Source organism: Mytilus trossulus, chromosome 3 (assembly GCF_036588685.1).
Source record: "Mytilus trossulus isolate FHL-02 chromosome 3, PNRI_Mtr1.1.1.hap1, whole genome shotgun sequence".
NCBI classification, from domain to species: domain Eukaryota; kingdom Metazoa; phylum Mollusca; class Bivalvia; order Mytilida; family Mytilidae; genus Mytilus; species Mytilus trossulus.
The window spans coordinates 85,718,500-85,790,588 of NC_086375.1; the positions used below are offsets into that span (position 1 = coordinate 85,718,500).

The following is a 72,089-nucleotide window of genomic DNA, read 5'->3' on the forward strand; positions in this document are numbered from 1 at the left end:
CCTATAAATAGCGGCAGAAAGTGAGCATACTGCCAGGGCAACTAACTTATAACACCAAAGTTGTGCTCAGTCGATAAACTCGCCGGTATTTTTGAAAAAAACGGAGAAAATGATAAGACCCAATAACGTTAGCGGAGGTGTCATTTTGTTAGCGTAATTGTAAATATGCACACCTTAGGTTGACAGACGTTGCGGCCGTAATATTTGGGTTATCTATAAAAAAAATTGATATCGACTTGTAGCACAGGAACAGGGCAACAAATTCATACCCGTAGATGTATGCTACGTTGTATCAACTTTCGGCATTTAGCACACTCCCGGAAATCTAATACACTTTGGAAAGTCACTTCCGTTTAATGCTTTACGGACATATTATACATGCGACCCCCTATAAATAGCTGCAGAAAGTTAGCATACTGCCAGGGCAACTAACTTATAACACCAAAGTTGTGCTCAGTCGATAAACTCGCCGGTATTTTTGAAAAAAACGGAGAAAATGATAAGACCCAATAACGTTAGCGGAGGTGTCATTTTGTTAGCGTAATCGTAAATATGCACACCTTAGGTTGACAGACGTTGCGGCCGTAATATTTGGGTCACCTATAGAAAATAGATATCGACTTGTAGCTCAGGAACAGGGCAAACAATTCATACCCGTAGATGTATGCTAAGTTGTATCAACTTTCGGCATTTAGCACACTCCCGGAAATCTATGACACTTTGGAAAGTCACTTCCGTTTAATGCTTTACGGACATATTATACATGCGACCCCCTATAAATAGCGGCAGAAAGTTAGCATACTGCCAGGGCAACTAACTTATAACACCAAAGTTGTGCTCAGTCGATAAACTCGCCGGTATTTTTGAAAAAAACGGAGAAAATGATAAGACCCAATAACGTTAGCGGAGGTGTCATTTTGTTAGCGTAATCGTAAATATGCACACCTTAGGTTGACAGACGTTGCGGCCGTAATATTTGGGTCACCTATAAAAAATTGATATCGACTTGTAGCACAGGAACAGGGCAACAAATTCATGCCCGTAGATGTATGCTAAGTTGTATCAACTTTCGGCATTTAGCACACTCCCGGAAATCTATGACACTTTGGAAAGTCACTTCCGTTTAATGCTTTACGGACATATTATACATGCGACCCCCTATAAATAGCGGCAGAAAGTTAGCATACTGCCAGGGCAACTAACTTATAACACCAAAGTTGTGCTCAGTCGATAAACTCGCCGGTATTTTTGAAAAAAACGGAGAAAATGATAAGACCCAATAACGTTAGCGGAGGTGTCATTTTGTTAGCGTAATCGTAAATATGCACACCTTAGGTTGACAGACGTTGCGGCCGTAATATTTGGGTCACCTATAAAAAAATTGATATCGACTTGTAGCACAGGAACAGGGCAACAAATTCATACCCGTAGATGTATGCTAAGTTGTATCAACTTTCGGCATTTAGCATACTCCCGGAAATCTATGACACTTTGGAAAGTGACTTCCGTTTAATGCTTTACGGACATATTATACATGCGATCCCCTATAAATAGCGGCAGAAAGTTAGCATACTGCCAGGGCAACATACTTATAACACCAAAGTTGTGCTCAGTCGATAAACTGGCCGGTATTTTTGAAAAAACGGAGAAAATGATAAGACCCAATAACGTTAGCGGAGGTGTCATTTTGTTAGCGTAATCGTAAATATGCACACCTTAGGTTGACAGACGTTACGGCTGTAATATTTGGGTCACCTATAAAAAAATGATATCGACTTGTAGCACAGGAACAGGGCAAACAATTCATACCCGTAGATGTATGCTAAGTTGTATCAACTTTCGGCATTTAGCACACTCCCGGAAATCTATGACACTTTGGAAAGTCACTTCCGTTTAATGCTTTACGGACATATTATACATGCGACCCCCTATAAATAGCGGCAGAAAGTTAGCATACTGCCAGGGCAACTAACTTATAACACCAAAGTTGTGCTCAGTCGATAAACTCGCCGGTATTTTTGAAAAAAACGGAGAAAATGATAAGACCCAATAACGTTAGCGGAGGTGTCATTTTGTTAGCGTAATCGTAAATATGCACACCTTAGGTTGACAGACGTTGCGGCCGTAATATTTGGGTCACCTATAGAAAATAGATATCGACTTGTAGCACAGGAACAGGGCAAACAATTCATACCCGTAGATGTATGCTAAGTTGTATCAACTTTCGGCATTTAGCACACTCCCGGAAATCTATGACACTTTGGAAAGTCACTTCCGTTTAATGCTTTACGAACATATTATACATGCGACCCCCTATAAATAGCGGCAGAAAGTTAGCATACTGCCAGGGCAACTAACTTATAACACCAAAGTTGTGCTCAGTCGATAAACTCGCCGGTATTTTGGAAAAAAACGGAGAAAATGATAAGACCCAATAACGTTAGCGGAGGTGTCATTTTGTTAGCGTAATCGTAAATATGCACACCTTAGGTTGACAGACGTTGCGGCCGTAATATTTGGGTCACCTATAAAAAATTGATATCGACTTGTAGCACAGGAACAGGGCAACAAATTCATACCCGTAGATGTATGCTAAGTTGTATCAACTTTCGGCATTTAGCACACTCCCGGAAATCTATGACACTTTGGAAAGTCACTTCCGTTTAATGCTTTACGGACATATCATACATGTGACCCCCTATAAATAGCGGCAGAAAGTTAGCATACTGCCAGGGCAACTAACTTATAACACCAAAGTTGTGCTCAGTCGATAAACTCGCCGGTATTTTTGAAAAAACGGAGAAAATGATAAGACCCAATAACGTTAGCGGAGGTGTCATTTTGTTAGCGTAATCGTAAATATGCACACCTTAGGTTGACAGACGTTGCGGCCGTAATATTTGGGTCATCTATAAAAAAAATTGATATCGACTTGTAGCACAGGAACAGGGCAACAAATTCATACCCGTAGATGTATGCTAACTTGTATCAACTTTCGGCATTTAGCACACTCCCGGAAATCTATGACACTTTGGAAAGTCACTTCCGTTTAATGCTTTACGGACATATTATACATGCGACCCCCTATAAATAGCGGCAGAAAGTTAGCATACTGCCAGGGCAACTAACTTATAACACCAAAGTTGTGCTCAGTCGATAAACTCGCCGGTATTTTTGAAAAAAACGGAGAAAATGATAAGAACCAATAACGTTAGCGGAGGTGTCATTTTGTTAGCGTAATCGTAAATATGCACACCTTAGGTTGACAGACGTTGCGGCCGTAATATTTGGGTCACCTATAAAAAATTGATATCGACTTGTAGCACAGGAACAGGGCAACAAATTCATACCCGTAGATAGATATAGGAAGATGTGGTGTGAGTGCCAATGAGACAACTCTTCATCCAAATAACAATTTAAAAATTAAACCATTATAGGTTAAAGTACGGCCTTCAACACGGAGCCTTGGCTCACACCGAACAACAAGCGGTCACCTATAAAAAAATGATATCGACTTGTAGCACAGGAACAGGGCAACAAATTCATACCCGTAGATGTATGCTAAGTTGTATCAACTTTCGGCATTTAGCACACTCCCGGAAATCTATGACACTTTGGAAAGTCACTTCCTTTTAATGCTTTACGGACATATTATACATGCGACCCCCTATAAATAGCGGCAGAAAGTTGGCATACTGCCAGGGCAACTAACTTATAACATCAAAGTTGTGCTCAGTCGATAAACTCGCCGGTATTTTTGAAAAAAACGGAGAAAATGATAAGACCCAATAACGTTAGAGGAGGTGTCATTTTGTTAGCGTAATCGTAAATATGCACACCTTAGGTTGACAGACGTTGCGGCCGTAATATTTGGGTCACCTATAAAAAAAATTGATATCGACTTGTAGCACAGGAACAGGGCAACAAATTCATACCCGTAGATGTATGCTACGTTGTATCAACTTTCGGCATTTAGCACACTCCCGGAAATCTATGACACTTTGGAAAGTCACTTCCGTTTAATGCTTTACGGACATATTATACATGCGACCCCCTATAAATAGCGGCAGAAAGTTAGCATACTGCCAGGGCAACTAACTTATAACACCAAAGTTGTGCTCAGTCGATAAACTCGCCGGTATTTTTGAAAAAAACGGAGAAAATGATAAGACCCAATAACGTTAGCGGAGGTGTCATTTTGTTAGCGTAATCGTAAATATGCACACCTTAGGTTGACAGACGTTGCGGCCGTAATATTTGGGTCACCTATAAAAAAATTGATATCGACTTGTAGCACAGGAACAGGGCAACAAATTCATACCCGTAGATGTATGCTAAGTTGTATCAACTTTCGGCATTTAGCATACTCCCGGAAATCTATGACTCTTTGGAAAGTGACTTCCGTTTAATGCTTTACGGACATATTATACATGCGATCCCCTATAAATAGCGGCAGAAAGTTAGCATACTGCCAGGGCAACTAACTTATAACACCAAAGTTGTGCTCAGTCGATAAACTCGCCGGTATTTTTGAAAAAAACGGAGAAAATGATAAGACCCAATAACGTTAGCGGAGGTGTCATTTTGTTAGCGTAATCGTAAATATGCACACCTTAGGTTGACAGACGTTGCGGCCGTAATATTTGGGTCACCTATAAAAAATTGATATCGACTTGTAGCACAGGAACAGGGCAACAAATTCATACCCGTAGATGTATGCTAAGTTGTATCAACTTTCGGCATTTAGCACACTCCCGGAAATCTATGACACTTTGGAAAGTCACTTCCGTTTAATGCTTTACGGACATATTATACATGCGACCCCCTATAAATAGCGGCAGAAAGTTAGCATACTGCCAGGGCAACTAACTTATAACACCAAAGTTGTGCTCAGTCGATAAACTCGCCGGTATTTTTGAAAAAAACCCGGAGAAAATGATAAGAACCAATAACGTTAGCGGAGGTGTCATTTTGTTAGCGTAATCGTAAATATGCACACCTTAGGTTGACAGACGTTGCGGCCGTAATATTTGGGTCACCTATAAAAAATTGATATCGACTTGTAGCACAGGAACAGGGCAACAAATTCATACCCGTAGATGTATGCTAAGTTGTATCAACTTTCGGCATTAAGCACACTCCCGGAAATCTATGACACTTTGGAAAGTCACTTCCGTTTAATGCTTTACGGACATATTATACATGCGACCCCCTATAAATAGCGGCAGAAAGTTAGCATACTGCCAGGGCAACTAACTTATAACACCAAAGTTGTGCTCAGTCGATAAACTCGCCGGTATTTTTGAAAAAACGAAGAAAATGATAAGAACCAATAACGTTAGCGGAGGTGTCATTTTGTTAGCGTAATCGTAAATATGCACACCTTAGGTTGACAGACGTTGCGGCCGTAATATTTGGGTCACCTATAAAAAATTGATATCGACTTGTAGCACAGGAACAGGGCAACAAATTCATACCCGTAGATGTATGCTAAGTTGTATCAACTTTCGGCATTTAGCACACTCCCGGAAATCTATGACACTTTGGAAAGTCACTTCCGTTTAATGCTTTACGGACATATTATACATGCGACCCCCTATAAATAGCGGCAGAAAGTTAGCATACTGCCAGGGCAACTAACTTATAACACCAAAGTTGTGCTCAGTCGATAAACTCGCCGGTATTTTTGAAAAAACGGAGAAAATGATGAGACCGAATAACGTTAGCGGAGGTGTCATTTTGTTAACGTAATCGTAAATATGCACACCTTAGGTTGACAGACGTTGCGGCCGTAATAATTGGGTCACCTATAAAAAATTGATATCGACTTGTAGCACAGGAACAGGGCAACAAATTCATACCCGTAGATGTATGCTAAGTTGTATCAACTTTCGGCATTTAGCACACTCCCGGAAATCTATGACACTTTGGAAAGTCACTTCCGTTTAATGCTTTACGGACATATCATACATGTGACCCCCTATAAATAGCGGCAGAAAGTTAGCATACTGCCAGGGCAACTAACTTATAACACCAAAGTTGTGCTCAGTCGATAAACTCGCCGGTATTTTTGAAAAAAACGGAGAAAATGATAAGACCCAATAACGTTAGCGGAGGTGTCATTTTGTTAGCGTAATCGTAAATATGCACACCTTAGGTTGACAGACGTTGCGGCCGTAATATTTGGGTCATCTATAAAAAAAATTGATATCGACTTGTAGCACAGGAACAGGGCAACAAATTCATACCCGTAGATGTATGCTAAGTTGTATCAACTTTCGGCATTTAGCACACTCCCGGAAATCTATGACACTTTGGAAAGTCACTTCCGTTTAATGCTTTACGGACATATTATACATGCGACCCCCTATAAATAGCGGCAGAAAGTTAGCATACTGCCAGGGCAACTAACTTATAACACCAAAGTTGTGCTCAGTCGATAAACTCGCCGGTATTTTTGAAAAAAACGGAGAAAATGATAAGAACCAATAACGTTAGCGGAGGTGTCATTTTGTTAGCGTAATCGTAAATATGCACACCTTAGGTTGACAGACGTTGCGGCCGTAATATTTGGGTCACCTATAAAAAATTGATATCGACTTGTAGCACAGGAACAGGGCAACAAATTCATACCCGTAGATAGATATAGGAAGATGTGGTGTGAGTGCCAATGAGACAACTCTTCATCCAAATAACAATTTAAAAATTAAACCATTATAGGTTAAAGTACGGCCTTCAACACGGAGCCTTGGCTCACACCGAACAACAAGCGGTCACCTATAAAAAAATGATATCGACTTGTAGCACAGGAACAGGGCAACAAATTCATACCCGTAGATGTATGCTAAGTTGTATCAACTTTCGGCATTTAGCACACTCCCGGAAATCTATGACACTTTGGAAAGTCACTTCCTTTTAATGCTTTACGGACATATTATACATGCGACCCCCTATAAATAGCGGCAGAAAGTTGGCATACTGCCAGGGCAACTAACTTATAACATCAAAGTTGTGCTCAGTCGATAAACTCGCCGGTATTTTTGAAAAAAACGGAGAAAATGATAAGACCCAATAACGTTAGAGGAGGTGTCATTTTGTTAGCGTAATCGTAAATATGCACACCTTAGGTTGACAGACGTTGCGGCCGTAATATTTGGGTCACCTATAAAAAAAATTGATATCGACTTGTAGCACAGGAACAGGGCAACAAATTCATACCCGTAGATGTATGCTACGTTGTATCAACTTTCGGCATTTAGCACACTCCCGGAAATCTATGACACTTTGGAAAGTCACTTCCGTTTAATGCTTTACGGACATATTATACATGCGACCCCCTATAAATAGCGGCAGAAAGTTAGCATACTGCCAGGGCAACTAACTTATAACACCAAAGTTGTGCTCAGTCGATAAACTCGCCGGTATTTTTGAAAAAAACGGAGAAAATGATAAGACCCAATAACGTTAGCGGAGGTGTCATTTTGTTAGCGTAATCGTAAATATGCACACCTTAGGTTGACAGACGTTGCGGCCGTAATATTTGGGTCACCTATAAAAAAATTGATATCGACTTGTAGCACAGGAACAGGGCAACAAATTCATACCCGTAGATGTATGCTAAGTTGTATCAACTTTCGGCATTTAGCATACTCCCGGAAATCTATGACTCTTTGGAAAGTCACTTCCGTTTAATGCTTTACGGACATATTATACATGCGATCCCCTATAAATAGCGGCAGAAAGTTAGCATACTGCCAGGGCAACTAACTTATAACACCAAAGTTGTGCTCAGTCGATAAACTCGCCGGTGTTTTTGAAAAAAACGGAGAAAATGATAAGACCCAATAACGTTAGCGGAGGTGTCATTTTGTTAGCGTAATCGTAAATATGCACACCTTAGGTTGACAGACGTTGCGGCCGTAATATTTGGGTCACCTATAAAAAATTGATATCGACTTGTAGCACAGGAACAGGGCAACAAATTCATACCCGTAGATGTATGCTAAGTTGTATCAACTTTCGGCATTTAGCACACTCCCGGAAATCTATGACACTTTGGAAAGTCACTTCCGTTTAATGCTTTACGGACATATTATACATGCGACCCCCTATAAATAGCGGCAGAAAGTTAGCATACTGCCAGGGCAACTAACTTATAACACCAAAGTTGTGCTCAGTCGATAAACTCGCCGGTATTTTTGAAAAAAAACCGGAGAAAATGATAAGAACCAATAACGTTAGCGGAGGTGTCATTTTGTTAGCGTAATCGTAAATATGCACACCTTAGGTTGACAGACGTTGCGGCCGTAATATTTGGGTCACCTATAAAAAATTGATATCGACTTGTAGCACAGGAACAGGGCAACAAATTCATACCCGTAGATGTATGCTAAGTTGTATCAACTTTCGGCATTAAGCACACTCCCGGAAATCTATGACACTTTGGAAAGTCACTTCCGTTTAATGCTTTACGGACATATTATACATGCGACCCCCTATAAATAGCGGCAGAAAGTTAGCATACTGCCAGGGCAACTAACTTATAACACCAAAGTTGTGCTCAGTCGATAAACTCGCCGGTATTTTTGAAAAAACGAAGAAAATGATAAGAACCAATAACGTTAGCGGAGGTGTCATTTTGTTAGCGTAATCGTAAATATGCACACCTTAGGTTGACAGACGTTGCGGCCGTAATATTTGGGTCACCTATAAAAAATTGATATCGACTTGTAGCACAGGAACAGGGCAACAAATTCATACCCGTAGATGTATGCTAAGTTGTATCAACTTTCGGCATTTAGCACACTCCCGGAAATCTATGACACTTTGGAAAGTCACTTCCGTTTAATGCTTTACGGACATATTATACATGCGACCCCCTATAAATAGCGGCAGAAAGTTAGCATACTGCCAGGGCAACTAACTTATAACACCAAAGTTGTGCTCAGTCGATAAACTCGCCGGTATTTTTGAAAAAACGGAGAAAATGATAAGACCCAATAACGTTAGCGGAGGTGTCATTTTGTTAGCGTAATCGTAAATATGCACACCTTAGGTTGACAGACGTTGCGGCCGTAATAATTGGGTCACCTATAAAAAATTGATATCGACTTGTAGCACAGGAACAGGGCAACAAATTCATACCCGTAGATGTATGCTAAGTTGTATCAACTTTCGGCATTTAGCACACTCCCGGAAATCTATGACACTTTGGAAAGTCACTTCCGTTTAATGCTTTACGGACATATCATACATGTGACCCCCTATAAATAGCGGCAGAAAGTTAGCATACTGCCAGGGCAACTAACTTATAACACCAAAGTTGTGCTCAGTCGATAAACTCGCCGGTATTTTTGAAAAAACGGAGAAAATGATAAGACCCAATAACGTTAGCGGAGGTGTCATTTTGTTAGCGTAATCGTAAATATGCACACCTTAGGTTGACAGACGTTGCGGCCGTAATATTTGGGTCATCTATAAAAAAAATTGATATCGACTTGTAGCACAGGAACAGGGCAACAAATTCATACCCGTAGATGTATGCTAACTTGTATCAACTTTCGGCATTTAGCACACTCCCGGAAATCTATGACACTTTGGAAAGTCACTTCCGTTTAATGCTTTACGGACATATTATACATGCGACCCCCTATAAATAGCGGCAGAAAGTTAGCATACTGCCAGGGCAACTAACTTATAACACCAAAGTTGTGCTCAGTCGATAAACTCGCCGGTATTTTTGAAAAAAACGGAGAAAATGATAAGAACCAATAACGTTAGCGGAGGTGTCATTTTGTTAGCGTAATCGTAAATATGCACACCTTAGGTTGACAGACGTTGCGGCCGTAATATTTGGGTCACCTATAAAAAATTGATATCGACTTGTAGCACAGGAACAGGGCAACAAATTCATACCCGTAGATAGATATAGGAAGATGTGGTGTGAGTGCCAATGAGACAACTCTCCATCCAAATAACAATTTAAAAATTAAACCATTATAGGTTAAAGTACGGCCTTCAACACGGAGCCTTGGCTCACACCGAACAACAAGCGGTCACCTATAAAAAAATGATATCGACTTGTAGCACAGGAACAGGGCAACAAATTCATACCCGTAGATGTATGCTAAGTTGTATCAACTTTCGGCATTTAGCACACTCCCGGAAATCTATGACACTTTGGAAAGTCACTTCCTTTTAATGCTTTACGGACATATTATACATGTGACCCCCTATAAATAGCGGCAGAAAGTTAGCATACTGCCAGGGCAACTAACTTATAACATCAAAGTTGTGCTCAGTCGATAAACTCGCCGGTATTTTTGAAAAAAACGGACAAAAATGATAAGACCCAATAACGTTAGCGGAGGTGTCATTTTGTTAGCGTAATCGTAAATATGCACACCTTAGGTTGACAGACGTTGCGTTGCGGCCGTAATATTTGGGTCACCTATAAAAAAAATTGATATCGACTTGTAGCACAGGAACAGGGCAACAAATTCATACCCGTAGATGTATGCTACGTTGTATCAACTTTCGGCATTTAGCACACTCCCGGAAATCTATGACACTTTGGAAAGTCACTTCCGTTTAATGCTTTACGGACATATTATACATGCGACCCCCTATAAATAGCGGCAGAAAGTTAGCATACTGCCAGGGCAACTAACTTATAACACCAAAGTTGTGCTCAGTCGATAAATTCGCCGGTATTTTTGAAAAAAACGGAGAAAATGATAAGACCCAATAACGTTAGCGGAGGTGTCATTTTGTTAGCGTAATCGTAAATATGCACACCTTAGGTTGACAGACGTTGCGGCCGTAATATTTGGGTCACCTATAAAAAATTGATATCGACTTGTAGCACAGGAACAGGGCAACAAATTCATACCCGTAGATGTATGCTAAGTTGTATCAACTTTCGGCATTTAGCACACTCCCGGAAATCTATGACACTTTGGAAAGTCACTTCCGTTTAATGCGTTACGGACATATTATACATGCGACCCCCTATAAATAGCGGCAGAAAGTTAGCATACTGCCAGGGCATTTAACTTATAACACCAAAGTTGTGCTCAGTCGATAAACTCGCCGGTATTTTTGAAAAAAACGGAGAAAATGATAAGACCCAATACCGTTAGCGGAGGTGTCATTTTGTTAGCGTAATCGTAAATATGCACACCTTAGGTTGACAGACGTTGCGGCCGTAATATTTGGGTCACCTATAAAAAATTGATATCGACTTGTAGCACAGGAACAGGGCAACAAATTCATACCCGTAGATGTATGCTAAGTTGTATCAACTTTCGGCATTTAGCACACTCCCGGAAATCTATGACACTTTGGAAAGTGACTTCCGTTTAATGCTTTACGGACATATTATACATGCGACCCCCTATAAATAGCGGCAGAAAGTTAGCATACTGCCAGGGCAACTAACTTATAACACCAAAGTTGTGCTCAGTCGATAAACTCGCCGGTATTTTTGAAAAAAAACGGAGAAAATGATAAGAACCAATGACGTTAGCGGAGGTGTCATTTTGTTAGCGTAATCGTAAATATGCACACCTTAGGTTGACAGACGTTGCGGCCGTAATATTTGGGTCATCTATAAAAAAATTGATATCGACTTGTAGCACAGGAACAGGGCAACAAATTCATACCCATAGATGTATGCTAAGTTGTATCAACTTTCGGCATTTAGCACACTCCCGGAAATCTATGACACTTTGGAAAGTCACTTCCTTTTAATGCTTTACGGACATATTATACATGCGACCCCCTATAAATAGCGGCAGAAAGTTAGCATACTGCCAGGGCAACTAACTTATAACACCAAAGTTGTGCTCAGTCGATAAACTCGCCGGTATTTTTGAAAAAAACAGAGAAAATGATAAGACCCAATAACGTTAGCGGAGGTGTCATTTTGTTAGCGTAATCGTAAATATGCACACCTTAGGTTGACAGACGTTGCGGCCGTAATATTTGGGTCACCTATAAAAAAAATTGATATCGACTTGTAGCACAGGAACAGGGCAACAAATTCATACCCGTAGATGTATGCTACGTTGTATCAACTTTCGGCATTTAGCACACTCCCGGAAATCTATGACACTTTGGAAAGTCACTTCCGTTTAATGCTTTACGGACATATTATACATGCGACCCCCTATAAATAGCGGCAGAAAGTTAGCATACTGCCAGGGCAACTAACTTATAACACCAAAGTTGTGCTCAGTCAATAAACTCGCCGGTATTTTTGAAAAAAACGGAGAAAATGATAAGACCCAATAACGTTAGCGGAGGTGTCATTTTGTTAGCGTAATCGTAAATATGCACACCTTAGGTTGACAGACGTTGCGGCCGTAATATTTGGGTCACCTATAAAAAATTGATATCGACTTGTAGCACAGGAACAGGGCAACAAATTCATACCCGTAGATGTATGCTAAGTTGTATCAACTTTCGGCATTAAGCACACTCCCGGAAATCTATGACACTTTGGAAAGTCACTTCCGTTTAATGCTTTACGGACATATTATACATGCGACCCCCTATAAATAGCGGCAGAAAGTTAGCATACTGCCAGGGCAACTAACTTATAACACCAAAGTTGTGCTCAGTCGATAAACTCGCCGGTATTTTTGAAAAAAACGGAGAAAATGATAAGACCCAATAACGTTAGCGGAGGTGTCATTTTGTTAGCGTAATCGTAAATATGCACACCTTAGGTTGACAGACGTTGCGGCCGTAATATTTGGGTCACCTATAAAAAATTGATATCGACTTGTAGCACAGGAACAGGGCAACAAATTCATACCCGTAGATGTATGCTAAGTTGTATCAACTTTCGGCATTTAGCACACTCCCGGAAATCTATGACACTTTGGAAAGTCACTTCCTTTTAATGCTTTACGGACATATTATACATGCGACCCCCTATAAATAGCGGCAGAAAGTTAGCATAATGCCAGGGCAACTAACTTATAACACCAAAGTTGTGCTCAGTCGATAAACTCGCCGGTATTTTTGAAAAAAAACGGAGAAAATGATAAGAACCAATGACGTTAGCGGAGGTGTCATTTTGTTAGCGTAATCGTAAATATGCACACCTTAGGTTGACAGACGTTGCGGCCGTAATATTTGGGTCATCTATAAAAAAATTGATATCGACTTGTAGCACAGGAACAGGGCAACAAATTCATACCCATAGATGTATGCTAAGTTGTATCAACTTTCGGCATTTAGCACACTCCCGGAAATCTATGACACTTTGGAAAGTCACTTCCTTTTAATGCTTTACGGACATATTATACATGCGACCCCCTATAAATAGCGGCAGAAAGTTAGCATACTGCCAGGGCAACTAACTTATAACACCAAAGTTGTGCTCAGTCGATAAACTCGCCGGTATTTTTGAAAAAAACAGAGAAAATGATAAGACCCAATAACGTTAGCGGAGGTGTCATTTTGTTAGCGTAATCGTAAATATGCACACCTTAGGTTGACAGACGTTGCGGCCGTAATATTTGGGTCACCTATAAAAAAAATTGATATCGACTTGTAGCACAGGAACAGGGCAACAAATTCATACCCGTAGATGTATGCTACGTTGTATCAACTTTCGGCATTTAGCACACTCCCGGAAATCTATGACACTTTGGAAAGTCACTTCCGTTTAATGCTTTACGGACATATTATACATGCGACCCCCTATAAATAGCGGCAGAAAGTTAGCATACTGCCAGGGCAACTAACTTATAACACCAAAGTTGTGCTCAGTCAATAAACTCGCCGGTATTTTTGAAAAAAACGGAGAAAATGATAAGACCCAATAACGTTAGCGGAGGTGTCATTTTGTTAGCGTAATCGTAAATATGCACACCTTAGGTTGACAGACGTTGCGGCCGTAATATTTGGGTCACCTATAAAAAATTGATATCGACTTGTAGCACAGGAACAGGGCAACAAATTCATACCCGTAGATGTATGCTAAGTTGTATCAACTTTCGGCATTAAGCACACTCCCGGAAATCTATGACACTTTGGAAAGTCACTTCCGTTTAATGCTTTACGGACATATTATACATGCGACCCCCTATAAATAGCGGCAGAAAGTTAGCATACTGCCAGGGCAACTAACTTATAACACCAAAGTTGTGCTCAGTCGATAAACTCGCCGGTATTTTTGAAAAAAACGGAGAAAATGATAAGACCCAATAACGTTAGCGGAGGTGTCATTTTGTTAGCGTAATCGTAAATATGCACACCTTAGGTTGACAGACGTTGCGGCCGTAATATTTGGGTCACCTATAAAAAATTGATATCGACTTGTAGCACAGGAACAGGGCAACAAATTCATACCCGTAGATGTATGCTAAGTTGTATCAACTTTCGGCATTTAGCACACTCCCGGAAATCTATGACACTTTGGAAAGTCACTTCCGTTTAATGCTTTACGGACATATTATACATGCGACCCCCTATAAATAGCGGCAGAAAGTTAGCATAATGCCAGGGCAACTAACTTATAACACCAAAGTTGTGCTCAGTCGATAAACTCGCCGGTATTTTTGAAAAAAACGGAGAAAATGATAAGACCCAATACCGTTAGCGGAGGTGTCATTTTGTTAGCGTAATCGTAAATATGCACACCTTAGGTTGACAGACGTTGCGGCCGTAATATTTGGGTCACCTATAAAAAATTGATATCGACTTGTAGCACAGGAACAGGGCAACAAATTCATACCCGTAGATGTATGCTAAGTTGTATCAACTTTCGGCATTTAGCACACTCCCGGAAATCTATGACACTTTGGAAAGTGACTTCCGTTTAATGCTTTACGGACATATTATACATGCGACCCCCTATAAATAGCGGCAGAAAGTTAGCATACTGCCAGGGCAACTAAATTATAACACCAAAGTTGTGCTCAGTCGATAAACTCGCCGGTATTTTTGAAAAAACGGAGAAAATGATAAGACCCAATAACGTTAGCGGAGGTGTCATTTTGTTAGCGTAATCGTAAATATGCACACCTTAGGTTGACAGACGTTGCGGCCGTAATATTTGGGTCACCTATAAAAAATTGATATCGACTTGTAGCACAGGAACAGGGCAACAAATTCATACCCGTAGATGTATGCTAAGTTGTATCAACTTTCGGCATTTAGCACACTCCCGGAAATCTATGACACTTTGGAAAGTCACTTCCGTTTAATGCTTTACGGACATATTATACATGCGACCCCCTATAAATAGCGGCAGAAAGTTAGCATACTGCCAGGGCAACTAACTTATAACACCAAAGTTGTGCTCAGTCGATAAACTCGCCGGTATTTTTGAAAAAAAACGGAGAAAATGATAAGAACCAATGACGTTAGCGGAGGTGTCATTTTGTTAGCGTAATCGTAAATATGCACACCTTAGGTTGACAGACGTTGCGGCCGTAATATTTGGGTCATCTATAAAAAAATTGATATCGACTTGTAGCACAGGAACAGGGCAACAAATTCATACCCATAGATGTATGCTAAGTTGTATCAACTTTCGGCATTTAGCACACTCCCGGAAATCTATGACACTTTGGAAAGTCACTTCCTTTTAATGCTTTACGGACATATTATACATGCGACCCCCTATAAATAGCGGCAGAAAGTTAGCATACTGCCAGGGCAACTAACTTATAACACCAAAGTTGTGCTCAGTCGATAAACTCGCCGGTATTTTTGAAAAAAACAGAGAAAATGATAAGACCCAATAACGTTAGCGGAGGTGTCATTTTGTTAGCGTAATCGTAAATATGCACACCTTAGGTTGACAGACGTTGCGGCCGTAATATTTGGGTCACCTATAAAAAAAATTGATATCGACTTGTAGCACAGGAACAGGGCAACAAATTCATACCCGTAGATGTATGCTACGTTGTATCAACTTTCGGCATTTAGCACACTCCCGGAAATCTATGACACTTTGGAAAGTCACTTCCGTTTAATGCTTTACGGACATATTATACATGCGACCCCCTATAAATAGCGGCAGAAAGTTAGCATACTGCCAGGGCAACTAACTTATAACACCAAAGTTGTGCTCAGTCAATAAACTCGCCGGTATTTTTGAAAAAAACGGAGAAAATGATAAGACCCAATAACGTTAGCGGAGGTGTCATTTTGTTAGCGTAATCGTAAATATGCACACCTTAGGTTGACAGACGTTGCGGCCGTAATATTTGGGTCACCTATAAAAAATTGATATCGACTTGTAGCACAGGAACAGGGCAACAAATTCATACCCGTAGATGTATGCTAAGTTGTATCAACTTTCGGCATTTAGCACACTCCCGGAAATCTATGACACTTTGGAAAGTCACTTCCGTTTAATGCTTTACGGACATATTATACATGCGACCCCCTATAAATAGCGGCAGAAAGTTAGCATACTGCCAGGGCAACTAACTTATAACACCAAAGTTGTGCTCAGTCGATAAACTCGCCGGTATTTTTGAAAAAAACGGAGAAAATGATAAGACCCAATAACGTTAGCGGAGGTGTCATTTTGTTAGCGTAATCGTAAATATGCACACCTTAGGTTGACAGACGTTGCGGCCGTAATATTTGGGTCACCTATAAAAAATTGATATCGACTTGTAGCACAGGAACAGGGCAACAAATTCATACCCGTAGATGTATGCTAAGTTGTATCAACTTTCGGCATTTAGCACACTCCCGGAAATCTATGACACTTTGGAAAGTCACTTCCGTTTAATGCTTTACGGACATATTATACATGCGACCCCCTATAAATAGCGGCAGAAAGTTAGCATACTGCCAGGGCAACTAACTTATAACACCAAAGTTGTGCTCAGTCGATAAACTCGCCGGTATTTTTGAAAAAAAACGGAGAAAATGATAAGAACCAATGACGTTAGCGGAGGTGTCATTTTGTTAGCGTAATCGTAAATATGCACACCTTAGGTTGACAGACGTTGCGGCCGTAATATTTGGGTCATCTATAAAAAAATTGATATCGACTTGTAGCACAGGAACAGGGCAACAAATTCATACCCATAGATGTATGCTAAGTTGTATCAACTTTCGGCATTTAGCACACTCCCGGAAATCTATGACACTTTGGAAAGTCACTTCCTTTTAATGCTTTACGGACATATTATACATGCGACCCCCTATAAATAGCGGCAGAAAGTTAGCATACTGCCAGGGCAACTAACTTATAACACCAAAGTTGTGCTCAGTCGATAAACTCGCCGGTATTTTTGAAAAAAACAGAGAAAATGATAAGACCCAATAACGTTAGCGGAGGTGTCATTTTGTTAGCGTAATCGTAAATATGCACACCTTAGGTTGACAGACGTTGCGGCCGTAATATTTGGGTCACCTATAAAAAAAATTGATATCGACTTGTAGCACAGGAACAGGGCAACAAATTCATACCCGTAGATGTATGCTACGTTGTATCAACTTTCGGCATTTAGCACACTCCCGGAAATCTATGACACTTTGGAAAGTCACTTCCGTTTAATGCTTTACGGACATATTATACATGCGACCCCCTATAAATAGCGGCAGAAAGTTAGCATACTGCCAGGGCAACTAACTTATAACACCAAAGTTGTGCTCAGTCAATAAACTCGCCGGTATTTTTGAAAAAAACGGAGAAAATGATAAGACCCAATAACGTTAGCGGAGGTGTCATTTTGTTAGCGTAATCGTAAATATGCACACCTTAGGTTGACAGACGTTGCGGCCGTAATATTTGGGTCACCTATACAAAATTGATATCGACTTGTAGCACAGGAACAGGGCAACAAATTCATACCCGTAGATGTATGCTAAGTTGTATCAACTTTCGGCATTTAGCACACTCCCGGAAATCTATGACACTTTGGAAAGTCACTTCCGTTTAATGCTTTACGGACATATTATACATGCGACCCCCTATAAATAGCGGCAGAAAGTTAGCATACTGCAAGGGCAACTAACTTTTAACACCAAAGTTGTGCTCAGTCGATAAACTCGCCGGTATTTTTGAAAAAAACGGAGAAAATGATAAGACCCAATAACGTTAGCGGAGGTGTCATTTTGTTAGCGTAATCGTAAATATGCACACCTTAGGTGGACAGACGTTGCGGCCGTAATATTTGGGTCATCTATAAAAAAATTGATATCGACTTGTAGCACAGGAACAGGGCAACAAATTCATACCCGTAGATGTATGCTACGTTGTATCAACTTTCGGCATTTAGCACACTCCCGGAAATCTATGACACTTTGGAAAGTCACTTCCGTTTAATGTTTTACGGATATATTATACATGCGACCCCCTATAAATAGATGCAGAAAGTTAGCATACTGACAGGGCAACTAACTTATAACACCAAAGTTGTGCTCAGTCGATAAACTCGCCGGTATTTTTGAAAAAACGGAGAAAATGATAAGTCCCAATAACATTAGCGGAGGTGTCAATTTGTTAGCGTAATCGTAAATATGCACACCTTAGGTTGACAGACGTTGCGGCCGTAATATTTGGGTCACCTATAAAAAATTGATATCGACTTGTAGCACAGGAACAGGGCAACAAATTCATACCCATGCATTTACAACCATGAGTATGGATGAGGCATTAGCAGACATGGAAGATGGGTTTGTCAGTGGTTATGAAAACTACAGACAAACTGTTAATACTTCAAACCAGACCCAAACAATACAGAGATCAAGAGAAAGAGCAAGACGCAAGGCTGCACGAGCTCGTGCACGATCAGCTTCCCCAGTCAGAAGAGACCATAGAGTTTATTGAATTCTTTAGACATTGTAGTAGATGAATGGACTTAAACTGTAGATCTTCCCTGTGTTAGTCAGTCAAAAATCAGGAAAAAAGAGAAAAAAAATAATATGTACACTTTGCTAAATGCATTTATACCCAATCATGGAAAAAAGTGCTGTTTGCTAAAGATTATATGATGTATGCTAAGTTGTAACAACTTTCGGCATTTAGCACACTCCCGGAAATCTATGACACTTTGGAAAGTCACTTCCGTTTAATGCTTTACGGACATATTATACATGCGACCCCCTATAAATAGCGGCAGAAAGTTAGCATACTGCCAGAACAACTAACTTATAACACCAAAGTTGTGCTCAGTCGATAAACTCGCCGGTATTTTTGAAAAAACGGAGAAAATGATAAGACCCAATAACGTTAGCGGAGGTGTCATTTTGTTAGCGTAATCGTAAATATGCACACCTTAGGTTGACAGACGTTGCGGCCGTAATATTTGGGTCACCTATAAAAAATTGATATCGACTTGTAGCACAGGAACAGGGCAACAAATTCATACCCGTAGATGTATGCTAAGTTGTATCAACTTTCGGCACTTAGCACACTCCCGGAAATCTATGACACTTTGGAAAGTCACTTCCGTTTAATGCTTTACGGACATATTATACATGCGACCCCCTATAAATAGCGGCAGAAAGTTAGCATACTGCCAGGGCAACTAACTTATAACACCAAAGTTGTGCTCAGTCGATAAACTCGCCGGTATTTTTGAAAAAAAACGGAGAAAATGATAAGACCCAATAACGTTAGCGGAGGTGTCATTTTGTTAGCGTAATCGTACATATGCACACCTTAGGTTGACAGACGTTGCGGCCGTAATATTTCGGTCACCTTTAAAAAATTGATATCGACTTGTAGCACAGGAACAGGGCAACAAATTCATACCCGTAAATGTATGCTAAGTTGTAACAACTTTCGGCATTTAGCACACTCCCGGAAATCTATGACACTTTGGAAAGTCACTTCCGTTTAATGCTTTACGGACATATTATACATGCGACCCCCTATAAATAGCGGCAGAAAGTTAGCATACTGCCAGGGCAACTAACTGATAACACCAAAGTTGTGCTCAATCGATAAACTCGCCGGTATTTTTGAAAAAAAACCGGAGAAAATGATAAGACCCAATAACGTTAGCGGAGGTGTCATTTTGTTAGCGTAATCGTACATATGCACACCTTAGGTTGACAGACGTTGCGGCCATAATATTTGGGTCAGCTATAAAAAATTGATATCGACTTGTAGCACAGGAACAGGGCAACAAAATCATACCCGTAGATGTATGCTAAATTGTATCAACCTTCGACATTTTGCACACTCCCGGAAATCTATGACACTTTGGAAAGTCACTTCCGTTTAATGCGTTACGGACATATTATACATGCAACCCCCTATAAATAGCGGCAGAAAGTTAGCATACTGCCAGGCCAACTAATTTATAACACCAAAGTTGTGCTCAGTCGATAAACTCGCCGGTATTTTTGAAAAAACGAAGAAAATGATAAGACCCAATAACGTTAGCGGAGGTGTCATTTTGTTAGCGTTATCGTATATATGCACACCTTAGGTTGACAGACGTTGCGGCCGTAATATTTGGGTCACCTATAAAAAATTGATATCGACTTGTGTAGTAGTGTCATTTTTACGTCTATTAAATAATAGTAAAAATATCTTTAAAGTTCTTAAATTAATGGTATTTATTATAAACGTTTAAATCTTGCATTTTGATAAAGGAATATTATTATTTAAATCAAATCTACACTTTACTTTTTATATTGAGTTCATGAATATTCAAAAGGTTCTTACTTTAAATTACGTATTTGATTGGTCATTGTGATTTCGCGGTCAATTTATATTTTGTATTGACCAGGTATATTTTGCACGGGAACTTGAAAATTACAGACGCATTGTATTGTATCCCGAATTATTACCTGTTATGTTTTCATTCATTGTGGACACAACATATTACATATTGATGTAAGTTAACTTCTTTATTGTATAATTAGTATTTTTCACATGTAAATGATAAAGTTAGCAAAGTTTCTATTATATGATTACGTTCTCCTCGTAAAGTTTGGTTATTAAATAAGTATGATAGATGTACCCGAGAATCTTTTATTTAGCTTCGTGCTACATGTATTTTATTATCTACCGTTAATTTGTCACGATAGAATATAGAACAAGATATTTGCTTAGCTATTTGATTATTGATACAGATAATTTATATTTCATAAATGGCGGCATATTAGACAAAATAAGGAAAAGTGTTAAAGTGGATATTTATGAGTACACTTATATTATACATTGTAATGATAGAAGTATAACTATAAATGAACTGGAGTTATTTTGTCATATCGTATATTTTAATATTTTTATGAGTCCGAATGTTTATGATTGCATTTTGGTTTTAGGACTCCATTGATGTAATTATATACAGAGTATACATTGTGAACTGTGCCTATTCCTTGCCAGTAAAAACTCACTCCACAAGTGGTAAGAGTCAATCTATTTTTAACTATGTAATGTTGTAAACAAGACGTTATAGATTATTTCCCTTTAAATATGCGGTTTTAAGCATATTTAGTATATTGGCTTAATTAGTCTTTATGAGAATAGTTTCTACATTTTAATTATTGTTGTAATGTAATTGTATGTAAAGAACAAACAATATATTATGTTCCGATCAGTTTAATGTAATGTTCGCAGTTTTAACTTTAGTTTTGTACCGTACTTAAAGTAAACCAGTAAACACTATATAGTGTATTATTTACGATCAAGGGTTACATTCTTGTGTAGTGTATGACAATGAGATTTAAAACTACACGTGACATCATCTCACTAATTGTCTATTATATGTATTCGCAGTATAGTACACAGTATTAAAGTGCATTGTATTTTACCATAACTATAGGTGATAATGTATAACTTAGGGTACTTGAGTTTTGTAATAGATCTGTTATTTATAATTGTGATATTGTTATTTCAGAGTTTATTTTTATACTACTGGTATAATAAATCATCCGAACCCTAAACAGAGTTTGTTATATCTTTACCCAAGAACCGACCCTGTTACACTTGTAGCACAGGAACAGGGCAACAAATTCATACCCGTAAATGTATGCTAAGTTGTATCAACTTTCGGCATTTAGCACACTCCCGGAAATCTATGACACTTTGGAAAGTCACTTCCGTTTAATGCTTAACGGACATATTATACATGCGACCCCCTATAAATAGCGGCAGAAAGTTAGCATACTGCCAGGGCAACTAACTTATAACACCAAAGTTGTGCTCAGTCGATAAACTCGCCGGTATTTTTGAAAAAACGGAGAAAATGATAAGACCCAATAACGTTAGCGGAGGTGTCATTTTGTTAGCGTAATCGTACATATGCACACCTTAGGTTGACAGACGTTGCGGCCGTAATATTTGGGTCACCTATAAAAAATTGATATCGACTTGTAGCACAGGAACAGGGCAACAAATTCATACCCGTAGATGTATGCTAAGTTGTAACAACTTTCAGCATTTAGCACACTCCCGGAAATCTATGACACTTTGGAAAGTCACTTCCGTTTAATGCTTTACGGACATATTATACATGCGACCCCCTATAAATAGCGGCAGAAAGTTAGCATACTGCCAGGCCAACTAACTTATAACACCAAAGTTGTGCTCAGTCGATAAACTCGCCGGTATTTTTGAAAAAACGGAGAAAATGATAAGTCCCAATAACATTAGCGGAGGTGTCAATTTGTTAGCGTAATCGTAAATATGCACACCTTAGGTTGACAGACGTTGCGGCCGTAATATTAGGGTCACCTATAAAAAATTGATATCGACTTGTAGCACAGGAACAGGGCAACAAATTCATACCCGTAGATGTATGCTAAGTTGTATCAACTTTCGGCATTTAGCACACTCCCGGAAATCTATGACACTTTGGAAAGTCACTTCCGTTTAATGCTTTACGGACATATTATACATGGGACCCCCTATAAATAGCGGCAGAAAGTTAGCATACTGCCAGGACAACTAACTTATAACACCAAAGTTGTGCTCAGTCGATAAACTCGCCGGTATTTTTGAAAAAACGGAGAAAATGATAAGACCCAATAACGTTAGTGGAGGTGTCATTTTGTTAGCGTAATCGTAAATACACACACCTTAGGTTGACAGACGTTGCGGCCGTAATATTTGGGTCACCTATAAAAAATTGATATCGACTTGTAGCACAGGAACAGGGCAACACATTCATACCCGTAGATGTATGCGAAGTTGTAACAACTTTCGGCATTTAGCACACTCCCGGAAATCTATGACACTTTGGAAAGTGACTTCCGTTTAATGCTTTACGGACATATTATACATGCGACCCCCTATAAATAGCGGCAGAAAGTTAGCATACTGCCAGGGCAACTAACTTATAACACCAAAGTTGTGCTCAGTCGATAAACTCGCCGGTATTTTTGAAAAAAACGGAGAAAATGATAAGACCCAATAACGTTAGCGGAGGTGTCATTTTGTTAGCGTAATCGTAAATATGCACACCTTAGGTTGACAGACGTTGGGGCCGTAATATTTGGGTCACCTATAAAAAATTGATATCGACTTGTAGCACAGGAACAGGGCAACAAAATCATACCCGTAGCTGTATGCTAAGTTGTATCAACTTTCGGCATTTAGCACACTCCCGGAAATCTATGACACTTTGGAAAGTCACTTCCGTTTAATGCTTTACGGACATATTATACATGCGACCCCCTATAAATAGCGGCAGAAAGTTAGCATACTGCCAGGGCAACTAACTGATAACACCAAAGTTGTGCTCAGTCGATAAACTCGCCGGTATTTTTGAAAAAACGGAGAAAATGATAAGAGCGGAGGTGTCATTTTGTTAGCGTAATCGTAAATATGCACACCTTAGGTTGACAGACGTTGGGGCCGTAATATTTGGGTCAACTATAAAAAAATGATATCGACTTGTAGCACAGGAACAGGGCAACAAATTCATACCCGTAAATGTATGCTAAGTTGTAACAACTTTCGGCATTTAGCACACTCCCGAAAATCTATGACACTTTGGAAAGTCACTTACGTTTAATGCTTTACGGACATATTATACATGCGACCCCCTATAAATAGCGGCAGAAAGTTAGCATACTGCCGGGCAACTAACTTATAACACCAAAGTTGTGCTCAGTCGATAAACTCGCCGGTATTTTTGAAAAAACGGAGAAAATGATAAGACCCAATAACGTTAGCGGAGGTGTCATTTTGTTAGCGTAATCGTAAATATGCACACCTTAGGTTGACAGACGTTGCGGTCGTAATATTTGGGTCACCTATAAAAAATTGATATCGACTTGTAGCACAGGAACAGGGCAACAAATTCATACCCGTAGATGTATGCTAAGTTGTAACAACTTTCGGCATATAGCACAATCCCGGAAATCTATGACACTTTGGAAAGTCACTTCCGTTTAATGCTTTACGGACATATTATACATGCGACCCCCTACAAATAGCGGCAGAAAGTTGGCGTACTGCCAGGCCATATATATCAGAGTCATTTTCCTTCATGTATAACTTTTTAACATACATGCTAAACATGTATTTTTAACACATGAAGTAGTATGATCTTTTGATTTAAGGTCTATCGTTCACTAAAAATAAAATCAAATTTAGGTTAAAGGTTAAAGAACAATATCATTTTAATTTTATGCTTTTAATAGTTATCACTAGCCATCAGAAAAACAAAAACAAAACTAAATTAAAATACCGAACTCAAAGTTCAATACACATTCCCCTTTTCCACTCTCAATTTTATTTAAGACGATGTGGTTAAGAATGTATAATCGTCAGCGGCATTTTTAGAGTTACTAAAAACCTTGACGGAAGTTGTAGAGAATATCATAAGAATTCGTGGTGAGTCAGTGGAAAACTTATCATCACTTGCAGACGATAAGAGAATACTTCACAGTGTGGGAACGGAACTGTACGGTTTTCTAATAATTTGGTCATTCGGGAGACTGTCAAGCGGTGCTCCGAAATTCGCAAAATAACAAGTTGCTTGATGGAAACTTTGACGAACTCTTATGTTACTATATAGCGTTTCTGCTTCAAAATTCAATAGCTAAAACATTCTTTATGTAAATATGAACCAATAAAATAATAGGAAAGATGTATGCATCAAAACGTTTTCATTAGAATGGTGGAGCTCCGTGTAAAACGATCAAAATTATCACACAACAGCGATCAAAAATGTACCTTTTCTTATATATAGTCTTACCTGTCTGAAAGTTTCAAAGCCATTGTCTCAGTAGAAATCTTAATTTATTCATTTTCTCCATGTCGGATATTTTTATTGACTGTACAATCGCTCGCAAGTTTACTGTATTATCACTCGGAGCCTTCCTGTATACTCACTTGGAGCTTATCTGTAGAATTGCTTGGCCAAATTTATTAAATTCATTGTATATGTATTGCATTGGTTGTTTCTTGCTGTCCTATTATATTCATATATGGTATTTGACAATTAAGATTCTATCAAGGAACCCTTTTAAGGTGACTATATCAGAGACAAAAAAAATGTATACAATAGATATAAAAAAAGAAGGTGGGGTATGATTGCCAAAGAGACAACTCTCTACAAGAGACCAAAATGACACAGAAATTACCAACTATAGGTCATCGTACGGTCGTTAACAATGATCAAAGCCCATACCGCATAGTCAGCTATAAAATGTCCCGAAATAACAATGTAAAACTAGAAAACTAACGGCTTTTTTATGTACAAAAAATGAACGAAAAAGAAATATGTAACACATAAACAAACAACCACTGAATAAGTATACAAGACAAAAATAAAAGGACAGTACAAAATAGGTGACTAGATTCTCTGGAAGGGTAATTATCATATTTTGAATTTTACTTTATATATTATTTACCAGCAATTTAAAAAAAAATTATAAATACATCACACCACATCTTCCTATATCTATTGAATAATACAACAAAGAACTTTTCATCACAGGATCAGGATATTGTAACAAGGAATTCGAATGTAGAAGGGTAGTAGCTAACCACTGATCATAGAAAAGACACGTATATGTCAATAAACGTGATATTAAAATAAGAGGATGTGGTATAATTTCAAATGAGATGTCTGTTTATTACAAGTTATAGCTACTGGTAGAAAAAGCTCCAGTAAAATTCAATTTTATCAAGGTTGAGAGAGGACTTGATATCTGAAAGACAGAGTAAACACAAAATCCTTCAACATATTTTTTTTTATATCAATGTCACGATTAAGGAACTTTTTAATATTCCCAACTATAGCATCCGACAAATGAACGAAACAGTTGGTTTATCAAACCACATTTATATCTTCAATATTAAAATAAGGAGATGTGATATGATTGGCAAAGTTAAAAAAATAAAAGTATAGTCGGCTATAAAAGGTCCCAACATGAAACATAAGAATCAATACATTTCGAATTTAACTGACGGCCTAATTTATAATAAAACAATTTACCAAAAACATATATGACAGACATGAACCAACGGCTCTTGACTTGAAACAGGTACATAAAGAATTTGGCAGGGTTAAAAATGTCTGTGTGCGCTCATTTCTCTCCAAAACTAGCACAGCATGAAACCAAACTATAAAAAATCAGATGAATGATCGGATCATCATACTATCATTGGCGATATCAGACCAAGTGCGGATCCCGCCTTTCTGCAAAAAGGGGACCCAAACCACGAAACACCATGAAACGTCCACAATATAAAAAAAATCGGAAAAAATGGGGTTTCAACCACCAAAACTCCTTCTACCCGCATACCGGATCCGCTAATGCAATCTGCATCCATTCAAATAAAACTGAGCGTCAAACATCATTAACACTTTTGAGTGTGTAATTTAGGTTTAAAAAAATTTCACGGTAAGGGTTCCGCGGAACCCTGTGTCTCGCCTATTTTGGCTGTTAATTGCAGGCTCAACAAAAAAGAGGAAACAAATCAATGAAAATATTCCTCTTGATACTATCTTTTGATTGTAAATAAGAAGCTTCCGTGCAGGATAGTTTATGAATCTAATAAAGATAAAACAAACTTTAACTGCAAATTGTATGTAATGTTAACTGGAAGAAAAACTAAGTCCATTTATAAGTAAAATGTAGATACACAGGTACAAAGTTCTAACAAAATGTTCTTTTAGATACTAGCTTTTGATCATAAACAAGCTTCTGTCTAAGTTTGGTACAAATCAAAAATAGTAAAAGAAAGTTATTAAAATTTTAAAAACTTTAACCACAGAGTGAATGGGTTGTTTCCTGGCAGAAAATCTAAGTCCATTCAAAAGTAAAAAACGAAAAAAATGGTGTTTTTTTTCTTTCAAGATTTACTTCTGGATACTATCTTATGATCATTAACAAGCTTCTGTCCAAGTTTGGTACAAACCCAGGATAGTTTAAGAAAGTTATTAAAATTTGAAAAACTTTAACCACAGAGTGAATGTAATGTTTCCCGGCAGAAAAACTAAGTCCATTCATAAGTAACTTACGGAAAATATAGAATTTTATTTTTACAAAATTTACTTCAGGTGTGATACCACCAAATCATGGTACGTCACATCCGGTTGCATACGTCACATCCGGTTGCATACGAAAGTAGGTCTAAAAAAATATTCCCTTGAATTTGACCGTTGTAGGTAATTAATCCTACATTTTATTGCAGTAAAACTATTTCTGTGTCATAAACATATGTCTTGGGTATTTCAAAACACCATTTTTTTTTATTTGTGATTTCTATAGATATTTTTGTAATCTTGAGGTTACATGGTGACTAAACCTTGTACACAGATAGAATAAGGGGAGACATTTGATTGGTTAGCTTCCAATGATGGTTATTTTTTTATATGCAATGAAATGTGATGTAAAACTTTTTCTATAGAACTGGACAGGATAAAACTTTACTCATGCCAAGTATTTCTTTATTTGAAACAAAGATAAATTCTGCACAAAGACTGATAGGGGAAATCAATGGTGGTATTACACCTTCATGATACTATCTATATAATGATCATAAACAAGCTTCTTTCCAAGTTTGGAAGAAATCCAGTACAGTTTGAGAAAGTAATTAAAATTTCAAAAACTTTAACCACAGAGTGAATATTTGTGGCCCCGCCGACGGTGTCTTCCTCGAATGCCAACATTTTATATGTTACCTATTCCTTGAATGCCAACAAAAATATTTCAATAGATGTTTATACAATAACAATAGCGTGTTTGTATAAATATTTAGATGATTTAAAAGTATTTAATTGTAAAAATTAACTAGAGAACTTGATAAAATGGTAACATTTTATCACTTTTTAATGAGAAAATGAAGTAGATTTTGTGGTTAAAATGATCATGAATTCAAAATAAATAAATAAAATAAAAATATTTTTATTAATTTTTATTAAAAGAAAATATTTTGGGAATGGAATGTTTATTAACATAAGACATATTTTTTTTTTACAGAAATTCTAGTTAAATACAATTATTTCAAACTAAAAAGAGGATATTAGAGAATTATCTAAATTCATATCATATTGAATATTTTATTAGTAAATATAAAGTATATTTAATTAAATTTTACACTTGTTATATATAGACATTTAAATGAAAATTGCTTGCATAGAATAGGCAGAGGACATTTGAGCGCATTGCTAGGACATTTGAGCGAAAAAAATAGGACGTTTGAGTGCTTAAGTAGAACCCATTTGAGCGCCAGAATTTTAACCCATTTTAGCGAAAATTAGAATTGTCAAAGACCATTTTAGCGAAATATTTTTAACTCTTTTTAGTAAATAAATAATATATAATGAATTTTGAAAAGTTTAATAGACTTAAGACATGTCCATTAAAATACAGCACTAAAAGACTCATGACAGCACAACACAAAACAATATAAAACTTTTCAATTAAACTTAGGTCTAAAAGTTTAAATCAAATATTAAAAAACTGTTCTAGCCTGGAATTTATAAGCTAGAGAACGTAAGTAATTGGCTCTAGATATACCCCCTATACAAAACTGTTCATAGAATTGCATTAGGAACTGCTCTTTCTCTTTTATCTTTTATCGGTTGTGGTGCACATTCCTCTATAACTACTTTGTCTATCCTATAACGGAATCTATCACAATTTTTTTTTCCTTTGTTCGTTTCAACAACTTTCACGTATTTCGATGAATAAATATATTCAGCCAGATAAATTTTCGCTAAAATGGGCTATCGAAAATATAGGTGAGCGGATTAATCCGGCGCTGAAATGGGGTCCAATGTTGGCCTAGTAGTTTTAATTTTTTTCGCTCAAATGTCCTGCGCCCAAGAAAATATTCAACAATATTCACCTAAATGTATGAAGATTTATAGTGCTTTTTTCAATCTGCATATATATGTTTACGTATGTTATATGTATTGTTTTCTTTGTTCTCTGTCTGCAAACAAATAATATACTATTCTAAATTTTCTTCTTTTTATGCTATGAAAAAAGTATGAAAATATACAAAGTTTCCAGAAATTCCATCAAGTAAAATAGGAGGATATTACAGCACACAAAACTATAGAAATATTGAAAAAAGCATCAAGTCCAAAGACTTAGTGATGCAACAATTTTCAAAGTTTTATTTTTATAGTAGAGCATATTGCCATTTGGTTCAAGCAGTTACAGCACAAAATTAATTTCCAAAAACTTTACAAACATAAATGTGATTTAGCTATTAAATGGAATATTACTTTCTGTTTAATTTGAACGATTGTTTTGAAAACATGCACTTTTGTTGTGATAACTTCTTGCACCTATTCCTCGAATGCCAACACAATTTTACAGGTAAATTGTCGGAAGATTAAAGAATGTTGGCATTCAAGGAATAAACCCCGCCGACGACGACACCGGCGCCGACGGAATGTAGGATCGCTATGTCTCGCTTTTTTGATATATGTAATACTAAAATTGAAAGAAGAAATTATTTTCGACTTGTCGCGAAAAAAATAGATTGTTTTTCGACGCAGGCGAAAAAAAAGTTTGCCAGAAAAAAAAATACATAGCCCCCCCCCCTTCTAATACCTAAGACTAGCTTGCTTGCTAGCTGGACCGTGAAGTCATAACAAGGTAAAGTATGTTACCCTCCTTTCGAAGTAGCCTAATTGGCCAAACGATGAAAAGAATAGCTCCAAAGCGATTGTACAGAAAGGCTCCGAGTGATATTACAGTAAACTTGCGAGCGATTGTACAGTCAATAAAAATATCCGACATGGGGAAAATGAATATATTTGGATTTCTACTGGAACAATGGCTTTGAAACTTTCAGACAGGTAAGACTATATATAAGAAAAGGTACATTTTTGATCGCTGTTGTGTGATAATTTTGATCGTTTTACACGGAGCTCCACCATTCTAAGGAAAACGTTTTGATGCATACATCTTTCCTATTATTTTATTGGTTCATAGATATAGGAAGATGTGGTGTGAGTGCCAATGAGACAACTCTCCATCCAAATAACAATTTAAAAATTAAACCATTATAGGTTAAAGTACGGCCTTCAACACGGAGGCTTGGCTCACACCGAACAACAAGCTATAAAGGGCCCCAAAATTACTAGTGTAAAACCATTCAAACGGGAAAACCAACGGTCTAATCTATATAAACAAAACGAGAAACGAGAAACACGTATATATTACATAAACAAACGACAACTACTTTCATATTTACATAAAGAATGTTTTAGCTATTGAATTTTGAAGCAGAAACGCTATATAGTAACATAAGAGTTCGTCAAAGTTTCCATCAAGCAACTTGTTATTTTGCGAATGTCGGAGCACCGCTTGACAGTCTCCCGAATGACCAAATTATTAGAAAACCGTACAGTTCCGTTCCCACACAGTGTACTTGTGTAGGATGTTAAACGACCAAAGGCTTTTATAAATAAACATATTGACAAAATTCAAAATACAATTTTGAACGAACTAGAACCGAAGAAAGCGAAAGGAACAAAATCCGTTAAAAATTAAAAAAAGCATTTTTTGGGTCATAAAATAAATAGAAAAAGATATTAAGGAGAATAGAATCCATAAAATCTACCTCTCAGGACCGAAATAGGACCACACATACGATTACTAAGAAGTCAACTTGGAAGGAATCATAGTTATCCCGTACCATTGTAAACTCGTACCACTTTACAAAAACTCGTACCAATGCAAACTCGTACCACTGCTAACTCGTACCAACTTATTTATTTAAATGCAGAAGTTTCGAATACTATCAAAAACATTTGAAAAATTCTTATTGGAACAATACCAAGCAACATTGCTTTTGGCAGATTTACAGAGAAACAAAACCTGCGGGAGGATGATACAGGCTGTATCTATCTACCGAATGGTGAAATGGCATTTTCTATACCAAAGGCGGTTAACAGTAATAGCTGTACCAAAGGCGGTTAACAGTAATAGCTGTACCAAAAGCGGTTAACAGTAATAGCTGCAAGCTTTTGAATATCGAATGTATATACTCCATACATCGGATGGAGTTGGTATATCGCTTCAAGTGAGGAAAATTTATGAACTCCAATATTGGAACCGTCTCTATTGATTCGGGTACCGAATGACCGATGTTGTTAAATTTAAGGTCAATGTCTTGAAATGAGGCAGAAGAAGCTGTATCTGTGGATTCTTTAATTTCTTTAAAAAAAGTCTACTTCCAAATTGTACAGAAATGTTGTAAATATGATGGTGGTATGAACGATTTGAACGTAAAATGTACTGTGCCCGGATTTAAACCATTAGCTTCAGAGCGAATACAGGACCTGTTTTCTTAAGTAACATTTAACTTCGAGGAAACAAGTCTCTAGACTCTACAAATATTTGTTTAATGTTACATCAAAGCTGAAGTTTATCTTATCATTCACTTTTATTGAAACAAAGACAACTTTCCTTGTACAATGAGTGTTATAAAACGTTGAAAGTTGATACACAGTAGATGTTTAAATTGCTGACATGCTGTAAGTGAACACTGTGAAGCTGCATACCATAAACATAATTCCCTTTCATAGTAACTAGATAAATTTGAAGTAGGTAAAGATCGTATGCGATACGATTTTTGCTGAATTTGATAAATATACAGAAATCAAAATTGTGAAAATAAATTAAATATGAATTATTTCTAAAATAAAATGTCACACTAATTTAAAGTATACTCATGTAAAGACATTTCAACTATTTTACAAAAGTGTGTTTGAATCTTTTGAAACAATACAGTTAATGTCACAAAAGAATATGTACAGATTTTTTTATAACACTTTTGAATTCATTAGGCAAAACATAACTTGTATTTAAATGTTTGACAATCATTACCCTGTGATCAAAACCGTATTGTTTGCCTATTACTAATGCATAAACAGTTGTCCCCTAGGTATATATTTGTGATGTTAAGTTATAAGTTTCCAAAGATCTACTTCTGCTAAATGGATAAAATACATATCTGTTAAAAAAAGTAATTCTGAGAATATATTTAGATGGCATTTGTATTTTGAGCATATATAAATACAGGTTGTCCTGGCTGCTGTTGTATATATCTGCCCTAATTCAGGAGCCTGTTTTTCCGTGATTGTCATTTGTTGGAGTGGTTCATAAAGTGTTTCTCAATTTTTAATGTAGATTAGATGGTTGGCTTTCCTGTTTTAATTGTTTTCGACTTATCATGAAGGGTCCTTAATAGCTTGCTGTTTGGCATGAGCAAAAAGACAACAAATACTGCTGTAAATATTTGGTATTTTTATTAAAATTAACCTTTTAACAAAAAATCTGAATCAACAATTAATACAAAACAACAAAATAACTTCTCTAAGATAATCATGTTTACTGTACTTTAAACTGTAAATTCATCATAATTCATGAGGCCCCATTTGTTACATATTTGCAAATAATTTGTAAAAATTCATGATGTGTAATCCTGTCTAGTCTAACTGCTGTCTGTGTAAAAGAGTAATATTGACTGCCAAAAACTAAGCCGCTCTTGTAAGAAAAGAAAATTAGAAAACATATTGATCTTGATAATTTTTGAAGGTTTGACAATAATTTCAAATTCTCAAATAAATTCTACTAACTGAATTTAAATGTTGATGACGACCATTATGAAATGTATGATCAAGTATTGTATGATCACTGTCTCATTGAGCCACAAATTTTGCAGGCTCAGATCAACAAATCATATATTTTTGCACCATATTATTTGAATAATCATTATTTTTAAGAACAATTGCTTCTTTCAAAGATGATATTAGATTAAAGGGACACCTTACACAGAACTGTTGTCTATTAAATACCACAGGAGTTCAGGTTTACAACCAGATATAATACCCTATCATTCCTACAGTATACAGACATATAGGTTTATAAAATATCAGCATAAAGCGACTAGATTTACACATAGAAGCATTACTTGTGAATAAATACAAAATGTACAAGCAAAACATTCCCATTTTAGAAAAAAATACATGGTTGTGAAAAGGATCTAGCATTTTCATGGAGACCAAAATTCATCAAAACAAACACAAATAGTGAAATATTCACATGAAAATCTTTGTTCTGAAAAAAGTACAATATATCAACCAGAAATTAATGTATAATATCAAAGTTTGAAAACACATTATAAGAGTATAATAAGACCTATCAAAAAGATAGAAAAAATATTGCAACTCAACCCTATGAGCACCAGATAAATTCTAAAAACAAGACACCAAAATTCTAAGATTTAATACATTTTTATCATTAAGTTTTAGATGGGGCAGGAGGAAGGCATATGTGCATGAAACAGATTAGCAGAAGAACACCTGAAGTTAAAATTTGAAAAAGTCATTTTGTGAACTTTGAGTACCTATTTGTATCTTAGAAACAGTATGAAACCTTCTGAACATACACTCACAACATAGATGTGTTGCCTTTTAGTTTGAGGAGGGGTTATTATAAGAGTTTTACTAGTTAATCTTTTCCCATCATTTTGATCAAAATTTTCACTCTAGACTCCAATCCTTGACCTCACAAACAAAAGAGGTCTTATTCTGTGGATTGGAGGAATAGAGGAATGAGGCTATAATGATTACATAACCTAACATGTTACATCTTCAGTTTATAAAAATACATTTGAAAAAAGATTTTTAATATTGTTTACCTTGGACTATTAAACCAGTGTAGTCTAAGTCTTTACTTGTTAAAAGAAAGATTTTATCTAATAACTACTATTCCTAAACCAGGTTTTCAGACATTAAGAAACTATTGAACACAACACCATATAACTAAAATTACACAAGAAATAATCTCCAAATCTACCGTTTTTGTTCAATTTTACATTGTACAACAATTCTACATTTAACAGTAATCGTCTATAATAAACTGCCAAGAACATCTATTATGTTTACCAAACTATATGTGATGATATATTGCATTGTTATAATGCCCCACATTTTACATGTTTATATCAATGAAAAAACATTATAGATAATACCAGTCTGTTGACAATGTTATAAATTGCAATTTAACAACTTCAAAAATGATAATACATTATTCTAACCTTATAATAAACTAACCGTTAAAAATTATATTTGAGATTTTTCAATTATATTTATTATGTTCCTATCATCTACATAAGGCAGTTGGAAACAAATAACCATTGATTTAAGATAATTGCAGATATATTTTGTTTCTAACAAAGCATATACAAATAATTGACCTTATAATTACTTCATTTTTAAAACAAACAAACAAACAAACACCACAAAAGTAATTGAGATTGATTGTTGTTATTAATGCCACATTCAGATTACTTATCTATTTTATAAAGGCCTGGTTTGACTAGTAGGGGAAGCCAGTGCACACTGAGAGAACTACTGACTTTGGCTTGATTTGTTTCTTTAGGTATTGAATTTTATTTTGTTTTGGTTTGATTGATTTATTTATGACTATTGAACAGCAGTAAACTACTTTTGCCTTTGTTTGGACAGAAAGGTGGTTAGAAATTGTTCATTCCTATATATTTATTTTTTAGGTAGCTAGTTGTACTGTGGATTCATTTATTTTCTTGGATACCAATTTTCTTGGATTGAGGAAAAGTTGGAAAACTGACACTTTGGTGGATATTTATTTTTGTGGTTTGGCTAAAATCTGCATACAAGCCAATGGAAAATATACTATTCATTGAACATTCAAATTTGTGGTAAACCTGTACCCAGGAAATCAAAGAAAATTGACATCCAACGAATATTCATGAACCACAGTAACATTGGAAATTCTACAACATTCCCTTATTTATAAACTTTGTATATATATATCAATGATGACACTACCACTATGGACATATCTCCTTATTTCTATATTATGTCCTATTCATATTTGGTTTATCACATACCTTCACAACCAGTAAGTCTTAATAAACCTGAGTTGTAAACAAATGTAAATACATTAAACACATGCAAATTATTCATTATATACATTAAAATTAGCACTAATTTTTGTTTCAAGACAAAAGCTCCCAACTTCTAGCTATGACCTTTAAGAAATTTCATTGATTGCAATAAAAGCAGAATAAATGAAAGCATAGACTGGAATGATTTATATAATATATTCGACTAGAATTCACGTTCAATTTAATTTTTGGAATGTAATTAAAAACAAAGTCATTGTATTAAAGTTACCAAAAACTCCTTTCATTTAAAAGATAGAGCATCAGATGATTTAACTTAAACATTTTCACCTTCACATACAATTCTCCAATATACTGTGGACAAATGAAAATCAAATTGAGAACCCTTCATCTCTCCTCTTTCTGATGTGCCCTCTTTATTGCTTCTTGCTGTAGCGTTTCATTGTAAGGTTTTATCATCCAAAGCATGCTCCTTTTTATGAACAATATTTGTGAATCAAACTTGTGATATAATTTTTTTTAAATTTGGAGGTTAACCCTTATCATCTTTCTTTGTACCTTGAATAGTAAATATGTCTACAGCACAAACATTTATGTTATTTTCCCATTAAAACAGCATTACAAATATTGAAGATGATAAAAGAAATGGCCTTGCCTCCATGTACATATGATTTTGCTGTTGACTGACATTTGCTAATTGTTCACTGTAAAACAATAGTATAGTATGACACTATTGACTTATTGTACCATATATTAATTTAATGTTCTATAAATTCCTACTGAATTACTGCTATATGACTCTATTCAGAAAATGATACATTTTACCCCTCCCCCCTTTTGTCAGTAATAATAGTATGTGTAGACAAAAACACACTGACAGTTTATACTTCAACCTTTGAGACAGTTTAATAATCTAACCTCTGCCATTTATAAATTATTATACAAAAATAGATTTCTTTATCTAAGTTTATCACAACAAATGATTTAATATACTTATCACCTTTTATATAAAGAAAAATCTGTTAAGACTAATATCCCTTTCCCTTAAACAGATTCCTAAATGATAGGTTAGTATCACCGATTAGGTTGTTTATCAAAAGAAGCTGATTTTTTGTCTTTAAAGTTAACAACCAGGACAGAAATATTGTCAAGCGATCCCCTGTAGTAGGCCTGAAGGACTAAACTCTTGGCGCCATAGTGAGGCTCATGTAATCGTTCACTGATGTAATCAACAGCTTCCTGATTGGAGAAAACATCCCACAATCCATCGGTTGCTAAGATCATAAATGGAGGCTGAAGGTCACTAATGTTAAAAGTCAAAATATCTGGATTAGCTATCACAAGGTTTTTATCTTTTAATGGGTAGTCTCCTAAGGCTCTGGACATTGCAAGTATACCAGCTACTCTCCAGACTCCATTGAAACTAATAAACCCTCCAGCATTCCTGATTCTTTGTCTTTCCTGTACCTGTAGAACAAATAAGAGAACATAGAATTAAATGTGTTAGTAAAACATTAATTCTCTTCATTGAAAGATATTCAAATGTTCCTGAAAATCGTTCAAATAATCATCTGTAACATACATTTGACCCCTATGCCAGAAACAAAGTAATATTAATCAATTCTGTGAATTTAAAAAAAAGATAATTCAGACATTAAATTACCCTCCTTGTACCAATAAATTATTATTTGTACTCCTAAGAGTGAAGTAAATGAAGTAATGCCCATTTAGACACACTAGACAGTAATATTTCAATAAAGCAAAAACAGTTTCTGGATTATTTCATTGCTTGGAGACTAGAGAACTAATACAAAGATTTTAATTACCAAATGTGGTTTATGATCAAATGATACTGGCACAGCTTGTCCTGCTTTGTCACACAGTACACCCCTTGAGTCGCCAACGTTAGCTACTGTTAATGTTCCATCTTGTACCAATGCTAAAACAGCCGTTGTTCCTATAAAATATTAGGTTTTAAAGAAATTTATAGAATCTTTTAATGTCAAAGATTTTATTCCTGGAATTTAATTTACCAGAATTTTTCTCATGGGTTTCTAAAATTATAAAATATATGCTTTAATCAAGATCTGTTTCTTTCTTTTGACAAATATACTTTCTTGATTTAACAGAATCCTTTTCAGAATTGACTTTAGTCATCATGGTCATCAACAAGTCATGTACAGAAAATGTACTTTGAATAAACCAGTGAGGAGAGACTAAGAGTTTGTGTGCATTTACAGCACTCCAATATACTTACTCAGTTTTTGTTGTAAGTATATATGATGCTTATTATTAGGGTTCTTCATGTCAGAGTGTAAAAATTTCAGCATTTGGTGTCAGTGGATATGCTAGTTGTTAGTCCCTAATGCTGTTTTTCTCTCGTTTAAGTCACACATGTGAAGTAGAAAGAATTTTCTGAGTTAATACATGTATTTCCTTTTTGACCCACATTGCCAATAGTCATCATACCTGATATGTTTATGCTTGAGATGTGAATGTCGATTATGGATCATTAAATCTTCTGATATGTCTATGCTAGACTTTGTGACCTTCAGGAATTGATCATTAACATACCTGATATGTCCATGTTTGACCTTGTGAATGTCAATAACAGATCATATACACTCCTGATATGTCTATGCTTGACCTTGTGACCTTCAGGAACTGATAATTTACATATCTGATATGTCTATGCTTGACCTTGTGACCATACAGGAATTGACCATTAACATACATGTACCTGATATGTCCATGTTTGACATTGTGACCTTCAGGAATTGATCATTAACATACCTGATATGTCCATATTTGACCTTGTGACCTTCAGAAGCTGATCATCAACATCTAACATCTCCTGCATAATCATTTGTGATATGTTGACTTGACTGTGATCTAGAGAAGATTTCAGTAATCTTATCATCATCTTCTTAATCAATGTCTTCTCCACAAAGTCTGCTGCAAACTACAAAACATAAAAGTGTTTACATTGTCTTCTCCACAAAGTCTGCTGCAAACTACAAAACATAAAAGTGTTTACATTATCTTCTCCACAAAGTCTGCTGCAAACTACAAAACATAAAAGTGTTTACAATGTCTTCTCCACAAAGTCTGCTGCAAACTACAAAACATAAAAGTGTTTACATTATCTTCTGGGTAAAATCAAGACATAGTGTGATCTTTGCCAACTTTTGATATATATAAGCATTCAGTTTACCGGAAGTTAATGAGTGATGGATGGGTGTCAGAATACATGAAACCATAGACCATGCTTACATATGGCATGATTACCAAAATCTCTGAGAAAATGGACCAAAATTTCATAAATGTCCTTTATCTTTAGAGTATTCAAATATATTAAATAAAAGGAAGTTGTTGGGCAACAGACATTAATAGGCATCGCTTAGTATAGTATTTACAAGATGATTCATATATCAAATTTCTTGACAACACAAATTTTATTGGTGGTTTCTACAAATAGTATTTGTATTCATAGAGTTAAATGTGCATACCTTATGAAAGAATTACATTTAATGGAAAGGTTTCATTCCTAGAGGACATCATATTCTTTATATTGTATAAGTGTAAACAAAAACACTTTAAGGTAAAGGAACAGTAAATGGGCTATGCCGCAGATTTTGCTAAAAATTTGCATACAACCTTGACTCGTTGAACTACAACTGAAAATCGAAAAAATAATGCATTTATCTCTTTTATTATCTGAAAAATTGCAGATTGATTTCTTTTAATATGGGTGAATATTTGTAAAGAAAGCACATAAAATCGGCAAAAAAACTTCTAAAATTTGTCTTAAAATCGCCAAATCTCTAATTCTACACCATAGATTTTTCTTAAAAAACTATATATTGTTGTCACATAAATTTCTGTTTTAATGATATAAAATAATCATAGGGTCACCGACTTCGTTTTTTGTCTAATAATCAATTTGTTACCTTGTTGGTAGTGAAAAACGTCAAATTTCAACGTTTTACGGCCTGCAACGCGATAAGGTTACGATTATTTCGACGTTTTGAAAGAACGCAACTTTGAATGATGTATACCGTAAAAACGAAGTCGGTGACCCTATCTTTATTCTGCACCATTATAACGGAAATTTATGTATCAACAACATATAGTTTTTTAAGAAAAATCTATGGAGTAGAATTAGAGATTTGGTGATTTTAAGACAAATTTTAGAAGGGTTTTCGACGATTTCATGTGCTTTCTATACAAATGTTCACCCATTTTGTAAAAATTCAATCAGAAATATTTCAAATGATAATTAAGATAAATGCAATAATTTTTCGATTTTCAGTTGAAGTTCATCGAGCCAGAGTTGTATTCCAAATTTTACCGAAATCTGTGACATAGCCCATTTACTGTTACTTGACCTTTTAAAGTACAAGAAGGACTAAACATATCTACAACAGCAATGCTAGTCTGGTATAAGAAATGCTGGCTGTACATCAATTAGATGACAAAAAATGTAGAATTCTATGTACATCATGTTAATATGAATGTTATAAATACCTCTCCACCATGTCCATCAAATATTCCATAGATTGAAGATTTGGTATGTTCTAAGTCATAAACTATGTTAAACCGGTCCTCCATATGGGGGCGCCTCCCTTGAATGGCATAAACAGCTGCATTGCCTTTTTTTGTTTCCCAAGCATCGTTTTCTCCACTTGAATTCAGCAGATGAGAATCCTGCACCTATCAAATGAAAAATTACCCTTGAAAAAAATATCAAAATGAACAAATATTCAATACTGACATCTTAAGTGCACTGTAAATTTCTATTCTACAAATACATGTACTTGGGATGGTTTTAATACCTGGTTTAATCAAGTCTTTTGCATAAATGTATTATAATTGTTAAAAATTGAAATTTCATACTTATATCAACAGATAACTGAACACGAGTACATGCAAGTCTTTTGCTATACATTTGTACCTACACAACAGTTAACTGAACATGAGTACATGCAAGTCTTTTGCTATACATTTGTACCTACACAACTGTTAGTATAGTGTTGATCATGTTGATAATTATTTGTTTGGTTAATACAGTCATGTCTATTCTCAACAACTTTCAAGTATGGGCTTAGTTCATTGTTGAAGGTTATATCACCTATTGTTGTTAATTTCTGTGTCATTTGGTCTCTTGTGGAGAGTTGTCTTATTGGCAATCCTACCAAATCTTCTTTTTGAGATGTCAAGAATATTTGATCAATATATTGATGAAAGGAAAACAAACTTTTCATGTAGTATGTGTTTGTATGCAATGTTTTATTCATCCTCTACCAGGCAAGATAATGGGTGGAACAAATTGTGAACTTATATGACAAAAGGTGTAAAAATAAACTTAGTTGGGATACAACTTTGAGACGCTCCTCTCAGGTAACAATTAACTGGTTTCTATTGTATTCATTGTCCTTGATTGGCAAGGACAATAGATGTATACACATCTATAGGTGATTGAAAGGCAGTAATTGAGTGGACAGTATCAAATGCAATTCAGGTTTTTGCTTGTTTTAACGCCTTCTGCAGGAAGGCAAAAAAATGCCCATCAAATTCCAAAATTGATTTCATCTTTCTAAAAAAAAAATGCATTTAACTTTTATATATCTAATGGATGCCAGGCCTTAAAACATTCTCACATGCACAGGTAAGTCTGTACAAAGAGTAGTTTTTGAGGAGAAAATAGGGCCATATTTGCTCATTTGTTATGATGAGCCTTCATGTGAAAACCGGGAAGTATGAAAATTTGATACTTAAAGAGACATTTTTAAATAATTATTAAATATTGCTGTCAAAAAAGGTATTTTTATGGTGAATCCACAGGCACTTGCTTCTGTCAATATGGGGCTTACTATCCATATTTGTAGGGGTATGGATAGTAAACCCCATATTGACAGAATCAAGTGCCTGTGGGTGAATAGACGTATTTACACTTGTATGCAAATTTGTCCGCCATTACATAACATCACACAGGTTCCCGTAAACTTTGACATCAGAATTCAAAACATTTGACGTCACAACTTAAAAGTGATTGTTGTTTGACGTCAAAGGGTTATTCGGAGGTGATTACAGGTCATTCGGAGGCAAAATACAGCTAAATACCAAAAGTGTAAATACGTTTATCCTGTAAGATATTTTTTTTAGACTTTTAATAGTTAACGATTGATTATATCATTACAGTTATGGGTTAAAAGTCGTTTTGTTTTTAATTCTATAGAATAATAAGTATATGAAAATTATGCACCTTTGAAGAGTTGTACTGTCCTTGCCAACGTAACTGAATATTAAGCTTGGTTCGCCGGAGATATCGCCATATTGGTTTGACGTGGAATACCGACTGATACAAAATTATCAGAAATATACAAGTTAGGACGAGTTCTTGGGAAAATAGATATTTGCGTATATATCTGCTGACAGCAGCAGTTAGTGTCATTTTGTTTCTTAATTCATTGCAATTGAAATTATTTCAACACCTTGGAATTTCAATTATTGGATTTGGCAATAAAAAAGAAATCAACAAACAGGACCCATTTTTGAAATTGCATGATGGGAAGACTTTTTATGGGACTGTCTAAAATACTGACACCAATCCGTATATATATGATCAGTTTGACATCGAAATCCGAAAATGCATTCAGCATTGTGGATTTGCGAAGGAAAATGAATAATATAATTATGTGAAAATTGTAGTGCTTAAAAAAAAAAGGCCGATGATGAAGGGAATATTTTACGACAAACTATCAGCATTCCAATGAAAACCAATGGTGCCCGGCCTCTCCTTGCCAACTTGTTTCTTTAGTATTATGAGGCTGATTTCATACAGGAACTTCTCAGGAAGACAGATAAGAAGTTAGCAAGATCCTAAATGTTTTACACACAAGATTAAGAAACTAATGCAGTGCCTTAACATGGATCTGTATCACGCCGATTAAACCTAAGTCAATGTGGTTATTTATACGAAAATGCTCAACATTATTTCCTCTCGTTTAAAAATTATACAGTGGAAAGGAATAACATAAACACGCTTATTTTTTTTTTTATTAAAGTGCAGAATTATTAAAGAGACCAATCGCTTTTCATAGTTTATAGACATTATGGTTAAGGGCATACGATACAGTTTTGAATCTGTATTTACAAGTTGATGAAAATTTGCATATAGGCTATTTTTTACCTGATTAAATCAAATATGTAATAAAAAATATAGCTTCATGTGCTACTTTTTGAGTAAAATGAGGTCGAAATTTTGTATATTTGCTCAAAATTCAGATTTGTTGCCGAAATTTCTTTTTCGAAAGAAAAACATAACTTTTTTGTTATAAAAGATAAACACAAATTGTTTTTTGTTAAATAATCAGTAATTTCTGTATTCTATAAGTACCTTAAAAATTATGCATTTTTTTATTCAGAAATATCTCATATTTATCAAATGTTCATGAATTGAGGAAAAAACGTCATTTTTTACTGCATGTTTATCAAAATTAAAAAAAAATTCCTAAGACATGGATCATCAATTTGATTTTATTATATGATCCTTCAGTTGACAACAACAATTTAATTTATTTATTTAAAATACAATAAAAACTTACCTTTTGAGTGAATAATTCCAAGATTAAAATCACCTATTATGAAGGTCTATCATAAAAATTTACGGTCAACTCGACTTTTATGAATCGATGAGCCATGTCGTTTAAATTCTCGTTAATTTCATGTCTTCATATTAATATTGTTTATGATGCTATTATTATGTATTTCATTTTTGTTCGGTTATTTATTATTTGTATGTAATGGAGAAGACGTTCTAAGTTTCAAAACTTGTGTCTAATCCTATTGACCATGTTTTGGACAATAAGATTTGTTTAAACTAAACTAAGGTAGGTTTCATGTTATTACATTATACTGTACAAATATAAGTAATGTACTGACAATCGCTTATTTTGTAAATATATACACAGGCACATGTCGCAGAAAAAAAATTCCTATATATATGGATATATGTTGATAACATCCCCTTCATGAGACAAAGTTCCATGACAATCTGTCTATGAAATATTGTCTCAATACTCACGAAATATAACCAAAATATAACCTCCCTTTAACAGGACACAATTTCGAAATACTTATCTATGAAATATTGTCTTAATTCAAACAAAATATAACATCCCTTTAACAAGACAAAATTCCATAGTATTTATTTGTAAAATATTGTCTATATATGGACATTTTTCTATATAGACGAGGACAAAATTACATGATACATAATTATGAAATATTGTCTTGTGGTACAATATTTTATAGGACAACATTTTGCTTTACATGCTGCCTTGTAGCGGCATTAGCCTGGCCTGTTCTTTTTTTAAAATCTACTTGGATGACTTATATAATACGTTCTATGGCTCTCTCTTAATACTGACCAGCCATCATGATTTATCGTCGTCTTCCGACGGACAATCATCGTTTCCTGAAGAACATACTTGCAAATGGTGCCCAGGGAGCCGTGGTGTAGTGGTTAGAGCATCGGACTACTAACACAAAGGTTCCTGGTTCGATTCCCATTCCGGGATGAAAATTCAGAAGGTTAGAGCATCCTCCTGAATTTTCATCCCGGAAAGGGAATCGAAACAGGAACCTTTGTGATAGAAGTCCGATGCTCTAACCACTACACCACGGCTCCAAATATACAAATTTTCCGCTACAAAGATGATGTGCTCTCACTAAATAATTCAAAATTTGGTGACTATGTTGAACGCATCTATCCGATAGAACTAGAGTTAAATGATGCAACAGACACAGTGAAGTCTGCCTTATATCTTGACTTACATCTAGAAATTGACAACGAGGGTCGGTTCAAAACAAAACTTTACGACAAAAGAAATGCGATGATTTCAGCTTCATAATTTTGAACTTTCCAGCAGCGCATGCATATATAATTCTTTGTGTCTTATTAATTCTATTTCAAAATATAGGTTTGTCGTGATGGAAATCACTCTAACCATGACAAGTTAATCCGTTGGACACTAATCCTTTGCTATAGAAACTGTTTTTATATATTCTTGTGTATGCTATTTTGTGGTCAGTTTATGTCTTAGGTCTGGTACTGTCCGGACCTTGCTAATAAAGTTTAAAGTATTGGTATTCCGTCTTTGCATCACTATAACACGGAAAACACCCGGTTATACATACGGAGTATATATATCTCCCCAAATTGATACGACACTCCTGGGTTTGTATTTCCTATTATGATTTCCTTGATAGAGGATTGCTGTTCACAAGGAAGCTATCACGTAAACCAAGAGTTTCAAACGGTGAAGTTGAAATCATCCCATCGTAAATTTTACGGACGCCATCACAAGTTGGTTGACCGTTATGGATTAACCGTTTCATAGATGATATCAGACATGTTCCTTGTTGTAACTACAATCCTCTTCCCTTTTTATGAATGTAAACTATTAAAGGTAATTAAAAAGACGGCATTAAACACGGTGCCTTTGCTCACATTGAGCAGCAAGCTAATAAGAACCAAACACACAGGCACTTGTCTCTGAATTTCCCCCCTTTTACACCTTAATATTAACAATGATTAAGGTATATAGGAAACAAATTTCTTAGACAAGTGTCTGTGCCACAACATGACTTTATTAGTCTAGTGAAAAATCATCCAAACAGGAAAACAAACGATCTAATTCTTCTAGTAATATCTAGTTATTTCATGCTAGCCTTTATTCCATCTTTGCTTTTTATAAACAAAAATATGTTTATACATACATGTATGTAACTGTTAACGTGAACTTCTATGCACGTGTCTCTGGAAATGTGTTTTAGTTAATTAGAAGATTAAAGAGATACTCCATTCGAATTGATAGCCAGTATTCATGTTTCCTGTCTACTTTTAGTTGATTATATTCAATATTGATATGAAAGTTTGACACAAAAATACAAAAATAGATTACAAATAAATCATGTCAACAGTGCACGTGGTACCAACAATATACTTATTCCAATAAATACTGAATTAAACGATAAAGTCAGATGAAAGTAAACTTTCAAGTTTTACCAATATTTAACTTGTGAGATAGGTCTGGTAACAGTATACGCTATACCGGTACTGTGACAAGGTATATAGTACATGTATATGTCTTGCCCGTTTCTTTTAACACTGTTAAAAGTGTAATTAAAAGCAAGTATTGAATCTAAAAGATCGAAATATTTTTTACACCTCAGAAACAGTTAGTTTCGTTATGTGTATATGCTTATACATGTATATTGATTTTCAGATGCTGATGATGAAGACACAATCAATCAATCAGTTTAATTGAGGTCTAGAGATAATACATTGTGTTTCAATAACTGCTAGTAGTCTTTTGTTTATCTTTTTCTCATTGTCATTTACTTATCCTGACATCGGATTCGGACTTCTTTTAAACTGAGTTTTACTGTGCGTATTGCTATCTGTTTCTTTATTCTATACATTGAGTGACTAGAGGTATAGGGGAGGGTTGAGATCTCACAAAACATGTTTAACCCCACCACATGTTTGCGCCTGTCTTAAGCCAGGAGCCTCTTACCTTTACTTATCTTGTGTGTGTTTTTTAAAATTTTTAGTTCATTTATATGAGTATGACGTTCATTTTCACTGAACTAGTACATACTTTTATTTAGGGGCTAGCTGAGGACCAGTTTTGGGTGCGGTATTTTCTAGTTGCATTGAAGACCCATTGGTGGCCTTCAGTTGTTGTCTGCGCATTTTACATATTCCTCATTGCTTTTCCCCCAATTTTATTGTTTACACCATTCAGTCAGAATTTCTTCAATAATTGTCAAGAATCTAGTCCGAAAGTCGAGATTAAACGATATTTTACGGATTTTGATATGTAGTAATGGTAGTCAACATATGCCAGGAAACTTTAAGCTAATATATGCAAGAAATATGAATTGACTTATTTGAAAAAATGTGTTCAAATTCAAAAATGAAGTTTATTATAGTACTTTATATATTTGTAAAAAGTTATATTGATAAAATTTTCATTTCACTTTTTTTGAAGACAAAATATTTTTCTGCTTACCTTGGACGCGCGTATCTTTTTCTCCCGAAGTTTTTTGGCTGAATGACTGTCTTCTACAGACGTAACTAAAACACAGCACAACATTTGTTTTGGTATTTCCTAAACAGATAACTATTTACTAGGTATTTCAATCACTAAAATGTAAATACAGGGAATGGTTCTTCTTTTTGTGCAACCATTCCGAGTAAATATTATTTTGACACAGCATTAAACTGATTGTCTTTTTTTTCTTCTCAGAATAGATTCTGGTGATGGTATTATAATATTGAAATTAATTAAGGATATGCGACATAACTCGTCGTTCTATCAAGACAATATAGAAGTCACGTAAATCTTAAAGGACAACTCAAGATTCTGATGGCATCATTAATCTGATGAACCAAATACTAGCTTTGTCAATTTCTAAGAAAATCGACAAATATAGAACACATATCGTAATCTTATTAGATATTATAAAGTTCTTTTTAATATCGTGTAACTTAAAGATTTTTGCAGATCATAAATGATGTTATGAATTTACTCTATATATATGAAATGTTACACATATATGTTTTGTTCTGTCGCAGACATAGTATGCTTTAGCCAATTTTGTGATGATTTTTTGGAATTTCATGGTTCACTGCCATTCGATTTCGTATTTGATCTTGCCATCAAACTGTTTTGATTTGAGCGCAATCAAAGTGAATTACATGTAGATATAACGGCGTCTGGCTTTCTAGATTATAAGCTAATTGACTTTGACAGGTAATTGTTAAGTTGAAATCGCAATGGTGTTTGCATTTAGCCATTTTACCGGATAAAAGGTAAACAACACTTATATTTATCACGATATATGTAATGGTTCACCAGTTTGTAGTGAGAACATGGACCATAGGGTACCAGTCTTATTGTGTAATTGTAAACTAGTTTGTAGTTAGAACGTGGAACACAGAATACCAAAACGTCAGTCTTATTGTGTAATAGTAAACTAGTTTGTAGTTAGAACGTGGAACACAGAATACCAAAACGTCAGTCTTATTGTGTAATAGTAAACTATTTTGTAGTTAGAACGTGGAACACAGAATACCAAAACGTCAGTCTTATTGTGTAATAGTAAACTAGTTTGTAGTTAGAACGTGGAACACATAATATCATAACGTCAGTCTTATTGTGTAATAGTAAACTAGTTTGTAGTTAGAACGTGGAACACAGAATACCAAAACGCCAGTCTTATTGTGTAATAGTAAACTAGTTTGTAGTTAGAACGTGGAACACAGAATACCAAAACGTCAGTCTTATTGTGTAATAGTAAACTAGTTTGTAGTTAGAACGTGGAACACAGAATACCAAAACGTCAGTCTTATTGTGTAATAGTAAACTAGTTTGTAGTTAGAACGTGGAACACAGAATACCAAAACGTCAGTCTTATTGTGTAATAGTAAACTATTTTGTAGTTAGAACGTGGAACACAGAATACCAAAACGTCAGTCTTATTGTGTAATAGTAAACTAGTTTGTAGTTAGAACGTGGAACACATAATATCATAACGTCAGTCTTATTGTGTAATAGTAAACTAGTTTGTAGTTAGAACGTGGAACACAGAATACCAAAACGCCAGTCTTATTGTGTAATAGTAAACTAGTTTGTAGTTAGAACGTGGAACACAGAATACCAAAACGTCAGTCTTATTGTGTAATAGTAAACTAGTTTGTAGTTAGAACGTGGAACACAGAATACCAAAACGTCAGTCTTATTGTGTAATAGTAAACTAGTTTGTAGTTAGAACGTGGAACACAGAATACCAAAACGTCAGTCTTATTGTGTAATAGTAAACTAGTTTGTAGTTAGAACGTGGAACACATAATATCATAACGTCAGTCTTATTGTGTAATAGTAAACTAGTTTGTAGTTAGAACGTGGAACACATAATATCATAACGTCAGTCTTATTGTGTAATAGTAAACTAGTTTGTAGTTAGAACGTGGAACACATAATATCATAACGTCAGTCTTATTGTGTAATAGTAAACTAGTTTGTAGTTAGAACGTGGAACACAGAATACCAAAACGTCAGTCTTATTGTGTAATAGTAAACTAGTTTGTAGTTAGAACGTGGAACACATAATATCATAACGTCAGTCTTATTGTGTAATAGTTCACCAGTTAGTGGTTAGAACGAGCAGCATAGAGTAGCATGTCATGGCATCAGTCCTATGGTGTAATGGATCACCAGATTGTAGTTACAACAAGCAACATATGGTAATATAACTTCCGTCTTATTGTGAAATGGTTCACCAGTTTAGTTTATAGTTAGAACGAGGAGCACAGAATATCATAAAGTCAGTCTTATTGTGTAATGGTTCCGATCATGAGTTTGTAGTTAGAACGTGGAAAACAAAATACCATAACGTCAGTCTTATTGTGTAATAGTCCACCAGTTAGTGGTTAGAACGAGCAGCATAGAGTAGCATGTCATGGCATCAGTCCTATGGTGTAATGGATCACCAGATTGTAGTAACAACGAGCAACATATGGTAATATAACTTCCGTCTTATTGTGAAATGGTTCACCAGTTTAGTTTATAGTTAGAACGTGGAGCACAGAATATCATAAAGTCAGTCTTATTGTGTAATGGTTCCGATCATGAGTTTGTAGTTAGAACGTGGAAAACAAAATACCATAACGTCAGTCTTATTGTGTAATAGTTCACTAGTTTGTAGTTATAACGTGGAACACAAAATACCATAACGTCATCCCTATTGTGTAATACTTCACCAGCTTTTAGTAAGAACCAGTAACATAGGGTACCATAACGTTAGTCCTATGGTGTAATGGTTCACCAGTTTATAGTTAGAAAGAGAAACATAAGGTTATCTAACGTAGTGAAAACGAGGAACATGGGGTACAATGAAGTCCGCCTTATTGTGTAATCATTCACCAATGAGTGTGTATATAGAACGAGCAACATAGGAAAACATAACGCCAGTCATATTATGTAATCGTTCACCAGTTTGTTGTTAGAACGAGCAACATAGGGTTGCAAAACGTCCGTCTGATTGTGCAATGGTTCACCAATTTGTAGTTAGAACGATCAACATAGGATACCATGAAGTCAGTTCTAGTTTGCAATGGTTCACTAGTTTGTAGTTAACTTATAACGAGCAACATAATGTACCATAACGTAAGTCCTATTGTGTAATGGGTCACCAATTTGGAGAGAGAACTTCACATAACTTTATGAATCTACACGTATAATTTAAAAAGAAAATGGAAGGAATTCAGTAACTTAGTATTTCAAATATTTGTTAAAAGGCTGCAAGACATTAAATGTTTTGAAAATAACTGGGAAAGACTTCAACAAACCGAGCAAACTTACAATGTTTTACTCATTTGTTATGCCCAACTTCAGTTACGTCCCTTTGACTTTGAATTTCTGTGGGAAACAAAATACGGTAAATTTGTGTATTCTTGTCTTTAATTTTTGCTGATGTGCTTGGTCTATATGCCTTTTTGTGTTTCTTTGTTGCATATTTGTTTGTTTTTTTAGTGATTGAGAATGTAACACAATGTTGACTCCTGTATTTTGACATTTTTACCTTTTATATCTGTTCGTTTTGTTCACAGATCGATGTCAATATAATGGAACTTGATTCGGTTGTCATACACGTGAGAACTTTAGCTAGCTATAAAACCAGGTTGAATCCACCATCTTTTACAGCAGACAATGCCTGTTCCAAGCCAAAAATATGACAGTTGTTATTCCTTCGTTTTAAATGTGTTTTCCCCTGAGTTCAGTATTTTTGTGATTTTATTTTTTTTGATGTGTTTGAGCTTTTGATTTTGCCATTAGTTTAGGAACTTTCCGTTTTGAATTTTACTCGGAGTTCAGTATTTTTTGTGAATTTATATTATACGAGAAAATTAGAAGAAAAAATAAATAATTTGCTTTATTTACATAAAAAATGTCCTTAATAATCCAAGATTTCTTTGCCATAAACAAAGTACAGTTCAGGTATGTGAGCATAGAATGACATTTGTCTATTGATTTCTACACAGTATGAAACAAATACGTTGCATACATATTTGTAGTTTAGTTGTTTAGGGTAGATAAGACACACAACAGAACTGCATTTGCCAAGGTTTTTTTCTATGGATGCTATCCAATATAAATACAAACAGTCAAGAATATGATTGAACCGATGTACTTGTGACCAATGAGGTATTACCGGTAATACTTTGTTCTTGCAATGTCATTGTCACTGTATTACATGAATAAAGAAAGCAGTCAGGTTTCTCAAGAGTTGCTTTTATTTATAAGTATATACATGTACAATGTGCAAACCTGATACTGTATGATGCAGTATGATGAACTCACAAACTAATGAATACAGCATTTTTCTCATTAGAATAAGAATTATTTGATTGATCCTGGTATCTTTGATTAAGTTTATATATCCTGCCTGTTCATTACAGTTAGCCCTATTGTTTTTTGTTGGTTGTTGTTGTTGTTATTGGTTTTGGTAGGCGCCTCACTTATGCCGTTCGTGCTAAATTTGATCGTGGATTTCTGTTTGTTTCATTTTTTTGAGTTGGTTGACCGTTATTGGAAACCGTTATTGAGATGACATTGGATATGTTCCTGATGTCGTAACTACCACCCCGTCCCCTTTTTCACGAATTTGAACTAGCGTATTAGACTATTTGCCGCCTTGTAATAACATGAGTATAACACAACGGGTGCCAGATGTAGAGCAGGTTCTTTTTCACTTTCGGAGCACCCCCAGATTTGTGCGGGGTTCGTGTTGCTGTTGTATCCCTATTGTGTCTTTGTTTTGTTCACGCATCGTTGTCAATACAATGGAATTTGATGCGACTGTCGTACAAGTTAGACATTTAGCGCTATAAAACAAGGTTCAAGCCACGAATTTCTACATTTGAAAATGCCTGTACCACGTCAGGAATATGACAGTTGTTGTCCATTCATTCGACGTGTTTTATCATTTGATTTCGCCATTTTATTCATTTTCCTCGGAGTTCAGTACTTTTGTGATTTTACTTTTTTCTATAAATGTGTGTGTGTTTTTTTTATATATATTTCACATGTGTTTCTTCTTTAATCCACGAGTTGTCTTTCATAGACTTTATAGAAGAATCATTCTATCGTTAATTTGATAACGTGTCATGCACTATAAAATTGGTCCCAATACCACATGATCGGAAGTACCCGAGTGTGCTGCGGAGATGATAGTCAGCTCAAATAATGAGATAATGCTGCGGGAAGATAGATTGCTCTCTCGCAAAGAAAAAGGAAATCGGGCTCCCTACTACTGAATCAGGAGTACTTGCTTGTAAAGTTGTAAGATTTTTAACTTTCCATAATGCAGTTTGTTTCACTACCACTAGCTCAACAGTACATTCTTGTGATGTAGGTAGATCGTTAGTGTCCGTTAATAAAATTCTGTTCACTACCACTGAACAAAGAACATTTGCTTGTGTTGCTGGAATTTCATGATCACCCAACAATGAAAATTGTTTCATTAACACTGCATATGAGGTACGTACTGGTGCTGTTGGTAGATCTTAAGTTTCTCCACAATGAATTGATTTCCTTACAACTGCATCTGATGTACTAGCTTGTGCTTCTTGAAGACCGTGAGTTCTCCCACAGGTTTAAACCAACATCACTGGATCGGGAGTGATTGCTTGTGCTACTGTTAGATAGTTAACTTCCAACCAACGACATGGGGTTCTTTTCTATAGGATCAATTATAGCGTGGACCTCTAGATAAACGTTTGCTCTCACACAATGTACTTTGTTTCACCTCCATTGGATCGGAATTACAAATGTACTTGCTTGTGTTGCTGGAATATCGATAGTTCCGCCACAAAGAAATAGGTGCGCTTTCACAGGACTATGAGTACTTCTATAAAGTGCAGCTTAAATATCGTAATCTCCCCCTCTATTAGTTTGGTTTCGTCACTACAACCGATCCGAAGTACTTACTTGCACTTCAACTTCAACTTCAATGAGATTACTTAATAACATCCACAAGCAGGACTATTAACGCACGAGTACAGCAGGGCATCAAACTTTTTGAAAGAATAAACGCATATAGTATGTACACTGCACTTTGTGGCCGTTTAGTATACTCCCTTGGTTACCACTTTAAATGCGTACTGCTGGAATATCACCAATGCCTCCATAATGTAATTGATTTCCCTACCTTCACTGCTTGAATATTGTTATATACCCCATAAAGAAACTGGTTTCACTACCACTTTTTCAGAGTGCTTGCTTGTGCTGGAATAACATAACAACCCCAACGCCCTTCCCAACATGCAATTATGTGGTGTCAGGAATACTTTGACTGCTTTAAGATAGTCAATACCTCATCTATTTTATTGTCTTATCTTGTTTTTCAATAATTCAGCAACCAAGATAAAAGGACAGAAAAAAAATTATGACAGTGGAAGTATGCTGATGGTTAAGCTCATAATAAATCAAATATTTTGAAATTGGATCATTCTACAGCAGATTATAATGGTTTCTGATCAAACGAACTTAAAATGATAAACATTGGAATTTCTGATCAAAATTACTTCAAATCATCAAGAAATAAATTGGAAATGATATTTTGAAATAAAAGTAATATTGAAGTGTTTTGAATTCTTTTGTAATACAGTTTAATATACCAAGTGATACTAGTAAAGAATTTTAGAATTGTTATAAGATATTATGGTAATCTCCATTTATCTTAAACGTTCAATACTGCTTCGAATAAGGGATTGTTTACCTGGGAAAAGGGGGGGGGGGTATTTTGAAATCAAACATACAAAATTTCATGATCCCCTATAATATTTCACTATTTTTATTTGACCCCCGGTAAAACATTTAAAGATCTGACCCCCATTCTATTAAAAATGGCATTCATCATCTCAGATTCATCTTTTGTATTAATATTCTACAAAAAAGAAGATGTGGCATGATTGCCAATGAGACAACTATCCACAAAAGACCAAAATGACACAAACATTAACAATTATAGGTCACCGTACGGCCTTCAACAATTAGCAAATCCCATACCGCATATAGTCAGCTATAAAATGCCCCGATAAGACAATGTAAAACAATTCAAACGAGAAAACTAACGGCCTTATTTATGTACAAAAATGAACGCAAAACAAATATGTAACACATAAACAAACGACAACCACTGAATTACAGGCTCCTGACTTGGGACAGGCACATACATAAATAATGTGGCGGGGTTAAACATGTAAGCGGGATCCCAACCTCCCCTAACCTGGGACAGTGGTATAACAGTACAAAATAAAAACTTCAACTGTTTGTTTGCAAATAAGATGAATATTTATCATTTATAGGAGAATTTATTACTCTACATTATATTAGTTTGATGATGCAGCATGATTTGTATTTTTGGACAACATATTGCACAAATCGCTGTAGATTTCGTTTTAAACTAAACGTAATTTTTCTCAAACTATTGAGCAGATTAAAACATAACTTGGCAGTAATTGAGTGATCAAAGTGAGTGAATACATGTTTATAACGACTGAATTATTCGAATTATGAAGCATCTATACAGCTTCCTACATCACCAACGTCTTGTGATGTCTTACTTAATTGTATATAAATCGTGTTAAAATATATTTCGATTTGACTGTTGTAATGTTCTTCTTGATATTTTGTATCTTGAAGTATGTGAAATACTTATTTCCATGTGTAAAAAATATTGATCCCCCACTTTGAATTTATAAAAAACATTGGACCCCCCTTTTCCACATACAGAATAAAACTTGACCCCCCCCCCTGTATTTTGACCAACCCCCCTCCCAGATAAAAAATGATAAGTCCCTTAATCAATATGTTATTTAGTAAATTTACACATGCTGACTAGTTATATACTTGAAACGAAACGTCTTCTGGTAGTGGCTTTTACCCATCGGTTTTTAAATGTCACCAAAAATATCAGGCTTATAATTGTGTTCAATAGATGCGTGTTTCGTCTACACGAAACTGACCAGTTTGGCATGAAACAAAACGGCAGGAAAACCATATCAAATACGAAGCTGAAGAGCATTACAAACTGAAAATTCCGAAAAGTTGTGCCAAATATAATTAAGGCAGTGCACACCTAGTGTTATGATTACTCAGCATTTTAAAACAGACCATTTACAGAAAATGAACATCCTAACAGAAACAATCTGAGCTGGTGAACCATTGAGGACTTACCATCAGTGGCATCGACTCATTGATTGAAAAATATTCATCAAAGAATATAAGCTTATGATTTGGAACGCCACTCGCGTATTTTATCTACACAAGCTCGTCAGGGGCGCTCAAAACAGTTTAGAACAAAATCGAAAACATATATAGTTTAAATGTATGTGAGCGCTCAATCCAAGTACCTTTATCTAACGTAGTTTTGAAAAACACAACATACGAATGGGTCGAAGAGAGTTTATTTCTTATATCAGATCAGTATAAAGCATAACACATATAACATACCCCCAAAAACAACTTACAAAAACTCAGGAAACTATCAAAAGAAAAACAAATAAACAAGTTAAAATCAAAAGAAATCACACTCTAACACAAAGGGCAATTTAAAACATGATGACAGTTCCTGGAAGTTAGCTTACTTTGCGGGTGTTACATACATATCAGAAGACCCTTACCGTGTGATTCCGTAAGATGTTGTTTGTAACATATTTTTTTAATTCTCAACCGATTTATTAACCTTGAATATCGGTAAACTACTTTACTTCAAAGCCTCATTTCAACTTATGAATAAATCATTGATAAGTTTTTTTTCCATTTTAAATTGAAAGACAAACCGTTCCTTCTGGAAAAGATCCATTGCAGCTGAAAAAAGCAAGACATATAATTATACTTTTATATAACATAAGCATCTAGAATATTTAAAATTTTATCCAAGAAACAAAAACATTAATATCTTTAACATGTTTTGTTATTAGTGCGTTTTAGTTTTGTGTAGTAACATAATTTATTCCGCCAATTGACTTTGCATACAGTTAGAAAAGTTGAAATGTTCGGCAGATTATTCTCAAGGCAATAGAAGTATACTCTGAACTCAAAATCAATTTCCGCAAGATTATGAATTAAGAGTATACCTGCCTTAGTAAAATTGAGAACAATCAGTGGCACACTACAACTGATCTACTTTTATGCAAGTCAATTGTCGGGATAAATTCTAATGTTACTACAAAAGACTGGGAAGCTGACCTTAAACAAACTGAATAAATTGTGTTTGTCATAGATTCTATTTTGGAGTTGTGAAAAGTAAAATCACAAAAATACTTATCTCTCGAGAAAATTTCAAAACGCTAAGTCCCTAATCAAAAGACAAAATCAAAAGCTCAAACACATCAAACGAATGGATAACAATTGTAATATTCTGACTTGATACAGGCATTTTCTTGTGTGTGGCATCTTTTTCAAGACGAAGGCCTAAATAACAAGCATACTTTTTAGTCTTTTAGATTATAAGCTCCAAGCCAGGGTATCAACGATAATAAATAATAATATCAAATTCATCCCTCAGTAAAAAAAGTCTTGAATATGTTCTTCTACCTAGAATTCAACATATGATCTTCAAAAACTATTTTCCCCATAATGACTACCCAGCACCAACATTTAAATACGTATAGCTTATTATCTTACTATGCCAATGACAATATATGACCAAACGCTAAGAATGTTAATCAGATATGAACTAATAAACCAAATCAGAATGCATGAATGATTTTAGGTCTTTGGGTATGAGATGAATCTCAGTTGTTTTTAATAATTGGAGGATTTAATTGAAAGGACTACTAGATAGTTATCAGGATTATAATTTAGTACGCTAGACGCGCGTTTCGTCTACATAAGACTCATCAGTGACGCTCATATCAAAATATTTATAAAGCCAAACAAGTACAAAGTTGAAGAGTATTGAGGATCCAAAATTCAAAAAATTGTGCCAAATATGGCCAAGGTAGTCTATGCCTGGGATAAGACAATCCTTAGTTTTTCGAAAAATTCAAAGTTTTGTAAACAGGAAAATTTATAAAAATGACCACATTATTGATATTCATGTCAACAACACTGAAGTGTTGACTACTGGGCTGGTGATACCTTCGGGGACGAATGAGATGGACAAACCAGTTTTATCAAACTGTTGGATGACTGAATTAATACACGTTAAGAATGAGATAACCAGGGGTATATCAAATAATTGGAGGACTGTTAGAATGAGATGTAAATAATTTTTTTCCTCAAAAAATTGGAGGACTGTTAGAATGAGATGTAAATCATTTTTTTCAAAAAATTGGAGGACTGAATTGAGGACTTTAGAATGAGATGAACCACAGTTTTGCCAAATGATTAGAGGAGTGAAATGGAGGAATATAAGAATGAAACAAACCTCATGATGTATCTACATCGAAAGTTTAGAAACTAATATCAGAAAATCCAACTAAATAAAATACTTAAAAAAGTAAGAATAAAGTTACCTGAAATGTTTGTATAACCCACTCTGCGACCGATGATGTCATTTTATAATATTCACTTTGATCAAAACTATTATGAAGATATCGTTTCCGTGTTTACGCCCCTGGTGAGGCAGTTTCATATGTTAAATCTGAACACTGGAGATAATTACACAGTGATTTTATTAGAAATAAAGGAATATACATATTGATGAAGTAATTATTCAGTGGAAAATCTTTTGTGAAGTGTAAAACATTGCTGACAGATTGTCATTTATCGTTTAATATAAAATCTCTTACGTGTTAGACAAATGCCTATAATAAGGCGATTTCGCTTATCTTTGACGTTAAATGGCGACTCCTAGAGGCGCGCCGGAACTCATGGATGAAATACGAACTGCCTCACGCGGCGAGAGTAAAACCAAATAGAACTCGATGTGATAATTTTGCATTTATGGATTATGAATAATTAACACCTATAAAATTTGTGATCTTCGAGAATGATTATTTGAGATAAATTGAAAAATCAAAGTGAAATATGAATGTATGGCAGACATAGGCAAGTTTATTGTGATTATCTAAAATGCAAATCTATATTTGTTCATCAATACTAATTTAATCCTGTAATCAAGGATGAGTTTCAGAGAGTTTAAAAAAAGGGAAAGCTTAAAGTGTTGCAGCTTATTTTTCGTCGAGTTGCATGGTCGTTAAATTGTTGTTGCACGTCTGGGTTTCTGTGGTTCGTTGTTTTCCTCTGTTTTATTTTGTAACCCTGATGTGTTTTCTCTCAATCGATGTATGACTTTTGAACAGCGGTGTACTACTGTTGTCTTTATTTACGCCCCCTTTAATCCGCAATTTTTCCGAAATCCGAATAGAAATATGTATAGTTGATAAACTATATAGTGCAACATAATGTTACAACGTTATTGTCACCCTTAACTGTACTACTAATTAGATGATATTTACATATGAATCACTGTTGATGTCCATTGTATCCGTAGTTTATGACTGCTCTCAAACTATTATTTTAAAAAATTGTTATCTTTTCAAAAATGAATGTAACACTTTATATTTTTTATTCCTCCGAAGCGCCTGTTCGGATTTATCGTCACCAGGAACGTTTAAATCAAAATATTTGACCCCAAAAGTGCTTACGTATCAAAATTTGCAAAATTATCACCTCCTTTGATAACTAAAGATATACTTAAACTTAATTCAGTTGTTATTTTAGTTTCTTGTCTAGATAATTGTTAAGATGATGCCGAATTTTGTTAGCATTGCATTTTGTATATTTGTAGGTATTGTCATTTGTATGTCTCGGTAAAATATTTTGATTTGAAACTGAAAACAGATTTCATTTGAACTTCTTTTCATCTTACTAGTACTTGCATGATTTTATTTAACGTCAGAATGTCATTATGAGTTAATTTTAATGTATGACAACGGTCCCTCAGCAATGTTATTGTATTTCAGTCGTATAACCCTGATAGAAGTCAAAACATAAATACCAAAAGACAAGGACCTTTTTCACGTTTCAATGATGAACAAAGACCCATATCGTACAGTAAGCTACAAAAAGCTCTTGTATAACAAAATGTGAAACAATTCGAACGATAAAAAGCGCCAATGTTTTTTTTTTTAGATATAACAATAATGAATTTGCTATTTCAATGTTAATAATTTTAAAGATGGTTATGAACGAACAGTACGTGCTCCGAAACCTGATCACAATCCAAAGTGCCACTGTTAGATATAATTTATTGGTTTAATTAAACCTAATGACTATTAAATAAAGGCGTGACACCATTGCGCACGTCGATTGTTCAGTTACATAATGCTGCACAATATCCGTAACAACTACACTCTTGTGAAATATAACTGTTCATTTATTTGATCGACATTCATAGGTCGTGTGGATTAAAATAATAATGATTCATTGTTCACAAAATGATGTTTTATTTAAAAAGAGATCAAGCTCTTATTGGCCGTCCATTTTGTAGTGAAGTGAAATTGCATCTCAGAATATTCGAATTGGTTGAACGATCAACAAAGGAGTCTGCGGTTTCATTAACAACATCATTTGATTATTTTCTTATCATGATTTCAATCTATCTGATACCTTTTATTATGTGAAAATGACGAGATTTTCTGTTTTATTCATTAATTAAAATCACGCGGACGATTAAAATTCTAATTAAAACTAAAGCTCATGCATAACGAACTTGACCAATTCCATAGGGGACACCCAGTATACATAGAAAAACATTCGGAATAAAGTAAACAAGACAATGATATACTTTATTTCAAGGTCAATGGGATTGATGTTCACTTTCAACAAACTTGGAATTACTTACCCAGCAGAATATATTCTATTGGCGCACTCAACTGTCAAATAGTTTTCCATAATTAACATCCAAACCATGATGTTGTCCAAAAATGAATGAAATAAATAATCTTTATTTCAAGAAAATATTCCCATTAGTTTATACTTATCTCCATGAGAGTATTCACAATAACGACAACTTATTCATACTACAATCAATATTATAATAATATATAAATGATATACTATTGTATATAGGTATGAATGAAAAAGAATATTAATCTGCATCTCCATTAAAATATCATAATTTTTGTTTTGTTTTAAAATATACAAGTTTATTACTCATAGTGATTTCATTGGTAAAACTGTTCCATATTTGATAAACATAATATATAACAGATTTACATTCTGAAATAAACCAGTTAAAAACGACAAAGTCATTTTTAGCTGAGGAGTTGGAACCGTATTTGAAGTACGACAACAAGTACAGATAACCTGAGATCACCCCCTGGTTTTGGTGGGGTTCGTGTTGCTTAGTCTTTGGTTTTCTATGTTGTGTCTTCTGTACCGTGGTTTGTCTGTTTGTCTCCTTATTTCAGCCATGGCGTTGTCAGTTCATTTACAATCTATGAGTTTGACTGTCCCTCTGGTATATTTCGGCCCCCCCCTTTATGTTATATGTTACCATCAGGTCTTAGACTGGGTTTAAACTGTGACATTCCTGACTTAGAGTTTATATCCCTTGAGAAGATGAGAATATAAATTAAGGTTGATCAACTGATAAAAAGAGAAATAAACAAAACTTTTAATTACGACATGAATTTTCGGCAAAGCTGTAATTTCTCATTATAAGTGCAGTATTAATAGTTTAAATTTGATACTTTATCCAGATTGATGACAGTGATACCTACATTACAAATAGAACTTGTATTTTGAAACCCACTTGAAGTTCTTTTTAATAGTTGAACCATAGAGGTAGCCGGTAAACTATTTATTACCATTCTTTATCGAGTATTTCATAATTATGATGAAATGCGTAGAGTTAAATTTACTCGCTCCTATCCGATTTTATTACTTAAATGCCCATAAAAGTGTCGTGTCAATCCGATACTCCAACAAAATTGTCCAAAACTTCTTTCTTCTGCTGAGATCGTAAAACAGTCATAAAATTACCAAGAAAGGACGTTTTGTCAATAATCATATTAATTTTATATACATTTTAGTCGTTGTTAATATAAAATAATGAGTAACTTTATATTTTAATACAAAAAAGGTTCTATAAAGGTGGAAATGATATTATCTGTGGTACTGACACGATCTTATCTCCGGGACTGCATTTCAAGCCGTCCGCCCTCAAAGGGCTAGGTTATTATATAACTTAATAAAACACAAAATTACGCTTCAGTATAAAATGATGAACAGAAAAAAAACTACAAAAGGTTATATTTTGAATGAATCCACTGTTAAAATAAATTGGCATTGATATTAAAAAAAAATGTTTTGTTTTGTATCATATTGCATAGTTTAATTATTTTCCCGAGGGTAGCACTAGCTCAGTAGTAAGCACTTTTTGTGCTGACATGAATTATCATTGATATGGTTATATTTATAAATTAACTGTTAACAAATTTTTGAATGTTTGAAAAACTAAGGCTTTTCTACCTCAGGCATAGATTACCTCAGCTGTATTTGGCTAAACGTTTAGGAATTTTGGTCCTTATTGCTCTTCAACTTCGTACTTTATTTGGCCTTTTCAACTCTTTTGGGTTCGAGCGTCACTGATGAGTATTTTGTAGACGAAACGCGCGTCTGGCGTATATTCAAAAGTTAGTCCTGGTACCTATGGTGAGTTTATTTAACTAATACTCTTTCATATTTATGTTTTGAACTATTGTCAGAAGATGTGGATATTTATATCTGAATTAAATGTTGAATAAACCTTATTTCTAAATCAATGTGTGTGCTTTCTTCTGCTTCTACTTCAATATAAGAGTATTAACCCCTTTAATATATAGTGTATTGTAGTCATCTCCGTCATTGGAGAAACATTAAGGGCCGTTATTCCCAGATCTATTTGTCTATTCAAGTCTTTGCATAAAAGTATAATAAATTAAATGTCTATGAAAAAACAGAACAATCATGAATACACAAGCCTTGAATGTTACAAGTCTAAATGATGTGGTTGTCTTGTATTTCATTATTTTGCAAATCGATCTCACCAAAATTAATAGAAATCTACAATTAAAATTATGATTAACAACAAGGTTTTTTTAAGTATTTATTGTCAACCACATTAAAGAAAACAATTTTGAGAATCGGTTATCTGGAATAAATAGAACTCTTTTATATGTTCTCTTGTTCCATAAGTACAATATAGTTACATTCTAAATGACTATTACAAATAATCCGGATGAAGTTAACTAGAGAGCGATGATAAAAGAAGAAAATTATATCCTTTCAATCCCCTCCTCAGTACTAAAACAATTCGCTTTGAGAATCATTTTATGATTTCGACTTAACCATCAAATCTAAACAAATAAATCAAGTTTGGAATGTTAAAATAGACCGCACTTTATCTTATTACTGTAATTGACTAAGCCGGATTTCTTATAACAATTATTTTGATGTTACATATAGGAGTTAAGTGTATTAAATCTAGATATGTGTTATTGTCCAGAGTCTGTTTTCCAAGAATAATACAATATAATAGGACAAGTACAGCGATCAACAAGGCCTAGAAACGTATTGATTTAACCCGATTAATGACTGGATGATTTTCCGTTTAATATCATCAAATGCTATTAGATGGCTATTCACCAACATTAAGAAGAATTATCAGAACAAAAACCACAATGAGACTTGAAGGCAATCTTTGAATAATAAATTATGAAGGGGTCATAGTCATAATTCATCATTACGGGGATGTTTCATCCAACAATCATCGGGTTTTATTAGAGCTTATTATCTTTATTTTGTTATACATTTAGTTGGGATAAGGATGGAAATTTGCATAATAGCTACAAGAAATATATTATATTACCAAACATAAAATATAAATTCCCCCATTCTTTTTTATATGTAAATGATTTTAAATCTTATTAAACAATTGTCTTTAGACACATGTGCCTCACAGGCAATGTATATGCTTATATAAATGTATACTTATAAAAGCAATTGTCGCAAGATAGTTTTATGAATTTTACATGTAATTGATAGCATTTAAATGAATAGATGTATATAAACACTTGTTTCCAGACACATATCTTTAACATGTTATGACTACCCCTATATATATATATCGGTGCCACTTGGTAGTTCATTTGCCCCCAAATCCTTTATTTGCGCCACAAAACAGGAACACTGAAGTGCAACACAAACTAACACCAACATACAGCGAAACGAATTATTTGATAACAACTGCCATATATCTCACGACCTGACTTGGTGCAGGACATGCATAAATCCTAAAACAAAACCTAAAAAAAGCACTATACACAAAGGAGTAAAATTGAAAGACAGTCATAAGGACTATACACTATAGTATTTCTAGTTATAAGTCTGTTCTTATCCGTTGTTATTCTTGCTTTACAGTTTATTTTTGTACACCTAAACAATTTCTCAACAATTTTCAGTACATATGAAAACCTATATTTGTGACTCATAAAAATAGAATTATTTCCTCTGTTTTTTTTGGTTCTGAATTAACAACCTCAAACTTCTGAACACTTTATAATTCTTAACCTCAGTTTTGTTGTAAATCTCCTTAAATTATCCAGAGGGATATACTGTAGTCTAAGAATCTTAATCACGATAGAGCAACGCATATTTAACTTTCGGGTAATATATTACCTGTATTATCTGTGAAATGGCGCAGATGGTTTTGTTTTTTGGCGCAAATGAAATATAATCTTGTGGTGCAAATGAAAGATTGGATTTTTTACAAGTTGGTGCAAAGGTAATGCGCCCATATATTTATGACTGGCCGTAATTTAAAAAATTGTCTCAAGACACATGTGCTTTACGTGTAATTACTATATAGATATAGGAAGATGTGGTGTGAGTGCCAATGAGACAACTCTCCATCCAATATCCCCATTTAAATGTATAGCCGTATATTTTTTTTATATATAAAAACCAATTTCTAGGCACAGTTCCTTTACATGATATTACTATCCCCATATGGCATATATATGTTGAAGACTTTACTTTGATCTGTAACGGTTTACTTTAAAAAAAATGTGACTTAGATAGAGAGTTGTCTCATTGGCACTCATACCACATTTTCTTATATCTATTTGTCGTATTTAAACAAATGTGCATTGCAGGTAATAATATCCCCAGATGCAAGTTTGTTCGTATTTAAACACTTATTTCAAGAGGACGTGCTTGGCATATAATCAATATTTCAATATCAATACAAAGCCGAATATAAACTCTTGATTCGATACACTTGTTCCTTATACATGTATAAACTTATCATATATACCAGGATGAAATTTTGTACTTACTCTAGACGCGCGTTTCGTCTACAAAAGATTCATCAGTGACGCTCAAATAAAAAAAAGTGAAATAGCCAAATAAATTTCGAAGTTGAAGAGCATTGAGGACCAAAATTCCTAAAAGTTTTGCCAAATACAGCCAAGGTAATCTTTTCTTAGGTACGAAAGCCATAGTATTTAAAAAAATTCAAATTTTTGTGAATATTTTATTTATAAATATGACCATATCCATGATAATTCATGTCAGCACGGATTACTACAGTGCTGGTGATACCCTCGGGGAATTAAAACTCAACCAGTAGTGGCATTGACCATGTTATTCATATCCTCATGTCAATGTAAAGGCGTCCTTTATAAAAAGCTCTTTTCAAGACGCACACTGACTTTTCCTCAATTGAACAATATTCAACTTCGTATTTTAATTGTTTTCTTGTATCAAAACGAATCGTGAAGCCAATAATCCTTTATCTTACTTTGCAAATAGACACATTATACTTATTGTGTCTGGGGGGAAATGTGAGATATCAACGAACCAAAATATTATACTACTAGTCTCTTGAAGAAAAAAAAGACAATATGAAAAGCGCTGAATCTATCCAATTCTACTATGATTTATAGCTGTTTAACAACATGCATACCCGTATACCATATGTAAAAAAGAGACGAAATATACCAAAGGTAAATTTAAACTCATAAGTCAGAAATAAACTGACAGCACCAAAAGAAAAAAGAAAAGACAAACAGACATACAAAAGTACACTCAACACAACTTGGAACCTAAAAACTGAGCAACATGAATCCGACGAAAAACTTTGGTTGATCTTATGCACTGAGCTGAGCATTTGAGCTGAGCATTTGAGCTGAGCGTCACTGATGGGTCTTGTGTGGGCAAAACACGTGTCTGGCGTATTAAATTATAAGCCTGGTACCTTTTGGTATTTATTATTTGTAGGTTTCTCTGTCCTGTATGATCTCCAAAATTTATTAGTATTGTAGTCCTGTCATATATAATATTGTAATTTTAATGTTAAATTCACCATTGCCATAAAAGCGGGAGGTTTGGCTAGCTACAAAACCAGATTTGAACGTAATTTTTGCTTAAAATGTCCTGCACTAATTCAGGAACATGACCATTGTTATATTATAGTTCTTTTCTGTGTGTGTTTCTGTCGTGTCGTTATTCTTCTCTTATATATGATGTGTTTCCCTTAGTTTTAGTTTGTAACCCGGATTCCTTTTTCTAATTTCAATTTATAAAATTCGAATAGCGGTAAACTTATGTTGCCTTTATTTATATCTGGGATGTAAGAAACAATAATGATTTGACTTTTGTTAAAAACCTCTTCATGAGAAGATGTCAAGTATATATTTAAAGTAATATTTACATCTAAGAAAGCCGTTGAAGATGAACACAGACAGAAGGAACTTAATAAGATTTATTTCTGGGAAATGAATTATCAAAAATGAAACCCTTAAAGAGCATACGGTTACCAGTATTTGTTTATATTTTGTCTTTTGGTCCATATAGATATTGGCAAACATATCGCACCCATCATTGTCATATGATCACTCGTTTACTAAAACATATACAATTCAAGGTAACATATACACAATGTTTTCTTTTCCTTCAGAGAAATTGTATACACTTCGAAATTACCATTGGTATATTATGTTTATACAAATAGATAAGTGTTAAAAACAAACAGGTTTTTATTCTTTTAAAATTACATTTTCAAATTAATTCCTTGAACAAGTTTAATATACTGAATCAATGTTTTCAAATAACTTTACAGGTGCATGGTGTTTTTATTAGAGAAGAAAGAGATATCGAAATCTAGAATTACAGTTGTTAAAATTTGATAACAATGTGTTTTGTAAAATCATCTATGAAAACTATTCGATGACCTCTCCTTCGCGATTCACATCAATTCCGGCATTGTTCCATGGTTTACTCTTGCTTGTGATACAGATGCTGTTTTGGATTATTTTACCTGCCAAACATCAATTCAATGGAGTACGATGAATTACACAGAGTGCGTTGCTATCAATTTATACTTTAATATCGGATTAAATTGGGTATCATAAAACATTATTTAATTGATAAATATCAGCAAACACGAAATGTCTCCTTCGAAGCATGCAGTTACGTTCCAAGCAAGGACTTTTATATAGCCGGGAAGATTTGACGCTTGCGGTTAAACAGATGTTATTGAATGAAGAGTTTAGCTATGTCACATTGTTCCATATATATAAATAAACAAGTCTAAATTGAAAACAACGTTTAAACCTTTAATTGCGTTGGATAAGAACCGCAATTTTTATACGTGTGCATGTTAAACAAATTTCGTTGTAAAAGGGTCTAAATACAGCACAAACAACATTTTCCAAAAAGACCAAAAGATGGAAAAGGTATAGTTTAACAAAACGCATTTGACCAACAGGCCGAACAGCTGATGTTCTTAAACCCTGCTGACTGTCATTGACGATTACCAAATAAATTTGTATATATATGAAACTCATTCCTCAAACATTTCATTATGGACAGTGAGTATCATCCTGGGGTGGATTGAAAAAAGCCTGGGATCCTGGCTCACTTCTCGACTCATATCGACGAAGTATTAGATTGAGTCAGGATGCCATGCTAGATTGAAACGACATAATTAAATAACAGACAAAACTGAACTCGAACGTTTTTTTGGAAATTTCATAACCAATGACGATCAGTTGAAAAAAAAGTCCGAAAGCTAAACCAAATACAAAGTTGAAGAGCACTGAAGACCGAAAGTTCAAAAAAATGTAAACAGTTTATACAAATGCAATGCACCTTAATTTGTTTTACCGTTCATGGCAACACAAATATCTTTCTAAGCGTTAAACTGATCATGTTAGAATGAAGATACAAATATGAAAACCTATCCCACACATAGTATCACACCACGATTTGGTTTATTAGATAACTTGAGATGTGAGGGCAAATAGACTGACTGCTGGTTGATTTAACCCCAGTTACCTCAAAGCGGCACCAACTTATATCACATTCTAATCATATTCAATATATCATTTGGAGGTAACACAATGAAATACATTTTCTTTGTTAAACATATGGACGTGCAGACAAATGTTGATGTAATGATCATGGAGTTGGTAACTGCATGTATATCTCGAACGAACATTAGACAATTGGAAAAAATACCCTGATTTATAATTTCCGTTGTCGTCAATTTCATGTATCACAAATATAAGTTGACACCTTTAATATTTAAGATAATTACCAATTATTCTATAGTTATATAAATTTTGTCATCAAACGTTTACCAAATGACTCGGAACAATAGGAACCGTATCCGATTTAACCCTTAGATTTTGGATAGCAATGACGTTAATTAGTAGCTCAATTATCATTGGATATCGTAAATCGCTGCACTGACGGGAACATGATGCATAAACACATCCGCAATCATTTAAATTATTATGAAACGCGGTTATGAATTCTTTGATTAAAGGAAGTGTATGGAAACGTGTATGCATACAAATTCTTCTGTCATGGAGATACAAAAGGCTTACAAGTACAAAATATTTAGCACTGTCGATTTGTCATCAATTGTAGATGAGTTGAAAGAATATAAAAATAAGAATCATACAAATTATGAATTTATCATTAATATAACATCAAAGTTCATTATTCAAAATGCAACGATAATGACAATTTTATTGCATTTAAATTGAGTAAAATGGCCGTGACAATGAAGTTATTTAACAAGTATTTCCGTTCTGCGGACGACCACTTTCTTATTCTCAATACAACGCGACTGCTGCCTTTACTTGTTTTCCGTAATGTTGCGGAAAATTAGAAGAAATCAAAAGAACTGTTGGAACCAGCATGCAGAAATTAAGTCATGCAAATAATTTTCATGTCTCAAAAGGAAAGAAAATACATATGAAAAAATTAGATTTCATGTTCGTCGTGTGGGCATGTCGTGTCAATTAAAATCATATTAATGGTACCGATAACAAACAACGAACTGCTTAACTCTTCTATGAAAGGTTATTTTTTTTAGACCTTACAAAATGAACATGATTTCCAATGATTTCCGACAGAAGAAAATAATGTCCATAGGACGTGAGATTATTTAAAGACCTTCGTCTCGTTTATCTAAGAATTTTCTTCTATAATATTCTTTAGAATTTAACAAAAGCTTTGATAACTTACAAAATGTACCGCCGAGTTTTGTGATAAACTAAGAAATGCAAATATTGATTAGTTATGTGGAGTTAAGATGTGAGCATGACGATAAAGCAATACAATAACATAATTTGTCATAATCTGTTAACTGGCACAACCTCAAAGTATAAGCGGAGGTGAAAAAAGTTTTTGAAATAAAAAAAAACCAACAACATAAAACATTTAATTATTTTATGTTTAAATATATAAATAAAAAGAATATAAAAGACCTGTGATTATTGCAAAGGGTGTTTAAATATTACATTTTGTGTTTTAAAAATACTATTATTATACTTCACGTTAAAATGCCATATTTTGATTCATCATTGGCCAATACGAGGGTGTTAATTTACTCTATCACATGGCTGAGCGAGTGACATTTTTTTTAATGTTACCCTCTCGTCCTGACCAATCAAAATCGATAATGGTGATGCAGGCATTTGTCCCAGAATTTGTTTACCTAGATATCTTAGTGATATATAAAGGTATATAGGTAAGGAAAATTCTGAGACAAGTGCTTGTGTGCAAAAAAAGGAATAAAATTGAAACCACTAAAAATTATTAGACTTTTTACATCACCACATAATAACTTAAGTATGTACTTAAAAAAGCGCACAACAATTTTACACCATGCTTCATCATGACTAAGCATATTTATTTTTCATCACCATTAAAAAGACTTCAATCAGAAGAGATAACCAGACACATATTACCCTTATTATACAGTCATGAAACAAATACACCATTTTACAGCTTACTTGACGTTTGGGCTCGAATAACACAAACTCTATCTTTTAATACAACCTTAAATTGAATGTTAGTTCATTAATAACTTACAACTATATGAGAGAAATTCAACTCCTAATTTAAATATACGATTTGATACTTTTTGACGAGTAAATAAACCATAGGATGTCGTAAATAAGGTATAAAAGCAGGTGTTTATTACAATCATGTGTTTGAGGATAAAACTGTTGTGCCAATAATTACAGAAATTTAATTTCATAACACTTGGGTATATATGTATCAACACGAATGTATTAAGGGCCACCTGCGCCTGAAGCAACTATCCTGACTATTTAATTTGGTGTAAATTTTACATGTTTGGAATGAAGAAAAACTGTATCAAATACGAGGCCATATTGTTCATATTTCAGTCAAAGTTTTATTAATTGCACAAATGGATGTGTTATTTTATCCTCTCAAAGAAAAGAAATTTTCATTTCCACGCGATATTGAAATGTGATATCTTAATATAACAAAATTCCTTTAATCGATATAAATTATAACATTTATCCGTTTTAAACGGATACTCGTATCAATGTCTAAATTTGTTTAAAAAGGAAATAAAATAGATTGCAACATTTCTCTTTGGTACTTAATGGGTCTTAATGTTTTTATATATTCTTACTAAATAGCTTTTATTTTTAGCATTTTTAGATATAGCCAATTCGAGCCTTTCGTGGAAAAAAGATGGTATTCGAAGTTTGATAGTTAATAACTTCTTAATTTATTCATTTTACCATTTGATGGATTTCTTCCGTCAGCAAGTTTAGTTACAACTTTCTTGTTTACCTGAATACGTACAATCCGAATAAAGTAAAGAAATTCACAAAAAACATTACTCAAATATTTTTTTTAAAAAACTGCAGACATCTAGATTAGATTAACAATTTTCTGAAACAAACAGGGATTATTGTTCTCTTCTGTCTTCTGAAAAAATTTAACTAACTTATTGTAATTTAAAAAAAAAATATCGATAAAGGCAGTAATATGTACTTTTTTAGTATACATTTTTTTACGAAGACTTCTTTAAAATTTAGATATGGAAGAGTAGAGACCTCCAAATGTCTATTGGCTATTTTCGTGATTGGAATACTGTCTTATGTTTAACCTGCATCCAACATTTAATTCAACATCAGAAATAGTCACATAATTTCTATTAAATAAAAGGTATGCGCCTGTCCCAAACAAAGAGCCTATAGTTCAGTGCCACTGTGGTTGCCGTTTGTTGCTGTGTAACGTATTTGTTTTTCGTTCATTTTTTTGTACATTAATTAGGCCGTTTGTTTTCTCGTCTGAATTGTTTTACATTTGTCATTTTGTGTTTTTTTAAGGCTGACTATGCTGTATGGGCTGTTGCTCATTGTTGAAGGACCTAAGGTGGCCTATAGTTGTTAATTTCTGTGTCATTTTGTCTCTTTAATAGAGTTGTCTCATTGACAATCATACCACATTTTCTTTTCTATACTAATCTAAATGCCACTACATACTAGTTCCTATATAATAATTAGAAGTTTACCACGATGTAAATGAAGAGTGCTAAGCGCAGCTTTAGTGGAAACGGTCACTATTTAACGCTATTGATACACTACGTGAAACACGATGACTGACCGACTGGGACAGTGATCGTGTGATATCTAAATACTTATAAGGTAAATCAGGTATATTTTATTACTTATAGTATCGTCGCGTTTGTTGTCAATTGAACATTGCTATGAAACCCTGTAATTTAAAGACACTGTTAACAAAACAGTGTAGTAGGATTCCTATAATTATCTTAAATATTCCGAATGGTCAGTGCAATAACAATTTCGAATGACCACAGATGCAAACATAATTATTACCTTGATTTTCCATCAGACGCTTCATCTGACATTGTAGGACCTCTTTGGGTGGCAAAATAGAAGGAAGGGTCTTGTAACCGGACATTTTATTGCATATTTATCGTTAGCATTTATTTCATCTTGATTATCATCCTATCGTGAAGTATTCCTCTTATGGACAAAAATTTCTCACGAAGACAGTTATGGTTGTTTAATGGCAAAGTAATTTTGTATTGTGAACTGTCCGTACTACCGATACACTGAAGTCTGTTATTGAGTACTTTGTGTCTTAAATAGTTATTTTATTGCACATCTTGTCCTATTATTTAGAATTAAACCAATAATTAGAGTTTAAGGTTGATTTCTATCGTGGAGAGAAAATTACGAAAATATTACTCATTGACCAATTACAGAATTTTATGGTAAAGGTGTTTTTATTTTGCTGCCAGGTAACAACACACCTGTAGAACATCAATGGTATCAATTTGTCGTACAGTATTGTCACATTTAACATTTGGAAAAATAAGATGTTACAAACATATTATTTGTAATTAAATGTAAACTGTAGAGGATTGAGAAAAAATATTACAAAGGGAAGCAGCAACCAATTGTACACAAAAATGTCACGTATGTACTCCCATGATAGATACATCGAAGGACTTAAATATCAACATATAAATACTGGGAGACTATATCATAATTGTTTTAATTCGGTATATTATTTAAATGGGTGTAATTGTTGTGAGAAAACGGCGAAATATTAACATATATATGCTAATAAAAACCACACAAAAAGAGTTTAATTAATTGCTATCCGTTTATTGTATCACTTATTTAACTCAATAAGCATCAGTTATATTTATCATTTTTTTTACATATACTATTTCTAATACATGTATTAAAAATTTGCTTGTTACATAATAATATCACTTTTTTTTCTCCTGTCAGCTATAAGGTAGTTTTGAAATAAACAGTTTTGAGTTGTCACTATGTTGTGTGTGTGTTTTTTACGGAAGATATTTTTACTTGTTGCGTGGAAAGTTTTTACATAGACTTGGCCTGTGGTCCAATCCAATTAAGTTTATTTTAAGGTGGTACCTAACACTACAGGGAGATAACTCTGTAAAATCAGCTAAACATTGTGTTTTTAAAGGAATCACACGATTAAGCTTCGCAATGATCAAAATTATTGTTTGTCAAACTCCTATATAACCAGTGTAATTTTTCTGATAAAAAGGTTGGTTCAAATTTTTTGACATTTTTATATTTTTGTCAAAGGGTCAAAGTAAATACTTTGTCCAAATTTCATGAAAATTAAACGAGCCAAATTAATTTTAGTGAAGGTGTTGGGTACTACCTTAAGAAAAACATTGTTTAAATATTAATAGAAAAGAAAGAATACAAACACCTCCTTGGTTAAAATTTCGGGTGCATCAAGACGATTGAAGGTCTATGGATATGCAACCAATATATTTTAAGAATAATAAAATTATGTTATATTTTATATCGTTTACATTGATTAAAATGTCATGACATATTACCTAC

General features: G+C 34.5%; 1 protein-coding gene and 1 long non-coding RNA gene across 4 annotated transcripts; one reads left to right on the forward strand and one right to left on the reverse strand.

Annotated features, from left to right (window-relative positions):
• The first annotated feature begins 20,517 nt into the window (after nucleotides 1–20,517).
• Nucleotides 20,518–21,930, forward strand: LOC134709800 (uncharacterized). Its single transcript, XR_010106049.1, has 3 exons — nucleotides 20,518–20,833; nucleotides 21,268–21,349; nucleotides 21,843–21,930. It is a non-coding gene; the product is annotated as an uncharacterized LOC134709800 (long non-coding RNA).
• Nucleotides 21,931–32,658: 10,728 nt separating this feature from the next.
• On the reverse strand, nucleotides 32,659–41,893 carry LOC134712702 (protein phosphatase 1L-like). Of its 3 annotated transcripts, XM_063574512.1 has the most exons (6): nucleotides 41,583–41,893; nucleotides 39,845–40,030; nucleotides 38,131–38,279; nucleotides 37,892–37,911; nucleotides 37,144–37,274; nucleotides 32,659–36,784 (listed from the first exon to the last, which is right to left on the reverse strand). In XM_063574512.1, the coding sequence occupies exons 1-6, from the start codon at nucleotides 41,769–41,771 to the stop codon at nucleotides 36,392–36,394; spliced, it is 1,068 nt and encodes a 355-aa protein (XP_063430582.1). In that variant the 5' UTR covers nucleotides 41,772–41,893; the 3' UTR covers nucleotides 32,659–36,391. The 3 variants fall into 3 exon arrangements, with proteins under 3 accessions (XP_063430582.1, XP_063430581.1, XP_063430583.1); XM_063574511.1 differs by lacking the exon at nucleotides 37,892–37,911 and having other exon boundaries at nucleotides 38,111–38,279; XM_063574513.1 differs by lacking the exon at nucleotides 37,892–37,911 and having other exon boundaries at nucleotides 38,111–38,279; nucleotides 41,812–41,882.
• Nucleotides 41,894–72,089: the final 30,196 nt, after the last annotated feature.

Excerpts from the sequence above, each read along its gene's own strand:
- LOC134712702 (XM_063574512.1), bottom strand. The coding sequence starts at position 41,771 with ATGACACTAACTGCTGCTGTCAGCAGATATATACGCAAATATCTATTT. Across the intron at positions 38,280-39,844 it reads TTGATGGACATGGTGGAGAG|TTTGCAGCAGACTTTGTGGA; the intron begins GTATTTATAACA and ends TATGTTTTGTAG. Across the intron at positions 36,785-37,143 it reads TTGATCATAAACCACATTTG|GTACAGGAAAGACAAAGAAT; the intron begins GTAATTAAAATC and ends TTTGTTCTACAG.